Source organism: Pleurodeles waltl, chromosome 3_1 (assembly GCF_031143425.1).
Source record: "Pleurodeles waltl isolate 20211129_DDA chromosome 3_1, aPleWal1.hap1.20221129, whole genome shotgun sequence".
NCBI classification, from domain to species: Eukaryota; Metazoa; Chordata; class Amphibia; order Caudata; family Salamandridae; genus Pleurodeles; species Pleurodeles waltl.
Genome location: NC_090440.1, coordinates 905,881,987 through 905,954,075, shown reverse-complemented (window position 1 = coordinate 905,954,075; position 72,089 = coordinate 905,881,987).

Here is a 72,089-nt window from a genome sequence, read left to right as displayed (position 1 = left end):
AAAAAACCTGCATTAGCGCCGGATTTTAGCGCCTGGGTCAGGGCAGGCGTTAAGGGACCTGTGGGCTCAGAATGAGCCCAGAGGTGCCCTCCCCTGCCCCCAGGGACACCCCCTGTCACCCTTGCCCACCCCAGGAGGACACCCAAGGATGGAGGGACCCACCCCAGGGACATTAAGGTAAGTATTTTTTTTGAATTTTTTTTGTGGCATAGGGGGGCCTGATTTGTGCCCCCCTACATGCCACTATGCCCAATGACCATGCCCAGGGGACAGAAGTCCCCTGGGCATGGCCATTGGGCAAGGGGGCATGACTCCTGTCTTTGCTAAGACAGGAGTCATTTCAATGGGGGATGGGCGTCGTAAAAAAATGGCGCAAATCGGGTTGTGGCGATTTTTTTGCCTCAGCCTGACTTGCACCATTTCTGGACGCCCATACGCCATTTTCCCCCTACGCCGGCGCTTCCTGGTGTACGTCGTTTTTTTTAACGCACACCAGACAGCGCCGCCGGCTAACGCCTGCTAACGTCATTCAATAAATACGGCGCCCGCATGGCGCTTCAGAATGGCGTTAGCCGGCGCTAATTTTTTTGACGCAAAACTGCATTGGCGCAGTTTTGCGTCAAAAAGTATAAATATGGGCCTAAAGGTGTTTTTGAGATAGTTGCAACATTCATACATTTACACATTTGCTAATACCATTTTTAGGGTCGAGCCTGCGTCGCATGCGCTTACGCATGCGTTTCGCTAAGTGAGACGCTTTAGGAATTAAAAAGGGCTCGGAGCCCTGTCCACGTCACGTCTGTGTCTTTCATTGGCTCGTGGGCTTGTTAGAATCTGCTTCATTTCATTAGTGGAAGGCATGCATACGTCATGCCTTTTCCGGTGGATAGCCCTCCTCAAGCGCATCAACCAAGTACAGAAAACGTGTGAGGTTCGCTGTTTTCCATCCGGCTCGTGGACTACTTTTTCTCTATTTTCACAGCGCGATCTCGCTTGGCAGAAGTCGAGCGCTTTACATAATATCGACCCTGTTACACAGTTAATTGCACTTTTTCCGGTTAAGTACATAATTGCACTTTTGTCTATAGGTTTCATTACGAGTGAAAAGTCCGGTTAGGAGTTTACAACGCTATCAGCTCTAACACGAGCAAACGTGAGACCCGTTGCATTGCAAATGCTTGTTTTATCTTTGCAGTTCTCGACCCGAAGGTATAGGAGCGCTTCACATGAACGCCAGTTACATTACACAAGGACACACTCAGATTTGATAGGCACGGGTGATTAAGTGATTTGCCCAAAATGTTGAGCTGACCTGAGACTTGAACCTGGTTTCTCAACTACAAAGTCGTCAGCTGTGAGCCATACCCCACATCCTCTCCCACATTAAGAGTACCTTTTTAGGGTGTAGGCAATCCTAACTTCTCGCCGGTCTTCAGTGAGAGACATCTGAGAAATGCAGCTCACGTCAGTTACTGACATACACAGAACAAAAAAATATTTTTAGATTTTCTGCGATTAGCATCCGTGTGTTTATTTTTTGACATGTAAAACTTCAATAGGGAGGCAAAAAACACGTTGTGCATGGGATTCTTGGCTTTACTCCATTGTGGCTCTCGAGTCGCCATGGGTGACAGGCCGAGCGGTCATTCATCCCTGCCAGGCTGAGTCAAGCCTTATTTGGCTTACTCACCTCTGAATAAACTAAGCATGTCATGCTAAATGAGTTCACTGAAAACTGAGCATAATTCCTTAAATCATTGTATCAGACAATGGGCATGTACTAATTGGAATGAAATTATGTGAGCTAATTATGCATTATTCTAACTGGTCATGAGGTCCTAACTCAACATAATGAAGACGGGGCATGTTGTGTTAATTGAATGTAAAGTCAAGGACAACGATGAATAAAGTGAACATTATAGAAAGGACAGATGAGCTACAGGACATAATAGCACCCATGTATGAGACACTAAGGCGAATAGTAAGAGTGTTGTTTATGATGTCACTGAACATAAGTGAAACTGGTTGTGTCTATAACCAGTTCCAGAAACCTTCATCGCAAAGACCAATCAGGTAGGATGCTCTCCAAAACAGAGTACAGGAGGCCATGAGTCCTTTGTAGTAGGACCTCCATTTTGGAACAATTCAACATAGCACAAGAAAAAGAGGATCTGGACATGCCTCCAGGTGTGGGAAAAGGGGAACAAAGAGGGGCCTAAGGGCCTGATGTACAAAGCATTTTTCTAGTCGCAAAGGGGCCGATTCGCAGAATCGTGCCGTTTGCAAGTTGAAAAATGCTTTTTGGGATGTATACAGCCCAAACTGCGATTCGGTAACTAGTTACCAAATCGCAGTTTGGGTTTTGCGATTCGGTGTTAGGAAGGGGCGTGTCAAGGTCATCCCTTCCTAATACCGAACCCAAATGATATGTATGATTGTTTTGTGACTGCGAATGCGGTCGCAAAACAATCGCAGTTAGCACCTGTTTCAAACTGGTGCTAACCCATTCGCAAAAAAAAAAAAAGGGTCCCCATGGGACCCCTTCCCCTTAGTGAATGCATGCAACAACAAAAAAATTCTGAGCAGGCAGCAAAATGAAAAGAAAACTTTTCATTTTTGTTTTCTAAATGGATTCCGTTTTCCTTTAAGGAAAACGGGCTGCATTTTAAAAAAAAATGCTTTATTTAAAAGCAGTCACAGACATTGTGGTCTGCTGACACCAGCAGGCCACCATCCCTGTGAGTGCTGCCATTCCCAATGGGGTCGCAAATTGGGACCTACCTCATGAATATTCATGCAGTAGGTCATTTGCGACCCCATTGCGAATCACAGACAGTGTCATTGACACTGTTCTACATCCGGTTATACGACTCGCAAATTCCGAGTCGCTAAGACTCGCAGTTTGCGAGTCACAAAACTGGATCTTCGTACATGTGGCCCTAAATGATATGTGGGTCAGCAGAGCTTAAGGTGCTCTAAGCGCTACTTTACGGCCTCAGTAGTTATATTTTTGTGCATGTGCTATGAAGTTTGGTTTTCCACTGTTTCGAGTGAAATGTGTTATTCAGGGTTATTGTTACTCTTGGCACGATTGCAGAATTTTCGATTTCTAGAAACCTGCTAAAGTATTAATGGCCAAGGTATACTTGTAGCAAGTAGTCTGTCTAGATTGGATTGAGACAGAGACGCATCTCCCTTTTACTTCTCCTACAGTACGACTAAATTACTTAAAGAATACTCTTTAATGTACAACATAAGTAGGCATATCTTCCGCCCCACCCCCCACTCCCATTCTTTGTATGTGACTTTGTCTTGTTGACATTATATTTTAACGAAGGGATTTCTGCAGCATATTCACATCGAGAACTGTAAAGACCTCCTATTTGTGACACTTATGGAATTGCTGTAACTACTGGATTATCTTGCCTTGCCTCACAGCAGCATGATAATTTTGCGAGTAGGGAACAGCTGATGCCCCCTCGACGGAAGACCAGGCAGTGCACAAACATCAGCGGCAGCAGACATTTCGCCAGCTCTGCCTTGCAGGTAGGTCATGATGTAGGAAGCCTTTCCCAGAGGAGAGCGCGTTCAGGACGACACTTCCATGGCTGCAGGTCTTTAGCAATAAATCCGTTCCTCCAGCACACGAATCCGTCCTAATCTGTCAAAGCAGCATGCCAGTGCTCCGCATTACCTCACGGGCAGATGAAACACTGACGCAGGCTAGCTCCGCGTGACCTTCTAGTTAAATCTCGTTCTCACGTTCGTCTTCAAGTGGAGGCACGAGCGTAGCAGCGGGCCAAAGAGAATTTGTTGAGTTTCAGACATGCGCAAACTGTGGTAACATTCTGTCACATTTCTCCACTTGTTAGACTTTTTTTTTTTTTACTGGAAGCAAGGGAGAGGAAGCCATCAAAGAATAACTACTTCGACCCCCAGGTTCCTCTATTTCAGACAAAAGGTTCATATCCGAGAACGTGTTTTTCAACAAATACTATAATCCATCTAATACCTTTACCAAAACACAGTGGTGTATCAAGGTACTAAAGAGGGAAGAAAAGAAAACAGGCAAGGGCTTTAACCCCTTAACTAATGTCCTCCCCCCCCCCACCAGTGCTGAACCCATTTTTGGCTATTTGGGGTAGTTCGGGCTTAGGCCCTCATACCTTTGTGTTCACATAAGCTACCCACACCAAATTTGTGTCCTTTTTCCCAACATCCTGGGGATTCTAAAGGTACCCAGAGCTTGTGGGTTCCCCTGGAGAAGACTGGGAAATTAGCCAAAATACAGCTAAAATGTGTGTTTTGGGGGAAAAATGGGAAAAAAGTGCTGCAGACAAAGGCATCTTTTTTTTCGCTGCAAATGGGATAACAAAGGATTTGCAGTGCTAAATTAACCATCCTCCAAGCTTTCAGAAACAGACAGACATGAATCAGAAAACCAAATTTTCAACACAGTTTTGGCATTTTACAGGGACATAACCCATTTTTATAATTTTTTGTGCTTTCAGCCTTGTTCCAGTTAGTGATAGAAATGGGTGTGAAACCAGTGGTGTATTCTGGACTGCTAAATGTTCTGAAAAGTAGACAAAATTCTGAGCCCAGCAAGGGGTCATTTGTGTAGAGCCTTCAAAGTTTTCCTATAGAAAGTAATAGTTGAAATAAAAAAATATTGAAATTGAGTTGAAAAAAAAACAGCCATTCCTGTCTACATTTTTTCTGTAACTTTTTCCAGCTATGGCAGATTTTTGAAAGCAATATCCTGTTATGTCTGATGGACCCTTCTGGTTGAGGGGATATAAAGGGTTTGTAGGATCATCAAGAACCCAAGGTAGCCGGAGCCAATAAATGAGCTGCACCTTGCACTGGGTTTTCATTGTATACTGAGTATAAAGCAATTCATTTGGTAAAATATAAAGGAAATCTATGTACTTCCAAAATGAGCACCAGATATGGAGTTTAGAAGCAGTGGTTATTTGCACATCTCTGAATTCGGGGGTATCCATGCTAGCATGTGAATTACAGGGCATATCTCAAAATGACTTCTTTCTTACACGCTGTCTTACATTTGGAAGGCACAATTGGCGATAACACTTGTTCTTCTATTTTGTGTTCCTCTAAGTCTCCCAATAAAAATGGTACCTCACTTGTGTGGGTAAGCCTAGAGCCCGTGACAGGAAACGCCCCGAAACTCTATGTGGACCCATGACATTTTTCCAATGAAAACGAACAAGTTTTTAGTAAAGTGCCTAGCTGTGGATTTTGGTCTCTAGCTCAGCCGGCACACTGGGAAACCTAGCAAACCTATATATTTTTTAAAACTAGACACCTTGGGAAATCCAGAATGGGGTGACTTGTGGTGCTCTCACGAGGTTCTATCATCCAGAATCCTTTGCAAACCTTACAATTTGTCAAAAAAAACACATTTCATCACATTTCAGCGTTGCAAAGTTCTAGAATTTGAGGAGAGCCACAAACTTCCTTCCACCCAGCATTCCCCGAAGTCTCCCAAAAAACATTGTCCCTTCTTTGAGTTGGTAGGCCTAGTGCCTACATCAGGAAACACCCCAAAATGCTACATGGACAAATCCCATCTTTCCAATGAAAATGAATGATGGATGCATTTTTTACAACGTGCCTAGCTGTGGATTTTGGGCTGTAGCTCAGCTAGCATATAGGGAAACCTAGCAAACATATTTATTTTTTAAAACTAGACACCTAGGGAAATCCAGAATGGGTTGACTTGTGGGGCTCTTACAAGGTTTTGTCACCCAGAATCCTTTGCAAACCTCAAAATTTGTGTAAAAAACACATTTCCTCTCATTTCAGTGATGCAAAGTGCTGGAATATGAGGGGAGCAACAAACTTCCTTCCACCCAGCATTCCTCTAAGTCTCTTGATAAAAATGGTACCTAACTTGTGTGGGTAGGCCTAGTGCCCGCAACAGGAAACACCATAAAACACTAGGTGGACACATCACACTTTTCCAATGAAAACTGGTGCATTTTTTGCAAAGCGCCTAGCTGTGGATTTTGGGCTCTAGCTCAGCCAGCACATAGGTAAACATAGCAAACCTATATATTTTTTAAAATTAGACACATAGGAAAATAAAGAATGGGGTGACTTGTGAGGCGCTTACCATGTTCTGGTACCCAGAATCATTTGCAAACATCAAAATATGTCTAATAAAACACATTTTCCTCACATCTCAGTGATGCAAAATTCTGGAATCTGAGGGGAGCCACAAATGTCCTTCCACCCAGCATTCCCCCAAGTCTCCCAATAAAAATGGTACCTCACTTGTATGGGTAGGCCTAGTGCCTACAACAGGAAAAACCCCAAAACATTACCTTTTTCCAATGAAAACAGGCAAGTTTTTTGCAAAGTGCCTAGCTGTGGATTTTGGGCTCTAGCTCAGCTGACAGATAGGGACACATAGCAAACCTATACATTTTTTTAAACTAAACTCCTTGGGGAATCCAGAATGGGGTGACTTGTGGGGCTCTCAGCAGGTTCTGTCACCCAGAATCCTTTGCAATCCTCAAAATTGGGCTAAAAAACACCTTTTCTCCACATTTCGGTGATGGAAAGTTCTTGAATCTAAGGGGAGCCACAAACTTCCTTCCACCCAGCATTCCCCCAGGTCTCCCAATAAAATGTTATCTCACTTGTGTGAGAAGGCCAAGTACCCGTGACAGGGAAGGGCCCAAAACATATTGTAAAGTGAGTGTACTAATTAGTCCTGGGATCGAGAACCATTTAGGCAACCCTATCAAACCCAGACATTTCTGAAAAGTAGACATCAAGGGGAGTCCAAGGAGGTATCCCTTGTAAGAATTCCTCAATATTTTTTTCCCCAGAGTGCCCTGCAAAGGTAAACCGTTGAATAGAAACACTATTTTTCCTTGCATTTCTGTGACTTAAATCACAGGAATCTGCAAGGATCCACAAACTGCTCATCACCCAGCGTTCCCCAACTTGTCCCCATAACAACACTACCCAACTGGTATGCCTGTGCTTAGTGGCTGTGACAGGAATGGATAACACAACAGTCAATGGTAGTCCTTACATAAGGGTGGGGTGGGGTGATCTATTCCTGACGCAGGCACTAGGGACAGGCACACAAGTGGGGTAGTGTTTTTATCAGGACAAGTGGGGAAACACTGGGTGGTAGGATTTTTGTGGATCCCTTCAAATTCCTGTAGTTTGCATAACAGAAATGCAAGGAAAATAGAGTTTGTATTCAGTGTTTCACTGTATAAATTCTGTGCAAGAAACCTTTGGGGAATCCACACAAGCCACACCTCAGTGGACTCCCCAGGTGTCTAGTTCCCAGAAATGTCTGGGTATGGTAGGTTTCCCTACATGGCCGTTGAGCCCAGAACCCAAAACGCAGGTACCCTCATTACAAAATCAGGTTGTTTTGTGATAGATAATTTTGATGTTTCCACATTACGATTTGGGCTTTTTCCTATTGTGGTCCTCTGCGAAGAGGAGGGTTACCCAAATCGTGCAAGTTGTCCGGTTGGACTGCAAGATGGGTTTCTGCAGTAGCTCCATTTTGAGCGAACCGCCCAAAACTATCTTCAACTCCACCAGCGAAGTCGGAGTCCACTTGAATGCCCTGGAACGGGGCCCTAGAGTGCCTCCATGCCCCCACAGAAATTGTTCTGCACGCAAGTTTGTCTGCTGCACACTTTTCTGAAGGAAGTCAACATCCAATTGCTGGTTCTCTGCATCCAAACATCCAAACAGAAATTAACGTAGTCGACTGGCAAAAAGTTACCATATCAGCTTTACATCCAGCGTCACCAGTAAAAGGTGGAATTTGGGGCTAAACTAAAATGGGTGGCTGCCAGGAGAGCTCTATGTCTGTGCTTGCCGCCACACACACCTGCTCTCTGGTTTGGCTAACCCGCTGTGTCCCGCTGCACAGACTACGCTTGCGAAGGGACACACATGACTGTCCTTATCGTCTCCCTCAGAATCATTGAAAGAGGTGTAGTCAGATGGGACTCCTCCGACTGAAAATCTCTCCAAGATTCTGCTCAATTGTCCTCTCCCTCAGATGCTGTCTCGGTTTCTGCTGTCTCAGTCTCTGATCCTGCCTCAGAGCTGTCCACCATAACCCAAGTTACGGGTAAAGCAGCAGTCATCCAACAAGTCACCAACTCTGCTAGTGTCTAAACTGTCCTTTTAAGACACTAGCCTACATAGGTGGCAGATATTGTGACAGAATTGCTAGTGTGTGTGTGCGTGTGTTATGTGTGCAACAGTAAATGTCAGTCACCTTACCTTCGCTTGTTCCCTCAATGAGCAGATTCTCTGAATACATGAGAAAAAAGAATATACACTAATATTTCACCATGCCGCATACCCATCATCACAACCTTTAGATCTGGTGGCGCCCAGTGCAACAAGCTTTTTGGCTGCTCCCCCTCCCATGACTTCCTCCTTAGATTCCCTCAGTACCACTTGCCCTTCATCTCTCCATAGTCCCCCTCGCACATTCATGTCATTTGTTTTAAAGCGCAGGCAACGGCTGGCTTTACTAATCCACTCAGCAATCACATAAAATACTGATCTGTTCTTTGCAGCAGACATGTAAACCTTCTGCACTACTATATGGCATCAAAACTGCCACTAGACAAAAGTCTGATCTCTTTCTCTAGAAGGGACATAATCACAAGAGTTATTTCTATTGCTACCTAAAAGATATATATATTCTCTCTCTCTACTATATATATATATATATATATATATGTATATATATATATATATATGTATTTTATATAGCTGTGTGGTTTTCATGGGGGGCGATTGTGGCACCCAGGGAAAAAAAAATGTTTTTTTTTCATTTTATTTTCACTTTTTAATCCCTGGGGGGAGGAGATTCCCTCCCCCCCCCCCCCAGGTAAATACACCATTTTTTTTCTTTTTAATTGCCCCAGGTGGGGTGGAGGACGCCCATTATCAAAAGGGTCAACACCCCCCCAGTCAATTTCCTTTTTTAATATATTCAAACCCAGGGGGCGATCGCTACCCCCTAGGGGCAAAAAACAACTTTAAAAAAAAACAAAAAATTGCCCCCGGGGTGGGCATTCCTACTAGGAAGCTCTCTGGTGCTTTACACCAGAGGATTTTTAAAACCCCTCCCTGGTCTCCACCAATAATCGTGGCCCGCACCAAGGAGGGTGTGTGTGTGTCGGCCATTGGCTGACACACGCACCAATGGGGTTAAATGGGCAAGCGCGCCGAGTCACTGAGAACCTATACTTCTTTAATTTGAATGGAAAAGTCAGAGAACCAGCAATTCTCAGAACTGCTGAAATACAATTAATGGGAGAGTCTCAGTGCAAATAGGTACTCCTCGGTAGTGAGTACCTTCTAGAATGGACAGCCTTCCATTACCACCTTGTCGAACACTGTTCATTTGTGGAGGTTATTTGCAGGTGTAGAGACATAAAAAGACATTTGCTGCACTGGGGTGGGGTACTATGAGTCATGTAGCACATTTTGGGGGTTTTAATCTAAACCCCCTCCTCTAAACAAGACACTTTAAGAGATTGAGTTAATCCAGTGTGGTTTGATACGTTTTTGATTTCAGACCTATTTACCACTTCCTTGAGTAAGCCCTGAGTGCTTGCCATTGCAGCTTTTGAGAGACTAGTTTAGAAACAGAACAACTCTGGTTTCCGAATGGATTGAAACAGTTAAGCTTTGAAGCACTAATGGTTGACATCGGAATCTACCATGCACACTCACCAGTAACCACCTACTGCCGCAGGACCCAGTCCAGTTGGTAGGTTTTAGCCATTGGGCTAGAATAGGTGACATCCAGTCTCAGCATTACAGCTTCACCCGAATGTGCATGAAATAAGAATACTCTAAAGGTAGGCAAGACCCACCACATACTGAAATTTCCCTGGGAAGGCCAGCCCCTTGCCAACAGAATCACGTCACCCCAGTTTCGTCTAGCGGCCGAGTGGTACCAGTAGACACAGGGCCATATTTATACTTTTCGACGCACAACTGCGCCAACGCAGTTGTGCGTCAAAAAAGTTAACGCCGGCTAACGCCATTCTGAAGCGCCATGCAGGTGCAGTATTTATTCAATGACGTTAGCCGGCGTTAGGTGGCAGGGCTGCCTGGTGTGCGTGAAAAAAAATGACTTACACCAGGCAGCGCCGGCGTAGGGGAAAATGGAGCTTGGGCGTCAAAAAATGGGGCAAGTCAGGCTGAGGCAAAATTTTCGCCTCAACCCGATTTGCGCCATTTTTTTTTACTCCCAACCCCCATTGAAATGACTCCTGTCTTAGCAAAGACAGGAGTCATGCCCCCTAGCCCAATGGCCATGCCCAGGGGACTTATGTCCCCTGGGCATGGTCATTGGGCATAGTGGCATGTAGGGGGGCACAAATCAGGCCCCTCTATGCCACAAAAAATAAAATAAAAAATACTTACCAGCACTTACCTTAATGTCCCAGGGGTGGGTCCCTCCATCCTTGGGCGTCCTCCTGGGGTGGGCAAGGGTGGCAGGGGGTGTCCCTGGGGGCATGGGAGGGCACCTCTGGGCTCCTTCCGAGCCCACAGGTCCCTTAACGCCTGCCCTGACCAGGCGCTAAAAAACGACGCAAAAGCGGCTGGACGTCATTTTTTTTGACCCGCCCACTCCCGGGCGTCATTTTTGCCCGGGAGTATAAATACGGCGCACATGCCTCGGAGTCATTTTTTAGACGGGAACGCCTACCTTGCATATCATTAACGCAAGGAAGGTGTCCACGCTAAAAAATGACGCAAACTCCATGAACTTTGGCGCTAGATGCGTCTAACGCCATAGTATAAATATGGGTTCGTTTTGCGTCAAATTTGCGTAAAAAAAAACGACGCAAATCCGGCGCAAACAGAGTATAAATATGGCCCACAGTTTTTATACAGTTTTTTTAAACCAGCTTCCCATCTATCCAAATTTTGAGCTCTCGGGCCCTTACTGTTTGAATGTATTCATGTGCTCCCTCTTTTTGCAAGACTGAATGCCTTTAGAATCAATGCAAAAGCTACTAGTAAGCATTTTGTTAACAGGCATGACTAGATACTTCCCTGGGGATGGATGCAGTGTCTAGTCTCGTGGTATAGTCGCCAAAATGCAATACAGTGTTTAGTGTATAGCCTTTGCAACAAGTAGCAGTGTGCAGTATTAGGTCTAGTACGTAAAAGCCACTTCGATCCTGTGTAAATCATACTCTCCCTGTGATCTGTCCACTGATATGACAATATCTCAGCATTGTGAAACAGGCTCACATGAAAAAAATAAAAACTCCAACGGCACCTCCCACAGCAGTTCTACAACATGGTTTGCACTCACAGGATAGTTCTGACTCTAATCACTAGCACTTTGCTTCCTTCAACTTGTATTTTCACTTTTACTCCCAAAATATCAGCCTAAAAAAGCTTTCATGCACAGCGCTGTTGTAAAAATAGAGCAAAGACTAATTAAAGGTAGTTCATAAGCACGGTTAAACATGAAGGGCATTAGGCCTTCAGTGTAAATTCTCTTTGTTTTGTGTAAATGCTTTGTGGTTCTGGTATTATGTGACAAGGCATGTTTTATGTCATTATTCTGCAATCCTTAGTCACTATTATTATAAATATTGTTGGCATTTTTTGTGTTGTTCCAGAGATATAAGGTAGAAATATTTTTAATAACTGTTTCCTATAGGCGCTGTGAGCATCACTAGAGTGATACAGTTCTAGGATTTTAATACCCTTATTCTTGGCCCTCTCTGTGCTGAAAAATGGTCTCAGAATCTAGCAACGCTGACAGAGGGGCAATGCCTGCTTCATTTTGGTCTGATAGGTGACTGACTGGCAATTGTAAACTGTAGTACCGCGAATAATAGATTTTTATTATTGTTACCGAGCTTAATTTACTCATTTTATCGACTTTGCAAGAATGAAATGCTGAGTAGGTCTGCCAAAAATTAAACGTGTGACCATGTCATGACTGAAGTCTTAATTGCCTTGACACAAACCGAGTGTCATTCTTCGTTCTGTCAATGGGAGTACAATTTTTACTTACTGCACATAATATTTTCTTACTTACATGCTTAGTGATTAGGTAAGGATATTTGTACTTGCTTTTTATCTGCTCTCCTTTAAATATAGGGATTAGTTTATTTTGCTTGCCACTTATCAACTGCAAGTTTTAGGTAGGGATGTACATACGATTATCTATCATATGCCTGCTCAGACAGGGACTTACTTACCTTCTAATCTGCTGCCAAGAGAAGAAGGGATTTTATTTACTTAATATTCCACAACCCAAGAGGGGTACGAATTCCACTTTCTGGTGTTACTTGCTTGTTTGTTTGTCACGGCCCAGGAGGGACTGAACCATTCACCATCCTGTATGTAGTTACTTAACTAAAGGTGCCCTTCAGGGTTTCATGTTATTTCACCAACAGGGTAGCAGACAATTTTCACTTAGATAAGGTGTAGTGCTCCTGTGCTTGTGTCCTTTCATGTTTGAAGGATATATTGGGGACTTTGTGGGCTTTTCTTGCTCGTCTCTTCGCCTGTTTGCCCGTCCCTGCGAAAGACACTTAAAATGGCATTCTCAAAAAATCGAAATGTACAAAGAAGTCAGGAAAAGCGCACTACTAAAACCGCTTCTGTATATATGGGATCAAACATACATGACGTCATGACTTACAGTGTGTTGTGCTTTAATGCAGTTTGTGTGTGTGGTCTCTACTGTATGCCACTTTGTTTCCTTATGCTCAAACCAGTCCAAAAGCATGGCACTCTTGCTGGAAACATTGTCACACTGTTTTCCCAATATGGTCCAATGAGAGTCACCTTCTGTTTTGGGTTTTTAAACTCTGCTCACTTTACCACTGCTAACCAGTGCCAAAACTCTTGTGCTCTCTCATTTAAACATGGTAACATTGATGTACACCCAATTGGCACATTTAGTTGAGTTGTAAGTCCCTGGCAAAGTGGTACTCCATGTGCCCAGGGCCTGTATATTAAATGCTTCTACTGGGCCTGCAGCGCTCATTATGCCAACACTTAAAAAGCCTTTTTCCTTGGAATTGCACAACTCTGGTTTTACTGATTTTTGTTATTTTAACCTTAAATAATTTATTACATTTTATTCTATTTTTCTACCTTGTTGTGGGATTTTTCTTTTGTGTGCTTTTGCATTGCTACTGTTTGAAGTGGTGCATAAATACTTTACACATTGCCTCTAAGTTAAGCCTGACTGCTTTTGTGCCAAGCTACCAGAGAGTTAAGCACATGCTAATTTGGGGTTTCCTTGTGGTTCACCTTTACAGAGAACATGGTTGCTGCCTTGGTTGGGTTTCATCCCCTTCAACCAGTAACCCAATTGTCAACAAAACATTTACCTGGAATTGTTTTTTTAAGCCATACATAAACTAAACTGGCTTGGCACAAACACATATAACAATGTTACCAAATGAAATTGGGAAACGCTGTGGCCCTTACATGATGGTGTAAAATAGGGAGTGACAGGCTGGAACTGGCTTTCCTCTCCTGCAATCACATTTAAAGGTTCTGTGTTATTGTTTATTTTGGTGTTAGATTCTATATCTTAGATTAATTAATCAAAAACAGTATGTCACTAAACTTGAATGTCTCTTGAACACAAGAACATTAGCCTTTAATGATAACACAAACAAATTTAAGTACATTTAAGGGGCTTATTCACAAAGGAACATTAGGTATATTTATGACATATTTACAGTGCTCATGTCTGCCAAGAATACACAAAGGGATTCCTGCAGGTGTATGTGTTCACATATGCAGATATCTCTGAATATCAGAATGCTTAGACCAATAAATCCCACTAGTTGTGAGGACTGGGTATTCCTGGGCCTTGGAATGTTGTGAATTCCCATAAACATGTCCGTTTGCCTGCATTCACAAATCCCTTTCCTTCCAATTTCCACCCTGGAATAGTTATGTTATGTTATGCCATATTGATTTCTTTAGTGTCCAATCACCCGCAAGGGTAACTTGGTGCTATAAAGATCTGTGTGGGAATGCCTCAAGGGGCCTTACTGCAAGAGCCAGGTCTTCAGCTTCTTGCAAAATTCAAGAATCAATGGGCTGGCTCTGATGTAGGTCATTCCATGCTTTAGGAGTGATGTATCAGAAGGCACACCCTCCTGATCTACTTTTACACATGCAGAGACCATGTGCTAGTGAGAGTCCGGCTTAACACAGGTGTCTAGAGGGTTGGTAGAACTGCACTCGGTCATTTAGGTAGACTGGACCTGTGTTGTATAGTGCTTTTAATGTGTGGGTAAGGGCTTGAACTGTGCACACTGAAGTATCGGAGCCAATGTAGCTGGTTGGTGTGGTATAATATGAGACCAGTGTGCAAGGTAGAGGACAAAGCTGGATGTTGTGCTTTGGGCGATATCAAGTTTTTTTGTGAGGTAGTTGGTGATTGATGCTTGGATAATGTTCCCGTAATCCAGTCTGCTGGTGATGAGGGCTTGGGTGATGCTTTTTCCTGGTGTTATTGTGTAGCTACTTGATATCTTTTTCAGCATCCCCAGGATGTGAAAACAGGACATGGAGATGGCTTTGTCCTGGATGGGCATGTCCATCTTGCTACTGATAATGTTCCCCAGGTTACCTGTTTGTGTGGTGGGGGTCCGTCCTACGTCCATAGCTACCAGGTGGAGTACAGCAATGAGGCATCCATTTCAAAGAGTACTACAAGATGTTGCCTGCTGCCGCTATGAGGGCTGTCTCTATACTGTGGTTAGGTCTGACGCCTGATTGCATGGAGCTGGCGAGGAGCTGGCAGATGGTGAGGTTGTTGACAAGGTCTCTAGTACCTTGGCTGCTGAGGACTTCTTCGGAAGGGCATCGATGGCTGCATGCTTCCAGGAAAGCTGCTGTGTTGATGATGGATGAAGGTGAGGACTTTTCTGATGGAGGTTGAGGCTTTCTTGAAAGTGTGATGGGGGCCAGAGAGTATAGTCCTCATGATTTCTGAGGTTTCCTCAGCCATGATAGGGTTCCATGTTATAAGGACATCATTTTTGCCAGATACTTTGTTGTGGATCAAAGTTGGTGTAGCTGCCTGTGATTTATTTGCAGAAGAAGACTGAAGTTGTTGCACAGTTACTGAATAGTAGTTAAATTGCTTGTGGTTGGTACTGGTTTGATGAGGTCCTTGATGTTAGAAAAATGTCTTTGCTGTTGTTGGAGCTTTTGCTGATGCGCTTTGCTAAGGCCTTCCTTTTGTTTTCCCACATTAGTGGTTGGTAGCCTCTCTCGGTGGATTTGAATGATTCCATGTCAGATTCATCCTGGCTCACTCTCCATCTCTGTTCCAACTGTATGCATTACCAGCTGGCCTGCCTTTGTGTTTTTTCTACTTTACAACTTTTTAGTTGGGCCAGAACATTCATGCAGGTGGTGATGTAATTGTAAAGTTGTTCATGTTGCTTGGTAGTTGGCCTGTGTACTCTTGTTGGGTTTTGTGGAGGGCAAAAGTCCAAACCACTTCCAATAGTTTAATCCAGTGTCGGCAGATTGAGAAGCTAACAATAGTCTGGTCAGTCCAGGTGAATGCAGTGGAAGATTTGGTTGTGACTAAGGCTCCCAGTTTTCCATTTTTACAGATTTTTACAGATATATACAGACTGAAAACAATGTGTTTCCTGACTGTATTCATTTTTAAAAGTGGAAAAATACTGAAAATTGTGCTTCTAAGGAGTGACTTTCCCTGCTGTCTGTTCTGAATTTCAAGACAACAGATTAGCAGATAGACAGCATGGGGAGTTAAAACAGGTTAAGATATCTTAAATAGAGGCATTGTCAAAATATGTATGTAGTAAATTGCTAATATTTAACTGTAGGTGTAGAGTTTTGCTATATTTGGCTGCTGAATTTGCTAAAACCTGACAGGCATCAAAGTATAAGTGCATGTTTTTCAGTTAAATAAATGTGGAAATGCACCATTTTTGACTCCACTTCTTTACAAACCACAAAATTAATATGGATAAATACCAATAGAATGGTCAAAAAATAAATGTGGATAAATACAGACAGAAAAGCAAAACAACTAAATACCATAAAACCAGGAACCCTAACTGTGATACAGTTGAATGACGGGAACAAGCAGTCCAGGATGTGTTGGCTTCGTGGGGGGGAGGCTACTATGTGTTGGGTAAGTCTGAAGGTTTCTGAGGATTTCGAAGAGTGCTGTTGAGTTGGAGTTGGTCAGGTCTTCTAGGTGAACGTTAAGGTCTCTTAGAAAGATGAAGGCACTGAAGAGGATGGCTAGTGGGGTGATAGGTCTGAGATGTTGCTGGTTATGTTGACTTGGAGTCTCAGGGGTCAGAAGACCAGAGTTACACTTAAGGTGAAGTTGTCGGTTATTTGTAGTTTAAAGCTGAGGTGTTCCATGTAGTCCGTCCGGTTTATGAGTTGGTACTGCAGTTGATGGTGCCCTTGAAAACGAAGGAGATTCCTCCTTTAGGTGTGTCTTGGTGGTCCCGCCTGTATTGTAACCAGTAGGGAGTGTTGAGGCGGTATCTGGTGTTGATGCTGTGGCCAGCCATGTTTCAGTGACAAAAAAAAGATCTGGGGAGATGTCAACCATTAGGTCCCAAATCTCAATGGATTGTTTACTGAGTGAGCGTGTGTTGAGCAGCCCGCATGATACTGAGTAGGGGATTGTGGTGGGTGTTGATTCGTGGGTGTGGTGTTGGGTGCTGTTGGTGTGGTTGAAGTAGGTGCAGTGGTGAAGGTTAGGTGGCAGCAAGTGCTGGTGAAGGCTCCTTCTGTGTTTTGGAGTGCAGTGAACCGCAGGAGGTGGAAGCAGGAGATAGTAGTAAAAGGGCATGCAGCAAGAATCAGATACGAAGTGGTGGGGAGGGAGGACGAGGGTTGCAGAAAGGGCAGAAGCAGTGAAAATAGAGGCACAATGCAAGGCAAAAAGCTAAAAACAAGGACACAGTAAAAGAAAAAAGGCAGACAAAATGGGAGAAATGCAATAAAACCACTATCACAAAAATGAGAAAAAGTCCAAAAACAAAGACACAATAACATACAAAAGTCAGAAAAAATGTGAGAAATGAAAATCACTGCCACAAAAATGACAGAAAGACTAAAGTCCAGGGCATGGTAAGAGTGAGAGTCTGAAAACAAGATCGCAGTAAAAGAGAAAGTCTAAAACTAAGGGAACATTAAGATATGAAAGGCATAGAAAAATGGGTGAAATGCAGTGAAAAACACTGGCAAATGTGAGAGGCAGAAAGAGCAGGCATGAAACAGGTACAAAACTCGCAAAAGTGGTGAAAAATGGGTGAAAGCAGTGAAGAGTGAGAGAGAACAAGAAAGCGAGTGAGATGGTGAGAGAGAGAGAAGCAAGGCCGGAGCTTTGAGGCATTGGAGCAGGTCCCAAAGTGCCTTGACTGGTCGGAGGACTGGTCACAGATAAGCCCTAGGGTGCTAGGGCCACCACCTGTTTAATGGCTGGCCTGCACTGTGGCCACCATTAAGTAGGTCCTGGAAGAAGCGTAGGGGGGTGGTGAGCTTAGCTTAGAGATGCGCTGGAGATGGGAGAGAGCAGGCAAATGGCTCGCAAATATCTGGTCAGGAGCTGTGGGAAGGGAAGAAGAGTGTTTCTGAAAGGGCAGGGGTGGGGTGGAGATTTTCTCCAGACAAGGCATAGCATAATTTCTCTTCCAGGGTAGGAAAGTGAACAGATCACCCCCAGATTCGTTGGGAATGGAGTGGAAGGGATTTTTCCATGGGCAAACAATTCCCATGAAAGAAATGTGCTATGGAGAATTCAAAACAGCAGAAAAAGTATTGTACTAAAAATTTTACACCATGGTGGCCGACTCAATTTAAAAGTAGCGGGGCAGGTGGAAAGGGTACGGGGGAATGCGCAGGGGGAAGCGTGTAGGGGAAGCACAGGGGGGGTTTAATAATAACAGAAGTAAACTTACTTGGTGCTGCCGGCCACCTCACGCTCCTCTTCCTTGTCTCAGCAGTCCCAGCAGATTCAGAGACTCTGTGTGCAATCCCTGTGCTGCTCTCATGTAACTACCAAGCATGAGAGCAGCGCATGGATTGGCCTGAGTGGGCTGGTTTACCACTCTTTGAGGCACAGGGAGACTGTGCTGTTTCTCCAACCTGGGTGTCAAATACAGCTAGGTTGGTGAAACTTAAGTGGTCATGTCTATTTGGCTCACTTAAGACGGCTGTCCAAGCTGACATGTGCACTTAAGTGCACTCCGATCCACTCTTCCTCCCCCTCCTATGGCCCGGCCCCACCACTCCCTGCGTACGCTGGCTCAGCCAGCAGCTGAAAAATAAAACGATAACAAAATATTGTTTCATATTTCAGCTGGTGGCTCTGAGCCAGTGGGGAAACGCTCCTCCGTGATTGTGGAGGAGCTGTGGCTGATGTCACATGGACATGCATAGCAACCTAAGAATGTTTGTGAATTCCAGAAAGTTGTAAATCTGTATTTGCACATAGGTGTCTTTTTTGGGAATCTGGGCCAATTTGCTTGAAAGTTACTTGTAGTTCTTTGGTTTCAATATTTGAAAACAAAATCTACCATTGAAGTAAAAGATGAAAGGATTGATAATGTATGGAGGCATCAAAAGGAACACCCCTGTAGAACTCACCTTTTGGAAAGTTCTTTCGAAAGATGAACAGTGCAGGGGTGCACATCAAAATGTTCAGAAGGATCACAGTGTTATAGAAAAGACAAAGGAGAGTGCACTCTTAATTGAGCAGGTGGTAAGGTGGACAATGCCTTTATCTTCGAGAGAAAGAAAGAAAAAGATCAGCTTTGTGACGCACATCAATGAACAGAATTTGTGGTGTCTGGTAGAACTACACGTTGCTTTAAACCACTTTTCTGAAATGCTCAAAAACTTTTCTTGTCACTAATATGTATCTCACAACTTCACAGAATATATGGGTAAAGAGGTCTGGAATCCTGGCAAAAGAATCCAGTTAATTCTTCTAAGTTATGTTACAGTGATCACCACAGAGACATCCTTTGTTCTCTCTCACTGAAAGTTGCATAAGAGAGAAGAGAGAACTGAAAGATAATAAATAAATAGAATAGAGCCTGTGTGTTGATTATAAAATGGCGTGAACTCTCGAAGTTGTTAGGTGATGAGAGAAGGGGATAACACAGAAGGGGGCAAGGGATTGGAGATAGTTCATGCTTTTCCTTTTCTTAAGGGGTACAAAAACAAAGGTGGCTCCGTAATTGCACAGGACCTAAACTAAATATACAAATCAAGATTAAGATACTTGGGGCCATTTTTATGGTAAAGTCAATCAGCGCACCAAGTCATCTTGCTGCGCTGCATGACAGGGAAAAGGCAGGAATGCACCCTATTTAAAAACAAAGGGCACATTCCTGCCTTTGTCCCTGTGCTGGTGCTGTTTTGGCTGCTTAGCGCCAGTGCTAGCAAGGGTACCTGCGTTGTAAGGAGGATTGTTTGGTGCAAGAAGGAGCACCTTCCTGCATAGAAACAATCCCTTGATGTATTTTCCTATTTCTATGTGTGCTGCAGAATGCAGCACACATACAAAGAGGAAGTAATGAGGATAAATAAAGATATTTCTCCTTGTTACGCCTCACTTGGGAAGGCGTAGCATTTTGCAAATTTCCCAGATCTGCCACTTTTGGCACATTCCCAGATCTACCACTTCTGGTAAATCTGGGAATGCATCAAAATCCATGGCACACATCCTTGGAGCAGAGTAAAGCAGAGCAGTGATTTTCACTGCATTGCGTTACACCAGATTTATAAAGCAACTCAGGGTCACACAAAGTGGCCTTGCGTAGCTTGATAAATCGCATTTTGAGCTTCTGTGACGCATGCACCACATTGCGTGGTACAAGAGCGGTACAACCCCTGTCACAAATATGCCCTGTGGTGTTTTTAATACAAAGTTTGTCTTGGTATAGGTTAAGCTGCTAGAGAATCAAGCACAGAACTGTTATTCTACAGCTGTGTGCAGACCACCCTAAAGCCACGTGAAATGTACTGCGAAAGGGGTGTGTGAGGCGCGGGTGGAGGTGCCGTAAATAATGGTTCGGGGAGATAATGAAGCCTGTGATACATTGAGTAAGAGATCATTACAGAGAACATGTGCAGATTGCAGTAAATGTCCACGTAGCGTAATGATCTCAGTGTGCACCTAATGAATGCAAAGGGCTGGTAATGAATGCCTGTGTGTTGTGCTGATTACAAGAATGGTGGGGCAGAATGTTCTAGGACAGGCAATGAATATTGTCTCCCCCCTTGTCATGAAGAGCGTGGCGTCACGGTTGTAAATAACATCTCGTTAAAAGCAGAGCCTAGAATCTGACAAAGTCAGAATGGATTCCATGGAGCAGGAAGAAAAGCTCACAGAAATGCATCTTTATTGGCAGAAAACAACAAATAGACACGTTTTTAGGGCAGGTCTGATTCAACATAAGCTTTGTGCCAGACTATTATTTTATATATATGTGTGTGTGCATATGTATATATATATATATATATATATATATATATATATATATACTCATACATATATATATATATACACATAAACATATGTATATCTATATATATATATATCTGTGTGTGTATGTATGTGTGTGTGTTTGTATATTTGTGTAATCATTGTGATAGAAATGTAAGATATATCATGTACATGGTGAAAAAATGCTTAATTTTGAAATGACATACATTTGAAGTTGGGGTCATGTTTACACGATTAATAATCTTCTGGAACAATACATGTTGCTAGTTAAGCTTAATTGAGATTGATGTGATCACGGAACAATAGAGATGAATCGCATTGCATAGACTCGTGGAGTTTGATGTTCTAGTTTTTATGTGGACCACATAATGAAAGAAGGACTATATGAGTGTGAATCGCATTGCATAGACTCGTGGAGTTTGATGTTCTAGTTTTTATGTGGACCACATAATGAAAGAAGGACTACATAGCTTCAACAGTACTGGAATGAGGGGTTGACAGGTGCAGGAGAAGGCATTACGCCAAAACGCGTCGGCCACAAAATGCATTTTTAATTAGGCACTCTTGCACTCATACTGCTCAAGTCTGAAGATATTTTATATCACTCCAGATAGATTTTCAATTAAAGCACTTTAACATTTGCAGTGGTGTCCTGTAGTGTTTGGTGCCGCTGTGTTACCCGTTAATGGAATTGAAAGGAGAGGAAGAATAGGTGTGTGTGTGTGTTTGTGTCTGTGTGTCTATATATATATATACATATATATATATATATATATATATATATATATATATATATATATATATAGATATTTCCTCTATACAAACCAAGTTTAAACCACACAACATTAAAACATTCTAAAATTCTAAATTGTAAAATGAATTTACAATTTGTTTACCACCTTTAAATTATTATAAGTGGTGGACCTCGTTACACACTCTTTTCAGCTCCCTAACCAGACAACACTAACTATAGGTCACCACTCTACCGAGTTGTGACAAATAATGTGATTTGAAAAAGTATAAATGTTGTTATGAATGCTATGATTTCACATACTATAAGTGATGTAGAATCAATGGTAGTCGTTGCATAAGGGGTACTATTGACCCTGGGGTGATCCATCACTGATGCAGGCACTAGGCACAGGCAGACAAGTGGGGTTATCAGGACAAGTGTGGAAACACTGGGTGGTAGGAATTTTGTAGATTCCTGCATATTCCTGTAGTTTGAATGGAACAATGCATGGAAAAGGCATGAGTTATAGTTAAAGTAGTGTGGAAGTGAGGTGACAAGACTGTGTTTGGACATGCGTGAGTTATAGGAATTTGAAGGTGGTGCATAAATTATAAATTTAAGTTTACACATTTTAATGTTTGTGTATTTTAAGTTGTGTTTGTATAGAAGAATATATAAGGTATTTCTAACTGTAAATTACCCTTAACCTTTGTTTGATTGCATGTTAATGGTTTTTATTTTTTAATAAAAATGTGTTTCAAATCACAGAGTAATTGATTGGAGTGTTGTAAAGTGAAGTTTAGTACACTACAGTGTATGAGAGTACTATAGAGTCTAGTGTCGTAGACTGGAGTATTGTAGAGTGGAATAGAGTGAAGTCAAGTAGAAAGGAATGACTTAACATACAGTAGAGTAAAACACTATACAGTGGAGTGGCGTGGTGTTTCATATCATGGGGTGGAATATCGTAGAGTGGAGCGGTGTGTTATATTGTATAGTGGCACGTTGAACAGAAGAGTTGACTGCTGTACAAGCAAGTGTTGTTGAGTGGAGTGCCATGAAATGGAGTGTGGTGAAGTGTAGTGTCATAGAGTAGAGTGTCAAAGAGTGACATAGAGTACCGCAGAGTGTTGTAGGGCTTAGTGGCATAGAGTGGAATTTAACGAGTGGAGTGTTGTATAGTTCAGTGTTGTGGAGCGTAGTGTCATGCAGTACAATGGTGGAGAGTCGTGTACAGTGTAGTGTTGTATAGTGGAGTAACATTTGTGAGAACACATTGCATGATAGAGTGTTGAGTTACAGTTAGTGTTGTCTTGTTAGCAAGCTGAAAAAAGTGTGTAATGAGGTGGATAAATTGTAAATGAAATGTATAACTATAATTTTTAAAAAGTGTGTGTTTGACTTAGTTTGTGTATGGAAAATAAGTGTTCCTAACTAGGGTTGGGTGACAAATTCCTCTCCACCAGTGGAGGTTGCATTGTTTTCCCCACTCAGTAAACTCAGAAAAACTCAGAGAAGTGACGCAGAGTGGAGTTTTTTCTTTTGCGTGGCTCGCCAGCGTTAAGTTGGTGAGTGAGAGAAATCACTAAGTTGGCGAGTGAGATTTATGAACATAGGGAGCGCAGCAGTTCACTACCATTCCCCCTGAGAAAGTTGCCACTCATGTTGAGGAAGCTGCTGCTCGAGTAGAAAATCTACTTGAGCGACAGAAAGAAGTTAGAGCCCTCTGGCTCTCCGGGTGATGCCATTCACGCTGATTTTACAGCACTAAAACTAAAAACAGCACGACTTACCCAAACTCCATCACTCACAGAACTCCGCGTAGCGCTGCAGAGTTTTTCGGCACTTTGCAGAGTTCCACATAGCACCTCTGCGAACTCCGCCTAGACCCATTCCTAACGATAACTAAGCTGTAACCTTTTGTTTTTAATTGAATTTCATTGTTTGTTTAAACTTTTAATGAAAATGTTTCAAATCGTAGAGTCCAGTGTCACAAGTGGAGAGTTGTTTTGTGCAGCGTCGTACAGTACAGTGGAGGAGAGTGTTGTAAAGTCTATTGTCATAGCCTGGAGTATTGTAGATTGGAATCAAGTGGAGTAGAGTATAGTACTATATCATACAGTGTAGTAAAGTGTTATATAGGGTAGTGGCATGATATCTCATATAGTGGAGTCTAGTATTGAAGCCTGGAGCAGTGTGTGGTGCAGTGGAATGGCATGTCAAAGAGCAGGGGAGGGTGTTGTAGAGTGCCAAAAAGAGGAGTGTTGTAGAGTACAGTGGTGGACACTGTTGCAGAATGGAGTGCTGTGTCATATAGTGAGGTGGCGTACCGTAGAGACATGTTGGATGGCATGTCGTTGAGTGTAGTACAGTGACATAGAGTGGATGGGCATAGAGTGGAGTAGAGTGACAGCGTATAGTACAGTGTTGTATAGTGAGTTTGCATACAATGGAATATAATGTTGGCCAGTAGTGAGGCATAGAGCAGAGTATAGTACAGTTGGGTAAAGTGGGATAAAGTGTATTAAAGTGGAGTACATTGGAGTGGAGTAGTGTAGAGTGGAGTGGAGTAAGGTGTCAGAGTGGAGTGGTGTGTTATAGACTATAGGGGTGTGGAGTGCAGTAGAGTGGAGTGGAGTAACATACAGTATTCATAAATTGGAGTACCATGTTGTATAGTAGAGTGTACTGGAGTGTCACACAGTATTGGAAAGTGATGTAGACCACAGAAGAGTAGAGTGGCAATCAGTCTAGTTGATATTTGTAGAGTGGAGTGGTGTACAGTTTAGTACATTGTTATAGAGTTTGGTAGAGTGGTAGAGTGGATTGGCATACAGTGTTATAAAGTGCAATGGCATTGAGTAGCATAGACTGGAGAGGCGTACAGTGGAGTAGTGGTGGAGAGTTGAGTGCTTTGTCAGAGTAAAGTGAATTAGAGTGGGGTGCAGTGGAATACAAAGAGTTGTGTACTACTAAGGGTTGTATATAGTGTTGCATACATTGTTGTATAGTAGACTACGGTATCGTAGAGTAGAGTGGAGTAGAGTGTTGTACAGTGGCACACAGTATAGGGCAGTGTTGTACAATGGCGTGAAGGGGTAAATATAGGAGTAAAGTGTCAGTGAGTGGCATGCAGTGTAGTAGAGTGTTGTAGAATGGAGTTGCATAGAGTGCAGTAGTGTGTGTCAAACAGTGGAGCTGTGTAGAGCGGATTGTTATTTATAGAGTGGAGTGTACTGGTATAGCGTAGGTCATAAAGAGTTATAAACTAGAGTGGGATCTCGTACCGTAGAGTGGAGTGCTGTGTCAAATAGAAAAGTGTTGCGTAATGGAATAAAGTGTGGTACATCGGAGCCAACCGGCATAAAATGGCGTGTAAAGTTGGACAATATAGTGTACGGGGATAGAGTGGAATAGAATGCCATACAGTATCATGAAGTGTGGTAGACTTTTGTATAGTGGAGTTATATACTGTAGAGTGAAGGAGTGTTGGAAGGTGGGTCATTAATTGTGTGGCCTGCATAAGTAATGGGTTCGCTCACGACCACCACTGGGAACCAAACACCCCATTGTAGCACTTGACTCTCATAGGGTAGCGTTGCAGAGCAGTCCAAGGTTTACTCAGGGGAGGTGGTGTGGGCTAATCATCCCCATTCACGAGCACACAAGCATGGCACTCAATAAATGATTACCCAGTCTGTGCTTTTTCTTTTCATAAAGTAAAAGTACATTTATTACAGACACTACTCAATACTATGTACCAATTTGCAAATATACACAAATTGATGGAGTTACTCTGGGGTGACATTTTGTAATCATTCTTGTCTCCCCTGAGGGGAAATGTAATCCAACAACCCACATGGCAAAACATTTCCTGGTATCCCAATGCAATAGTTGACTGTAATTTGAAATGAGATTATCTAAATCTGGCAAAAAATGCATCTACTTTGATAAGAGATGGCTATCAATCTCATTACACAAATCAGCATCAACATGGAACATGTAGAGGCCTGTTGGAATAAGTTGAAGATAAGAATTAGTTTTTAATTACTTTTAGATTACTTCCTAGTTTCCCTTGAATAACCTGGTATAATACCATCATACACCACTAGAGGGTGCAGTCTCACAAGCAAAGAACAAAAGTTCCAAGAAGCTTACACTTTACTTGTGTTAGAACCCTTGGGGGCTATGGTTCCTTTGTCCCACCCAACCGAGGGAGGAGACACAAACGTTGCATTGGGGGGAAACTGCGCTCTTCCTGCAGCTCCCCCTATCAATAGGCACATGGTTTGTGGTGGCCCCATCTTCCTGTGGCCACCATAAGCTGAGGACTGGGCTCAGAGAGAGTTGTGCCTCGCAAGGCATCATGGGCCAGGATGCATATTGAATTAGCGGCTCTCCCGCGGTTTCCTTTCTTCTTTGTTTTTCTGCAGCCTTGTGCCATGAATGCCGGTGTTTTTTTTTTTGTTGAGGGGGGGTTCCGGTTCCACTCTGACACCCCCAGCATGCTGCCTCATTGGAGAGCAGCACAGGGAGCCCACCCCCAGCTGCCCTTGTGTTTGGGGAGTGTCTGGTCCCATCCAGGCACCCCGTCATGCTGCCTCTTCATTGGAGGGCAGTATAGGGGGCCCAAATCCTGTTGCCCTTTTGTTGGGGGGTGTCCGGTCCCACCCGACACCCCCGTCAGGTAACATTGGGGCGAAGCTCATGGAGCCCACCCCAGCTCCTCTCACCAGCTAGCACCTCCTGCACTTGGTGTCTGCCCGTTCCTGAGGGCAGAAGCAAGCGGCTGTAGCAGGCGGGTGGGCCAGCGCGGAGAGCAAATTTCCCAAAAACTCTGCAAAGTGATGCAGAGTGGAGATTTTCCACTCACTCATGCTCGCTCTCACCAACTTTAAGTTGGTGAGTGCGTGTGAGAAAAATCTCTAAGTTCGCGAGCAGGAGATTTCTGAATGTGAGCGGTCACGGTAGGCCACGACCACTCGCGATGAGAAAGCTACCGCTTGCGTTGAGGAAGCTGCCGTTTGAGTAGAAAATCTACTCGAACAGCAAAAAGAAGTTAGCGCCCTCTGGCGCTCCGCGTGATGCCATTCTCACTGATTTTACAGTGCGGGAGACACTCCTGTGCTGAAAATCAGAGCGAACAGTGCACCTCACCCAAACCCCACCATGTAGTGGAACTCCTCTTATTGCTGCAGCATTTTTTCGGCACTTCACACAAACTCCGCCAAGGCCAACTCCTCACCTTCCTGGGGAGCGCAACGGCGCTCCTGACTCTCCTCTTCATGGGCCCTTGGATGCAGTCTGGGGCCCTTATAGGCAGCTTTGTCCTCTGTGTGGGGCCCTGGGATGTGGTCTGGGGCCCTGAGGGGGTATTTGCACGGGGAGTGCTACGGCACTCCCCAGGTTGGTCTTCGGCCAGCAGCCTCTCCCTCAGCATGTAGCCATCTTTGCGGGGGAAAGTGATGGCATCCCCCAGATTTTCTGCGTGGTGGGGCCCAGGGGAAGGGGTCTGGGGCCCCCTTTAACACTTCTCACGGGGAGCACGACAAAGCTCCCCAACTTAACCTCTTCTCTGTGACCTCAGGATGGGGTTTGGGGCCCTTGCCAGCATCTTCACAGGGGTCATGACGGCAGCCCCCGGCTTTATTACTTATTTTTGGGGGCAGCCTCCGGGCCCGAACAGTGGCGGAGCCTCACATGCTTTGCCACTCACTCTGAATTAGATCAAAGGTTGCAGACTTCCTCCATTGATATCTCGGGCCTCCAAGGGCCGATTCTGAGGCTCTTGGTGTTGTTTCGCTCCTGGTGACTAGCCCTTGAAACCAGAAGGAATTTAATTAGGCCTCCTGGCCTAGAAGGTTCCCAGATGGTAGGGAGCCAGTCCCACTGACTCCCTGCACCAGCTTTTCCTATGAGTGCCTCATATTCTTCTGGGCAGCGCGCTCTCCTCAAGCCAGCCCAGTCTTACCCCCAACTAGGCCTGAAGTAATTCAGGGACAGAGTCCCTGCCCCAGGGCACAGTCAGGGGGTTCTTCTTTGCAGTTGTCCATGACACCCGTCTTCAGTCTCAGTGTCCAGCAGTGAAGCACAGCCAAGAGAGAGAGCTCTCTCCTGTGCAGGACCTTTTAAGTGAGGGCAGAAGTGTCCAGCAGGCCGGCGCCTCTGGCCTATCCAGATGTGTCATATCACTTCCTTGCCCCGTCCCCTCCTTCCTGCACAGTTTTCTGGATTCGCTCAAAATGGCGGCGGCCAGGAGCTAGGGCCATATGTGCACTAAAACTCAGCCCCTTCTCCCTGACATTCTTTCCAGGACCTCTTCACCAATTTCCTGGCTCAAGAACCTGCTCAGGCAGCTGGATAGAGCAGTAATTGTCTCTAATCTGACCCATAAGTTGTACAGCTATGCTTTTGTAACCTACTGCATCATTCTTTTCATACAGGTTACAGTGTACGTTGGTGTGACTCTGATCTCTGTGGGCCCTAGGGGACCTGAAGTATGCCCAAGGCCAATCATTCCCATTACATTTAATAGAGTGTCCCTACAGTGAAAAGACAGTAAGGGGCATATTTATACTCCGTTTGCGCCAAATTAGCGTCGTTTTTTTCGACGCAAATTCGGCGCAAAACTAACGCCATATTTATACTTTGGCGTTAGACGCGTCTAGCGCCAAAGTATGAGGAAAGAGCGTCATTTTTTTGCGTGAACGCCTTCCTTGCGTTAATGAGATGCAAGGTAGGCGTTCCCGTCTAAAAAAATGACTGCGCCGCAAATGCGTCGTATTTATACTCCCGGGCAAAAATGACGCCCGGGAGTGGGCGGGGCAAAAAACCCCGCATTTGCGCCGGATTTTAGCGCCTGGGTCAGGGCAGGCGTTAAGGGACCTGTGGGCTCAAAATGAGCCCACAGCTGCCCTCCCATGCCCCCAGGGACCCCCCCTGCCACCCTTGCCCACCCCAGGAGGACACCCAAGGATGGAGGGACCCACCCCAGGGACATTCAGGTAAGTTCAGGTAAGTATACTTTTTTTTTTTTTAATATATTTTTTTGGCATAGGGGGGCCTGATTTGTGCCCCCCTACATGCCTCAATGCCCAATGACCATGCCCAGGGGACATAAGTCCCCTGGGCATGGACATTGGGCAAGGGGGCATGACTCCTGTCTTTACTAAGACAGGAGTCATGTAAATGGCGTCTGGGCGTCGTTAAAAATGGCGCAAATCGGGTGGAGGCGATTTTTTGCGTCAACCTGACTTGCACCATTTTTAAGACGCCCTAGCGCCATTTTTCCCAACGCCGGCGCTGCCTGGTGTACGTGGTTTTTTTCCACGCACACCAGGCAGCGCCGGTCTGCTTGCGCCGGCTAATGCCATTCAATAAATACGGCGCCCGCATGGCGCTTCAGAATGGCGTTAGCCGGCGCAAAATTTTTTGACGCTAAACTGCGTTAGCGCAGTTTAGCGTCAAAAAGTATAAATACGGGCCTAAACACACTGACTATTCCTCACCTGTGCACACCCATCTCATGAGGTCTACTCCAGGTCACCACCTACTCTGCATGGTTCCTTCTGCACCAGGCTACCTAAGCCTAGTTCTTGTGCTGCATACGCCAGGAATCCTCCCACCACAGCCCTCACATGGATGCACATGCGTGTGTACACATGATCACGTGTAACCATCTCAGGGCCTCCTACTCTTGCTGCACCACAGCAGCCTTTTCTAGGTAAGGCAGCCCCAGCAGTAAACACGCACAGTCCATTTTAATATGAGTTTCCTGTGGGTGAGTCCCCAACTAGGAGGCTCCCTCACATTAAAAGGTCAAAAGCCAGGTGGTCAAAAAGCAAAAAATCCGGGTGGACCAGATGGTCAGAACCGTCCTCTCACAAGGAGAGTGTCATCAAATGGCACACGGAAGAGTGAAGTGGCATAAACTGTAGTGGTGTAGAGTAAGTTACTGTAAAGTGGAGTAGCATACAGTGAAATAGTGTAGAAAGGAGTAGTGTACAGTGGGGTGGGGTGGAGTGGGGTAGGGTGCAGTGGATTAGCAAGGAGTAGGGTGGCATACATTGAAGTGGCATAGCAAAATCAAGGAACCTGTTATAAATTGGAGTGATGTCTCAGACTGTAGAGTGGAGTGCAGTGTCATACAGTGTTGGAAACTGTTATAGAGTGGAGTAGAGTATTGTACAATAGAGTGTAAGGGCATAGAGTAAAGTGCAAATTTGGACAGAGAAGTGTATGGCGATAGTACAATAGAGTGTAAGGGCATAGAGTAAAGTGCACATTTGGACAGAGAAGTGTATGGGGATAGAGTGGGGTAGCGTCCACTAGACTGCCACAGAATGTAGTTGAGTTTTGTAGAGTGGATTTGTATAGAGTGAAGGAGAGTACACTGGAGTGAGAGTAGCATAAAGCGGAATAGCTAAGAGTGAAGTAGCGTGGAGTTTTATACATTGGAGTGGCAGAGAGTTTAATACCATCTAGTGTAGTAGAGTACAGTGGAGTGGAGTACAGTGAAGTTGTTTAGATTGGAGTGGTGTATTGTAGGCTGGGGTAGAGTGTAGTAACAGACAGAGGTGTGGGGTAGAGTGAGATACCATACAGTGAAGGGGTAAATATTGAAGTTGTGGACAGTGTAATAGCGTAGAATGGAGTTGCATACTTTGGAATAGCATAGAGTGGAGTACAGAGGAATGACATAGAGTAGAATAGCATAGTTTGAAATACTGAAGAGTGGAGTGGTGTAGACTCGAGTAGTGTACAGTGGAGTAAGGTAGAGTGAAGTACCATATGGTGGGGTAGTGTAGATTGCAGTGGCATCCAATGGACTAGCATAGAATGGAGTAGTGTAAAGTGGAGTGGGGAACACTGAATTGGGGTAGAGCAGAGTAGCATATAGTGGAGTGGCATGCAGTGGAATAGCGTACAGTGGAGTGGCATACAGTGGAAATGGGTAGAAATGAATAGCAGATGTTGGAGTAGCATATAGCAGAGTGACATACAGTGGTGTGGTTTACACTGAAGATGTATTGAGAGGAGTTGCATGCAGTATAGTAGTGTAGAGTGGACTGGCATAGAGTGGAATTATGTACAGTGTAAAAGCGTAAAGTGGAGTGGTGTACAGCAGAGTTTTGTATAGTAGAGGGGCATACCATGTAATAGTGCATAGTGGTGTAGCATGCAGTGGAGTGGCATATAATAGAATGGTGTAGACTGGAGTGGGGGAAAGTGGTGTGGAGTAGAGTGTAATAGCATACAGCGGGGTGGCGTATATTGGAGCGGGGTCCAATTGAATAGCGTAGAATGAAGTGGCATAGAGTGGAGTGTCATATACTGGAGTGGCGTGGAGTGGAGTAGCATACAGTGGAGTGGAATAGGGTGGAATAGTGTAGAGTGGAGTAGAGTACAGTAGAATGGCACAGAGAGGATTATTGTATTGTGTAGTAGCATCCAGTGGAGTGGTGTCCAGTGGAGTGATATAGACTGGAGTAGTGTACATTGGATTGCGTGTAGTAGAATAGCATTGAGTGGAGTGGCGTAGAGTGGAGTCTCTTACAGTGGAGAGACATAGAGTGGAATGACATAGACAGTAAAGGTATTTAGTGGAGTGGCTACAGCGGCGTGACATACAGATGTGTGTGAAATTTAGCAGCAATGTAGATTACTGTGTGCAGAGTAACGCAAAACAATGAATTTTGCTACCTTGTGATTCTCCAGATTTACCATGGTGGCCTTGTGTTCCTTTGTAAATATGATTTAAGTATTGCATTGCCCATTTGACACTAGGAGTGATTAAAGGGTACACTAAAACAGCTAGGTCTTAGATATATTTTGGGCCATCGTATACAGTGATAACTTTGCAGCATAGGATATAAGTAAGTAGTATGCCCCGGTGTATCACCAGATTATTTAATTGGTGTTAGGTAGGGAAATTTATGTATTTTTTAAAATATTTTTTAAATGTGTTTACAGCCATGTACGGCAAGTTTCACAAAATTATTTGTGAAATTCAGCAAAAGTACTGCATTGACAGTTATCATTTAGTTTAAATGCCTTATAGCTTAAAAATACTTACCCTATGTAACTACAGGACCCAAAACGCATCATCTCTGCATCATAATGTATACCTCTGCCAAATTTCATGTAAATCCATTTAGCTGTTTTCATGCTACATCAAATACAATAGTCTGTGGAAAATGCATTGGTAGAAAAATGCATTTTGAGCCCCTTTTAATCTTTGCACTCCCTTAAGAATTCACCTAAAAAATGTACATCATATCAAAATGTAGAAATTGCCACAAGTCTGGAAGGTTTTGTGGTGATTTGTCAAATTGGTGGAAATTTATTAGGGAGCTAATATCTGAGGATTTCCCATCTTTTGGAATAGTAGCTATAGGTATAGTGTGGTGATCAGATTTAGTGTGATTTATGTTTATCTATTGTATTTGTTGTGTATTTGTTTATTTGCTTCATAATCATGTGACCATAAATGTGTCTTTTTCTTGTTCTTAGAGTAAATCTAAACTTATACAAATTCAGACTGGTTTATTTTTTGAGCTTCCTTGCTACTTTTAGCAAGATTGTGCTACATATGAATCCCAAAGTGAATAAAAGTCAACCATTGTTGTTACACAAATTAAAACTATTACTTTACTCACTAATGGCCAGTTCTCATGTCCTCCATATAGTACATTCTGTAGCTTACTGCTAGGTCACTTTTCAATTTTATAGAAAAAAGAACATAAGGAAGATGTTTTTAGTTTGGCTTGTTGGGCACAATTTTAATTTGTGAGCCAGAGAGCATGCAAAGAAAATGCATGTTGAGTAAGATGTATTCCATTTGTTATGTTTTTGTTCATAGATTTCCATTAGCATGTGACCATAAATGGCCGTTTCAGTTGTTCATGTAGTAAATATGAAACTTTACATATGCAGTCTAGTTTATTCTTTGGCTTCCTTACTACTTTTAGTAAGATTGTGCCACATATGAAGGCCAAAGTGAATGAAAAGCAATCATCGTTACTGATGTAAAAATTTAGGTTATTATTTTTTCCTCTGCCAATTATCATGACACTCTAATGTATCCTACTTTAATGCAAAACACTGTACGTCACTCTCTGACAGTATACAACACCCTACTCGACTGTAGAATCAGACTCTAGGCAGTACAAACCTCAGTTAGTTACTCTCTCATTTAGGGTTGAAAACCTGGAAAATAGATCCCATAGGAATAATATCAGGATACTCGGTAATCCTGAAGATGCAGAGGAGGACGATCCCCAAGGGTTCATTGTATGTCCCTTCAGGGAGTCCTTTCCTGCATTAATGACTGGGACATGAATAGCATGATTCAAAGTGCCCACCACTTCTTATTTCTCCAACCCAAGGAGGGCCTGCTGGCCTGTTATCCACGGTCTATTTTGATCTATGTGGGGAACTTTTTGCTGCACCAAGAAATCTTCTGAGTGGCCCGGTTTAGGTCACCAATCAAAGCCTGTAGGACTGAGTTTTTTGTAGATTCGGAATTCTGCCATGAGACAGTGGTTAGGTAGTGGCAGCTCTGAGAACACATTACTGCTCTTTGAAAACTTGGGGCCACAGTTTTGTCAATGGAGCCTGCCATGTTGCAGATTAAGTACATGGGTCAAATGTATTTTTGCTTCAAAAGTTATAGATCTCTTGCAAAAATGACAGCCAGTGAAGTAACATGTAATTGGCAGTGTAATTAGCAGAGTCTTTATTGATTGACGATACATTGTTTAGATGGCTTTATGAGCAATCAAGGTGATGTATAGTAATGTTTTATCATTTATATTTATCATTTATATTCTCTGGTCACATTTGGGTGTACAAAAAGGGCAAGTCGGTTTTTCATCTCTTTGCTATTGTCTTGCTTCCTCTTTTCTTTTCTCTTCTCTACACCTTGGCTGGAAACACTCTTGGGGGGGCTTTGTTCTCCATGGTAGCTTGTAGGGTTGCATATTTTTTTCTGTGCTCCAGTGGGTGGGGTATGAATGGCCTTTGTACGGGGCCTTGGTTTGAGAGGGAGTGGAATTGGGTGGGGGAGTGAGGGGAGGGTTTATCAGGAGGTGTGGAGTCAGGGCATTATGTTTGCAAAGGTGGGTGCATCTAAATAAGGAATAGATGCTGCAATGGTCTTGGGGGAATGGAAAAAAACTTAGAGAAAACTAGCAGTTGCAGGGGTCTGTTGATTTGGTTCAGTTTAGGGTGCACCTTGCCTAGCAGCAACTCTGATAATAACTAACAATACTAATAATTCTGACCTACACATATATATTCTTTCTTGGAATGTGAATAAGATTAAAGCCCCCCCCACAAGCACCAGATAATTAACAAGGCACTGTTTTTTTTCACCCTCATATTGTCTGTCTACAGGAGATTCACGTCACCAAGTGGCAAACTGCACTTTTGGAGGATCTTGGTTACCAAGAGTCCTTTCTGCTGCTTGTTTTACTTCTGACCCGCGGAGGTGGTGCTCATGGTGCAAGACAAGAGCTGAGCTATGGCAGGGCATAAGCTGTAGCATAATGGCCAATGACTTATCATGACTATTACCCAGGGAAATATCCAATTAACTTGTACAGTGCCTATTAGGCCTGGGCGGAGTGCACAGCGTCGCGCTACGTGGATCTCCGCGAAGTGGCTAAAAAACTCTACTGTGCTATGTGGAGTTCCGCTAGTTGGCAGAGTTCTCCGTTGTACCTGTTCACATTGCGTTTGATGTAAAACGCAATGCAAAGTATGTACTTGTATTCAAAATTACACACAAACTGCACCACACTGCTCGCATGGGCCCAGCCATCTTGTTTTTCATTCCGTTTATGGTGATGGGCCTTCAACTTTTTACTTAACCTCAATCTTCCACTCTTAAACTTAATCTACCCCTATTTTTATTTATTGTATTAGAGTTTCTTTTTGTGTTTGATTAATTTTACTTTGTTTTCATTTTTTGTGTGTTTTTTGTGACTTTTTGTATTTTTGTTTATTTTTTTCTTATATCTTCCTTCCTTAGTTTTCCTCCTGTTTCTTATCTTTTCTTCACCCTTCCCCACCGAGCACCATGGCAGAGCAGGGCAACAGCAGCCACCTGCCTTGTGGGTGGCACTGCAGTCAAGGGGTGCAGCCTCAGCCGATCTTTAGCGAGGAGGAGGTGGCAGCGCTGTTTTTTTTTTATGTGCAGCACAACCTCCCTTCCATGCTGGCAGCAGGCGGAAAGCCTGGGAGCAGTTACCCCCGCGGGAGCATCAGCAGCATTGGGCTAGGGTGTGGTTGGTTGGTCAGGGCCACCACCCACATTCAGCCCACCACCCAGCAGCTGACGTACCACGAGCTGGGCCTGCACAGCCTGCTAGGCATTAAGATCCTGGGGCTAGGTGAGCATTATGTTCTTATTGTGTTTGTGTTCTACAATGCTAACTTATTTTTCTCAATAGCATGCAGCTTCTACTCAGAGGTGAGTTACCTTTAATTTACGTTAAGTATATTATTTATTATGTGATCTAGTTAGAGCTAGGTGGTGCTCGGCGCTACATCATTGTACTTGCAGGTAGGCACTCGCTTTGGCTGATTATTTAAGAAGCCATTGCAACTCAGACTTCTCTGACCTCATGTCTCCATAGGGAATTAGAGATATCAGTGAGTTACCATTCTCTGTGATTTCATGTAGCTCATATAGTTACAAGCAATTTCACAGTGATGCGAGTATGTATGCATTGCAAAAAGAGAGTCTGAGTTGGTCCATCAAGGGGACTGAGAAATGAGACTAGAATGAAAGATTATTCATTGCAATGCTTTAGTTCCAAATGCAGTTTTTGTTAAGGAAATTTAGAATAGGGATTTTAGGAGTATAACCAACTCAACAATAGTTGATCATCCTAGTATAGCACCATAGGCGGTCTCATTTAAGTACAAAGTTATTTCATTTGCCTGTTATATAATAATTTTGTGGTGATTAACTGTACCACACTAATGTATTTTTCTATCTTCTTTATTTCTTACATCAGCACCCAAACCCAAGAAGAGGGGCACCGCCTCGGTGTGTCTGGCAGGAGCTGGGGAGGCACCGAACACCAGCGCCGATGCTGATGGCTCTGCTCATCCCAGTAAGTCTTATTAATTAATATGATTATTATTATTTCCCTAACTATTACTTTTCCCCTCTTTTATACTACTTCTAATGTTGCCTTGTTTACTTTTTTATACTGTCTCCCTTTTTTCCAACTCCACTATCTAAGTTTTGTTTAATTCCTGTCATTCCTGCATTATCTTTTTTTTCTGTCTTTCATTGACCATTTTGTATTCCACCCCTTCATTGCTCTTCAATGATTCTGAGTCATCGTCAATCATAGGTTATAGCTGTGCCCCTCTATTACTCAAAGCTTTTGGTTGGCTTGATTTCCTGGTTTTTTTAACATTCCAACAAAATGCCCAGACTGACATTTTTGACAGAAGATACTGCAGTGCCAACCAACTGTAACAATGTATTGCATTTGTATTTTTTATTTAAAAAATCAAGGATGGGAGGTATGGGAGGTGTACCTGCCATCTAAAACTGTATACAGTTTTTTTACAGCCACACCAACCAATGGAGCTGGCTCAAGTTCTACCACTACAGGAGCAGATGGAGCATGAAGAGATGCATCAGCAGGGACAGGCAATGGTATGTCACACTGCTTGCTTATTGACAATTACTCTTGCTCACTAGCTATAAGGGGGTTGTCATGATCAGATTCATGAACACCCGCATTACAGCTACAGTGGTGGTTGGATTACTTATGGCCTCTTCTATCTGGAACTTAGCAATAGCACACATAATGTATGCTATAAATGATGCCTTGATGGAAATGTGAACGAACACAAGGTTAAAAGAAAGAATGGCTGAAAAGAGTGAAAGGAAAGGATGCATGGGTAGATGAAAAAGGATGCGTAGATAAGTACTAGTATTAGGTAAATGGACGATGGTGTTTTGCTTTACTGCTGACCGAGCCAAAATACACACACACTGAAAAGAGTCAAAAGAATCTCTGGAATGCACCTCTTAGTACATTTATTAAATCAATCTGCAAGCCTCATAAAGGAAGGTCAGTAGAACTGAGAGTGCACTTTCATAATGTGCGCAACAAATGCGCAGCAATAAAGTGAGAACATGTACAAAGAATCTTCAGTCTATAAACAGCAAATATATACATGCAAAGGTACAGATACCTATATACATTTATATATATATATGTAAAACACTTTGACCGCGGCGTTTCCTTTCGGCACCTAACCGTCAACGGTGCTATTCCTAATACGCGCGCCACCGCATATTATATCACACACTTCTCTCCCGTAGATAAGGGAAAAAGGCAGCACTCCACGGGCACAGCGAGTTCAAATAATATTTATTCGCCTACAGGGACACGTTTCGGCGTTACCCGCGTCTTCGACCTGTGGATCGACATTTTGGCTCCGTTTATATACACAAATCACAATGTGCTCAATTACCATATTCCATGAACGAACTGCTTTAGTTACGAATACCCACTACATATATCATACAATCTTACAATAACAGTTAAATACTCTATTTTATCTTACTAATATACATTTGTTTTTCATGTGTTATTTCTTAAATGTTTGTAACTTAGGTTCTTCGCCCAAACGCAATACACTATATAATCTTTATCCAGTTGGTGATTGTGACTCCTCACACTACTCAATTTGCAGTCATTTCAGATTTTCTCAGAGTCATAGCTCATTAATGGTGTACTTAATATTAGTCAGTTTTTCACCTGCAAGAGATCGTCACATTTTCATTAGGAGAAAAAAAATTATATATATATGCATTATTCTCAACCACTGAATATTTTTGTCTGCTATTAATACAACATCCTTCTACTTCAATATAAATTAATATACATCTCTTCACTACTGTTCAACCCATTTGCTTCTTTGGTGTCAAATGCCAGTATATGTTTGGATTTCAGTTTTCTTAAATTATTTTCTCTATCTCCTCCCCGAATGTCTTTTTTAATTCCATCTATGACACTATGGGGGTCATTCCGACCCCGGCGGGCAGCGGGCACCGCCCGCCAGACGGAGACTGCCAGAAGACCGCACCGCGGTCAAATGACCGCGGCGGTCATTCTGACTTTCCCGCTGGGCGGGCAGGCGAACGGCAAAAGGCTGCCCGCCCACCCAGCGGGAAAGCCCCAGCAACGATGATGCCGGCTCCGAATGGAGCCGGCGGAGTTGCTGGTGTGCGACAGGTGCAGTGGCACCCGTCGCGATTTTCAGTGTCTGCTAGGCAGACACTGAAAATCATTATGGGGCCCTGTTAGGGGGCCCCACGACGGTTTTTACCGCCAGGACCAGGATGGCGGGAAGGGGGTCGGAATCCCCATGGCGGTGCTGCGAGCAGCGCCGCCCTGGAGGATTCTTTGGGGCAGGGGTAAACCGGCGGGAAACCGCTGGTTGCCCTTTTCTGACCGCGGCTTTACCGCCGCGGTCAGAATTGCCCATGAAGCACCGCCAGCCTGTTGGCGGTGCTTCCGCGGCACTCTGCCCTGGCGGTTTTCAACCGCCAGGGTCAGAATGACCGCCTATATGTTATTTCCTCTATTCTGCCTCCATGTACTTCATGTATGTATCTAGCAACTGGATACGAATCATCTTTGTTCAAAATTGCCCTCAAATGTTGCAAAATTATTTTATGTACTTGCAATTTTGTACTGCTTACATACATTTTGGGACAGCTACATTTTAAGTTTTAAGATGTAAACTACAAAATCGCTTTTGCAATTATATTTTCCTTTGATGTACAATTTTTTCTCCTTTCTTAATGAAATTAGTGTTTTCTCCATTCTTACAGGCTTTACATTTAGAGCATCTGTAAAAGCTATCTTGTGGTTTAAACCAATTTGTGTTGGATGCTGCATTTCTCACGTCACTCTTAACTAGAATGTCTTTCATAGATGTTCCTTTCCTGTATGTAATTAAAGGTTTGGTCAATATTTGCTCCCCTATCACAGGATCACTCCTAAGCATGTGCCAGTGCTTTTGCAACAATTTTCTCATCTCCAAATGTGCTGTATTAAAAGTAGTTATAAACCTCACTGTGCCTATAGCTTTACTGAATCTTTGCCCTGTTCTATTACATGTCTTAGTTGTTTCACTACCCTGTGTGGAAAATAAAAGTGTATCTCTAGTGCGTGATTCTACTTTTCTCACAGCTCTATCCAATATAGGTTTAGAATATCCTCTACCGTACAATCTATCTATCATTTCTTCCTGTACACCTTTAAAATTTTGTTCTGTGCTGCAAATTCTTTTGGCCCTTAGTAACTCCCCAAATGGTATATTATCTATTAGAGGTTGAGGATGATAACTGGTAGCATGCAAGATGCTGTTGCCCGCTGTTGGTTTTGTGAATAAAATTGTTTCTATTTTATTGTTGACAATCATTACTTTCACATCTAAAAACTCAATCTCATGCTGATGAACTTTCCCTGTGAATCTTAAATTACAATCAGTTACATTGATCTCTTCCATAAACTGTGTGGCAATGTCGAAGTTTCCTTTCCAAATTATAAAAACATCGTCTATGTACCTTAACCACAAAATTATGTTGTCATTCCATTTATCCAATGGTGGATTGTTTAATACAAGTTCTTCCCACCACTCCATGTATAGGTTGGCTTAACTTGGGGCGAAGCATGTTCCCATTGCGGTACCCCGTTGTTGTTCAAAAATCTCCTGATTGAAAAAGAACATATTAAATCCGAGGCACCATTGTATCATTTCAATTAACATTTTGCTGTGCTGGTAAAACTTAATCGGTCTCGCACGTAAAAAATGTTCTACAGCCTTCACCCCTAGGTTATGTGGTATACTCGTATACGATGACGTGACATCTAAAGTTATCAGCAAAAATTCACTTTCCCATGTAACATCAAAGATCCTTCTCAGAAAATCAGTACTGTCCTTCAAGTATGAGGCTAAATTCATTACTAGAGGATGTAAACTGGTTCAGAAATAGAGGATATAACCGCAAAATGTTGATGAAGAATTTAGAAAGAATGAAAACTGTTAATAGGGATGAGTTGTTATTTTCACAGCAATCAAAAAAAGATAAGTTACTTGATGAAAACAGGGTAAGGATGATAATGACCTATAGTAAGGAAAGTGGACTGATAAGGAATATATTATGTAAACATTGGCACGTGATATGTAGAGATCCAGACCTAGGACCCAAAATAGGTGTAGAACCAACGATTACATATCGGAAAGCCCAGTCACTTAAAGATTATATAGTGAAAAGCCATTTATCCTTGAAAAGTCAACAATCTTGGTTAGTAAAGCAACAACAAGGTTTTACTAAATACAATAATTGTAAAGCTTGTAAAATTGGTAAGTCAATGAAATTGGTGAGAATGCCCAATGGCACTGATATGTATATTAAGCATAGAATAACCTGCAATACCAAATTTACTGTATATGTAATAGAATGCCATTGTGGCGCTAAGTATATAGGTAGTACAATTTGTATGCTCAAAAAAAGAATATTAGAACACATTAGAGCCATTAAACATAATTGATTTATCTTATGGTGATACCAAACATCTAAAAACTCATGGAAATAATGATTGGAAAACTTTAAGATATTTTGGCTTGGACCACATTCCAGAACACAAAAGAGGTGGTGACAGGGTCAGAAAACTAAGGCAATTAGAATCCAGGTACATTATCAAATTAAGAACCAAGATACCATTTGGGATGAATAATGATGAGGAACTTTTTGTACATCTTTGACTCCCCTTTTTTTGAGTATCATCAAAAAATGGAATAATATTAGTATATATAGAATTTATTGTTTTATAAATTGATCACAATTTAATTACATGTTGGTATATATATTTTTCAAAAACAAAAATTCAGGCTGTGTGCAGTTTGCAGAAATTGACTTACCATCTTCGAGTGAATTGATAATTTATACATAGAGTAAACTCATTATATTAATGTGTTGTTCCTTTTTTGGTGAAAAAATATTGGTAAAAAAAAGTGTTGATAATTCATTAGTTAAATGCATTGAGGTATATATAAGAAATTTTCATATTATAGATTATGTAGTTATCATAAATTAGTTTAGAGAGAGTAGTTTTATATTTAGTTTGTTTGTTCACTGTACCAATAAAAAAAGAATATTCTTCTTAACGGAGTGCGCTGCCAGACTCTCTTGTTTGACATATATATATGTATACATACATATATATATATATATATGTATATGTATATATATATGTGTATATGGGCATAGAAAAATACTTGCTGCTTTTAACCTGGCGATGGCTAATGCTAAAATAAAGTCAATAGGCAAAATGAAGCTTGTGGTCAATAATGTGACAGTGTGCTGCTAGGCTAAGTGCAAAGTGGAGTCAGTGGTCCAAACACAAATATCATTACAGATGGGTGAAAGGATGATTGAAAGAAAGCGTTGATAGAGTGGTAACTGAATGGATGGATAAAGAATTATGAATTTGAGTGAAAGACTCGATGAGAGAAAGTAAAGCATAAGTCATGGTGGCCATGGGTGTGTATAGGGGAAGAATGAAAGGATGGTTGAATAATTGCTTGGATGAAAAAAAAAAAGGGATCTCTTACTCTGCAGAGAGATCAGTGACACCCCTCTATTCTTCTATAGCAAAAGCTCTACCTACTTGCCTAATCCATCTGTCTTACTCGGCAGTAGAGTAAGTCCAGTTTCTTTACTTTCCTTAACCCCTTCTGTGCCCAGGACGTAATGGTTACGTCCTGAGGCACAGTGCTGCTGTGCCCAGGACGTAACCATTACGTCCTGTGCACAGAGCCCAGAGGGAGCGCTAGCGCTCCCTCTGTGGGGTTCCCCCCCACCCCCCCAAGTCAGGGATGGAAGGGGAAGCCCTTCCCCTCCCACCCCCGAACCCCCCAACCCCCCCTGTGACGTCAGCGCGCGAGCGCGCGCTGATTAGTCACAGGGTCTCCCCCATCGCGCTGCTTCCAGCGCGATTGAAAAAGAAATGCTTTTGCATTTCTTTTTCAATCCCATGGGGGAGGCCCCGAGAGGCTTCAAAGGGAAGGAAATGTATTTCCTTCCCTTTGAAGTCTCTCACAGGTTTCAAAAGCCGGATTGCTTGCAATCCGGCTTTTAAAACCCCATTAGACACCAGGGATTTTTTTTTTTTTCCTTGAAATTGGCAAAAGGGAGCGACTTTTTAGGAAGGCCTTTTCTGCCCCCCCTGGGGGCAGATTGGCCTATATTAGGCCGATCTGCCCCCAGGGGGGGCAGAAACCTCTAGGCACCAGGGACCTTTTTTTTTTTTTTTTTTTTTTTTTGTGATGATTTCTTTTTTTTTAGGTGGGGAGCGATCCCTTAGGCAAGGGTCGCTCCCCTACGGGGCAATATATATTTAGGCCATTTCTGCCCCCCTTGGGGGCAGATTGGCCTATTTTGATAAGGCCAATCTGCCCCCAAGTGGGGCAGAAACCATTAGACACCAGGGAGTTTGTTTTTGCGCGCGAATGTCACGCAACGAAGCGACCCCTTTGGCAAGGGTCGCTCCCAGGGGGGGCATTTTTTTGGGAAGGCCTTTTCTGCCCCCCCTGGGGACAGATCGGCCTGTTATTAGGCCGATCTGCCCCCAGGGGGGGCAGAAACCTCTAGGCACCAGGGATCTTTTTTTTTTTTTTTTTCTTTTTGTTATGTTTTCTTTTTTTTTTTAGGTGGGGAGCGACCCCTTAGGCAAGGGTCGCTCCCCTAGGGGGCAAATTATATTTAGGCCATTTCTGCCCCCCTTGGGGGCAGATTGGCCTATTTTGATGAGGCCAATCTGCCCCCAAGGGGGGCAGAAACCATTAGACACCAGGGAGTTTTTTTTTTGCGTGAATTTCACGCAAGGGGAGCGACCCCTTAGGCAAGGGTCGCTTCCTGGGGGGGGGGGGGATTATTTTAGGCCATTTCTGCCCCCCTGGGGGGGGTAGATCAGCCTATTTTGATTCGGCTGATCTGCCCCCAAGGGGGGCAGAAACCACTAGGCACCAGGGATTTTTTTGTTTTTCTGTTTTACAGATGGGGAGCGACCCCCTTGGACAAGGGTCGCTCCCCTGGAGGGGCAAAATGTATTTAGGCCATTTCTGCCCGCTTTGGGGGCAGATCGGCCAATTTTAGGTCAATCTGCCCCCAAGGGGGGCAGAAACCACTAGGCACCAGGGATCTTTTTTTTGCGCCGTCACACAAGGGGAGCGACCTTGTAGTCAAGGGTCGCTCCCCGGGGGGGCAAAATTATTTTAGGCCATCTCTGCCCCCCCTGGGGGCAGATCGGCCTATTGGTATTAGGCCGATATACCCCCAGGGGGGGCAGAAACCTCTAGGCGCCAGGGCAAATTTTTTTTTTTGTGTTTTTTTTATTGGTTTGGTTTTTTTTTTAGAGATGGGGAGCGACCCATCAGGCAAGGGTCGCTCCCCTGGGGGGCAAATTGTATTTAGACCATTTCTGCCCCCCTTGGGGGCAGATTGGTCGATTTTAGGTCAATCTGCCCCAAGGGGGCAGAAACCAGTAGGCACCGGGGATTTGTTTTTTGGTGCCAATGTCACGCAGGGGGAGCGACCCCGTAGGCAAGGGTCGCTCCGGGGGGTAAGGGGGGGGGGTGTTCGGGGGCAAATTTATTTTAGGCCATTTCTGCGCCCCCTGGGGGGGCAGAAACCTGTAGGCGCCAGGGCAATTTTTTTTTTTTTTTTTTTTTGTTTTTTTAGAGATGGGGAGCGACCCATCAGACAAGGGTCGCTCCCCTGGGGGGCAAACTGTGTTTAGACCATTTCTGCCCCCCAGAAACCACTAGGCACCGGGGATTTGTTTTTTGGCGCCAATGTCACGCAGGGGGAGCGACCCCGTAGGCAAGGGTCGCTCCGTGGGGGGGGTGGGGTGGGGTGGGTGTTCGGGGAGCAAATTTATTTTAGGCAATTTCTGCCTAAAAAACCAAACAAACAAAAAAAAAGAAACCTCTTGTTGCCAGGGCAAATTTTTTTTTTGTTTTTTTTTTTGTTTGTTTGGTTTTTTTTAGAGATGGGGAGCGACCCATCAGGCAAGGGTCGCTCCCCTGGGGGGCAAATTGTGTTTAGACCATTTCTGCCCCCCTTGGGGGCAGATTGGTAGATTTTAGGTCAATCTACCCCAAGGGGGCAGAAACCACTAGGCACCGGGGATTTGTTTTTTGGCGCCAATGTCACGCAGGGGGAGCGACCCCGTAGGCAAGGGTCGCTCCGGGGGGGGGGGTGGGTGTTCGGGGGGCAAATTTATTTTAGGCCATTTCTGCCCCCCCTGGGGGCAGATCGGCCTATTATTAGGCCGATCTGCCCCCAGGGGGGGCAGAAACCTCTTGTTGCCGGGGCAAATTTTTTTTTTTTATTTTTTTTTTTGTTTGTTTTTTTTTTTTTAGATATGGGGAGCGACCCATCAGGCAAGGGTCGCTCCCTTGGGGGGCAAATTGTGTTTAGACCATTTCTGCCCCCCTTGGGGGCAGATTGGTAGATTTTAGGTCAATCTGCCCCAAGGGGGCAGAAACCACTAGGCACCGGGTATTTGTTTTTTGGCGCCAATGTCACGCAGGGGGAGCGACCCCGTAGGCAAGGGTCGCTCCGGGGGGGGGGGGTTGGGTGTTCGGGGGCAAATTTATTTTAGGCCATTTCTGCCCCCCCTGGGGGCAGAAACCTCTTGTTGCCAGGGCAAATATTTTTTTTGTGTTTTTTTTTTTGTTTGGTTGTTTTTTTTTAGAGATGGGGAGCGACCCATCAGGCAAGGGTCGCTCCCCTGGGGGGCAAATTGTGTTTAGACCATTTCTGCCCCCCTTGGGGGCAGATTGGTAGATTTTAGGTCAATCTGCCCCAAGGGGGCAGAAACCACTAGGCACCGGGGATTTGTTTTTTGGCGCCAATGTTACGCAGGGGGAGCGACCCCGTAGGCAAGGGTCGCTCCTGGTGGGGGGGTGGGGGTTGGGGATGCAAATTTAATTTAGGCCATTTCTGCCCCCCCTGGGGGCAGATCGGCCTATTATTAGGCCGATCTGCCACCAGGGGGGGGCAGAAACCTCTAGGCGCCAGGGCAAATATTTTTTGTGTGTTTTTTTTTTGTTTGTATGTTTGTTTTTTTAGAGATGGTGAGTGACCCATCAGGCAAGGGTCGCTCCCCTGGGGGGCAAACTGTGTTTAGACCATTTCTGCCCCCCTTGGGGGCAGATTGGTCGATTTTAGGTCAATCTGCCCCCAAGGGGGCAGAAACCACTAGGCAACGGGAATTTGTTTTTTGGCGCCAATGTCACGCAGGGGTAGCGACCCCGTAGGCAAGGGTCGCACCTGGGCAGGGGGGGTTTGGGGGGGTGGGGGGTCAAATTTATTTTAGGGCATTTCCCCCCCCCCCGGGGCCGGCTGAGCTAGAGGCCAAAATCCACAGGTAGGCACTTTGCAAAAAACACCTCTGTTTTCTGTGAAAAAATATGTTGTGTCCACGTTGTGTTTTGGGCCATTTCCTTTTGTGGGCGCTAGGCCTACCCACACAAGTGAGGTACCATTTTTATGGAGAGACTTAGGGGAACGCTGGGTGGAAGGAAATTTGTGGCTCCTCTCAGATTCCAGAACTTTCTGTCACCGAAATGAGAGGAAAAAGTGTTTTTTTAGCCAGATTTTGATGTTTGCAAAGGATTCTGGGTAACAGAACCTGGTCAGAGCCCCGCAAATCACCCCATCTTGGATTCCCCTAGGTCTCTAGTTTTCAAAAATGCGGTGGTTTGCTAGGTTTCCCCAGGTGCCGGCTGAGCTAGAGGCCAAAATCCACACGTAGGCACTGTTTTCTATGAAAAAATGTGATGTGTCCACGTTGTGTTTTGGGCCATTTCCTGTCGCAAGCGCTAGGCCTACCCACACAAGTGAGGTATCATTTTTATCGGGAGACGTGGGGGAACGCTGGGTGGAAAGAAAATTTGTGGCTCCTCTCAGATTCCAGAACTTTCTGCCACAGAAATGTGAGGAACATGTGTTTTTTTAGCCACATTTTGAGGTTTGCAAAGGATTCTGGGTAACAGAACCTTGTCCCAGCCACACAAGTCACCCCATCTTGGATTCCCCTAGGTCTCTAGTTTTCAGAAATGCACAGGTTTGGTAGGTTTCCCTAGGTGGCGGCTGAGCTACAGGCCAAAATCTACAGGTAGGCACATTGCTAAAAACAGGTCTGTTTTCTGTGATGTGTCCATGTTTCGCTTTGGGGTGTTTCCTGTTGCGGGCGCTAGGCCTACCCACACAAGTGAGGTATCATTTTTATCGGGAGACGTGGGGGAACGCTGGGTGGAAGGAAATTTGTGGCTCCTCTCAGATTTCAGAACTTTCTGCCACAGAAATGTGAGGAACATGTGTTTTTTTAGCCAAATTTTGAGGTTTGCAAAGGATTCTGGGTAACAGAACCTGGTCCCAGCCACACAAGTCACCCCATCTTGGATTCCCCCAGGTCTCTAGTTTTCAGAAATGCACAGGTTTGGTAGGTTTCCCTAGGTGGCGGCTGAGCTACAGGCCAAAATCTACAGGTAGGCACTATGCAAAAAACACCTCTGTTTTCCTTCAAAAATTTGGCTGTGTCCACGTTGCGCTTTGGGGCGTTTCCTGTCGCGGGCGCTAGGCCTACCCACACAAGTGAGGTATCATTTTTATCGGGAGATGTGGGGGAACGCTGGGTGGAAGGAAATTTGTGGCTCCTCTCAGATTCTAGAACTTTCTGCCACAGAAATGTGAGGAACATGTGTTTTTTTAGCCAAATTTTGAGGTTTGCTAAGGATTCTGGGTAACTGAACCTGGCCCGAGCCACACAAGTCACCCCATCTTGGATTCCCCTAGGTCTCTAGTTTTCAGAAATGCACAGGTTTGATAGGTTTCCCTAGGTGGCGGCTGAGCTACAGACCAAAATCTACAGGTAGGCACTTTGTAAAAAACACCTCTGTTTTCCTTCAAAAATTTGGCTGTGTCCACGTTGCGCTTTGGGGCGTTTCCTGTCGCGGGCGCTAGGCCTACCCACACAAGTGAGGTATCATTTTTATCGGGAGACGTGGGGGAACGCGGGGTGGAAGGAAATTTGTAGCTCCTCTCACATTCCAGAACTTTCTGCCACAGAAATGTGAGGGACATGTGTTTTTGTAGCCAAATTTTGAGGTTTGCAAAGGATTCTGGGTAACAGAACCTAGTCCGAGCCCCGCAAGTCACCCCTCCTTGGATTCCCCTAGGTCTCTAGTTTTCAGAAATGCACAGGTTTGATTGGTTTCCCTAGGTGCCGGCTGAGCTAGAGGCCAAAATCTACAGGTAGGCACTTCGCAAAAAACACCTCTGTTTTTTTCCAAAATTTAGGATGTGTCCACGTTGCGCTTTGGGGTGTTTCCTGTCGCCGGCGCTAGGCCCACCCACGCAAGTGAGGTATCATTTTTATCGGGAGACTTGGGGGAACGCTGGGTGGAAGGAAATTTGTAGCTCCTCTCAGATTCCAGAACTTTCTGCCACAGAAATGTGAGAGACATGTGTTTTTTTAGCCAAATTTTGAGGTTTGCAAAGGATTCTGGGTAACAGAACCTGGTCCGAGCCTCGCAAGTCACCCCTCCTTGGATTCCCCTATGTCTCTAGTTTTCAGAAATGCACAGGTTTCGTAGGTTTCCCTAGGTGCCGGCTGAGCTAGAGGCCAAAATCTACAGGTAGGCACTTCGCAAAAAACACCTCTGTTTTTTTCCAAAATTTAGGATGTGTCCACGTTGCGCTTTGGGGTGTTTCCTGTCGCCGGCGCTAGGCCTACCCACGCAAGTGAGGTATCATTTTTATCGGGAGACTTGGGGGAACGCTGGGTGGAAGGAAATTTGTAGCTCCTCTCAGATTCCAGAACTTTCTGCCACAGAAATGTGAGGGACATGTGTTTTTTTAGCCAAATTTGAGGTTTGCAAAGGATTCTGGGTAACAGAACCTGATCCAAGCCCCGCAAGTCACCCCTCCTTGGATTCCCCTAGGTCTCTAGTTTTCAGAAATGCACAGGTTTGGTAGGTTTCCCTAGGTGCCGGCTGAGCTAGAGGCCAAAATCTACAGGTAGGCACTTCGCAAAAAACACCTCTGTTTTTTTCCAAAATTTAGGATGTGTCCACGTTGCGCTTTGGGGTGTTTTCCTGTCGCCGGCGCTAGGCCTACCCACGCAAGTGAGGTATCATTTTTATCGGGAGACTTGGGGGAATGCTGGGTGGAAGGAAATTTGTAGCTCCTCTCAGATTCCAGAACTTTCTGCCACAAAAATGTGAGGGACATGTGTTTTTTTAGCCAAATTTTGAGGTTTGCAAAGGATTCTGGGTAACAGAACCTGGTCCGAGCCCCGCAAGTCACCCCTCCTTGGATTCCACTAGGTCTCTAGTTTTCAGAAATGCACAGGTTTGGTAGGTTTCCCTAGGTCCGGCTGAGCTAGAGGCCAAAATCTACAGGTAGGCACTTCGCAAAAAACACCTCTGTTTTTTTCCAAAATTTAGGATGTGTCCACGTTGCGCTTTGGGGTGTTTCCTGTCGCCGGCGCTAGGCCTACCCACGCAAGTGAGGTATCATTTTTATCGGGAGACTTGGGGGAACGCTGGGTGGAAGGAAATTTGTAGCTCCTCTCAGATTCCAGAACTTTCTGCCACAGAAATGTGAGAGTCATGTGTTTTTTTAGCCAAATTTTGAGGTTTGCAAAGGATTCTGGGTAACAGAACCTGGTCCGAGCCTCGCAAGTCACCCCTCCTTGGATTCCCCTATGTCTCTAGTTTTCAGAAATGCACAGGTTTCGTAGGTTTCCCTAGGTGCCGGCTGAGCTAGAGGCCAAAATCTACAGGTAGGCACTTCGCAAAAAACACCTCTGTTTTTTTCCAAAATTTAGGATGTGTCCACGTTGCGCTTTGGGGTGTTTCCTGTCGCCGGCGCTAGGCCTACCCACGCAAGTGAGGTATCATTTTTATCGGGAGACTTGGGGGAACGCTGGGTGGAAGGAAATTTGTAGCTCCTCTCAGATTCCAGAACTTTCTGCCACAGAAATGTGAGGGACATGTGTTTTTTTAGCCAAATTTTGAGGTTTGCAAAGGATTCTGGGTAACAGAACCTGATCCGAGCCCCGCAAGTCACCCCTCCTTGGATTCCCCTAGGTCTCTAGTTTTCAGAAATGCACAGGTTTGGTAGGTTTCCCTAGGTGCCGGCTGAGCTAGAGGCCAAAATCTACAGGTAGGCACTTCGCAAAAAACACCTCTGTTTTTTTCCAAAATTTAGGATGTGTCCACGTTGCGCTTTGGGGTGTTTTCCTGTCGCCGGCGCTAGGCCTACCCACGCAAGTGAGGTATCATTTTTATCGGGAGACTTGGGGGAATGCTGGGTGGAAGGAAATTTGTAGCTCCTCTCAGATTCCAGAACTTTCTGCCACAAAAATGTGAGGGACATTTGTTTTTTTAGCCAAATTTTGAGGTTTGCAAAGGATTCTGGGTAACAGAACCTGGTCCGAGCCCCGCAAGTCACCCCTCCTTGGATTCCCCTAGGTCTCTAGTTTTCAGAAATGCACAGGTTTGGTAGGTTTCCCTAGGTCCGGCTGAGCTAGAGGCCAAAATCTACAGGTAGGCACTTCGCAAAAAACACCTCTGTTTTTTTCCAAAATTTAGGATGTGTCCACGTTGCGCTTTGGGGTGTTTCCTGTCGCCGGCGCTAGGCCTACCCACGCAAGTGAGGTATCATTTTTATCGGGAGACTTGGGGGAACGCTGGGTGGAAGGAAATTTGTAGCTCCTCTCAGATTCCAGAACTTTCTGCCACAGAAATGTGAGGGACATGTGTTTTTTTAGCCAAATTTTGAGGTTTGCAAAGGATTCTGGGTAACAGAACCTGGTCCGAGCCCCGCAAGTCACCCCTCCTTGGATTCCCCTAGGTCTCTAGTTTTCAGAAATGCACAGGTTTGGTAGGTTTTCCTAGGTGCCGGCTGAGCTAGAGGCCAAAATCTACAGGTAGGCACTTCGCAAAAAACACCTCTGTTTTTTTCCAAAATTTAGGATGTGTCCACGTTGCGCTTTGGGGTGTTTCCTGTCGCCGGCGCTAGGCCTACCAACGCAAGTGAGGTATCATTTTTATCGGGAGACTTGGGGCAACCCTGGGTGGAAGGAAATTTGTGGCTCCTCTCAGATTCTAGAACTTTCTGCCACAGAAATGTGAGGAACATGTGTTTTTTTAGCCAAATTTTGAGGTTTGCAAAGGATTCTGGGTAACAGAACCTGGCCCGAGCCACACAAGTCACCCCATCTTGGATTCCCCTAGGTCTCTAGTTTTCAGAAATGCACTGGTTTGGTAGGTTTCCCTAGGTGGCGGCTGAGCTACAGACCAAAATCTACAGGTAGGCACTTTGCAAAAAACACCTCTGTTTTCCTTCAAAAATTTGGCTGTGTCCACGTTGCGCTTTGGGGCGTTTCCTGTCGCGGGCGCTAGGCCTACCCACACAAGTGAGGTATCATTTTTATCGGGAGACGTGGGGGAACGCTGGGTGGAAAGAAATTTGTAGCTCCTCTCACATTCCAGAACTTTCTGCCACAGAAATGTGAGGGACATGTGTTTTTGTAGCCAAATTTTGAGGTTTGCAAAGGATTCTGGGTAACAGAACCTAGTCCGAGCCCCGCTAGTCACCCCTCCTTGGATTCCCCTAGGTCTCTAGTTTTCAGAAATGCACAGGTTTGATTGGTTTCCCTAGGTGCCAGCTGAGCTAGAGGCCAAAATCTACAGGTAGGCACTTCGCAAAAAACACCTCTGTTTTTTTCCAAAATTTAGGATGTGTCCACGTTGCGCTTTGGGGTGTTTCCTGTCGCCGGCGCTAGGCCTACCCACGCAAGTGAGGTATCATTTTTATCGGGAGACTTGGGGGAACGCTGGGTGGAAGGAAATTTGTAGCTCCTCTCAGATTCCAGAACTTTCTGCCACAGAAATGTGAGGGACATGTGTTTTTTTAGCCAAATTTTGAGGTTTGCAAAGGATTCTGGGTAACAGAACCTGATCCGAGCCCCGCAAGTCACCCCTCCTTGGATTCCCCTAGGTCTCTAGTTTTCAGAAATGCACAGGTTTGGTAGGTTTCCCTAGGTGGCGGCTGAGCTACAGACCAAAATCTACAGGTAGGCACTTTGCAAAAAACACCTCTGTTTTCCTTCAAAAATTTGGCTGTGTCCACGTTGCGCTTTGGGGCGTTTCCTGTCGCGGGCGCTAGGCCTACCCACACAAGTGAGGTATCATTTTTATCGGGAGACTTGGGGGAACGCTGGGTGGAAGGAAATTTGTAGCTCCTCTCAGATTCCAGAACTTTCTGCCACAGAAATGTGAGGGACATGTGTTTTTGTAGCCAAATTTTGAGGTTTGCAAAGGATTCTGGGTAACAGAACCTGGTCCGAGCCTCGCAAGTCACCCCTCCTTGGATTCCCCTATGTCTCTAGTTTTCAGAAATGCACAGGTTTGGTAGGTTTCCCTAGGTGACGGCTGAGCTAGAGGCCAAAATCTACAGGTAGGCACTTCGCAAAAAACACCTCTGTTTTTTTCCAAAATTTAGGATGTGTCCACGTTGCGCTTTGGGGTGTTTCCTGTCGCCGGCGCTAGGCCTACCCACGCAAGTGAGGTATCATTTTTATCGGGAGACTTGGGGGAACGCTGGGTGGAAGGAAATTTGTAGCTCCTCTCAGATTCCAGAACTTTCTGCCACAGAAATGTGAGGGACATGTGTTTTTTTAGCCAAATTTTGAGGTTTGCAAAGGATTCTGGGTAACAGAACCTGATCCGAGCCCCGCAAGTCACCCCTCCTTGGATTCCCCTAGGTCTCTAGTTTTCAGAAATGCACAGGTTTGGTAGGTTTCCCTAGGTGCCGGCTGAGCTAGAGGCCAAAATCTACAGGTAGGCACTTCGCAAAAAACACCTCTGTTTTTTTCCAAAATTTAGGATGTGTCCACGTTGCGCTTTGGGGTGTTTCCTGTCGCCGGCGCTAGGCCTACCCACGCAAGTGAGGTATCATTTTTATCGGGAGACTTGGGGGAATGCTGGGTGGAAGGAAATTTGTAGCTCCTCTCAGATTCCAGAACTTTCTGCCACAGAAATGTGAGGGACATGTGTTTTTTTAGCCAAATTTTGAGGTTTGCAAAGGATTCTGGGTAACAGAACCTGGTCCGAGCCCCGCAAGTCACCCCTCCTTGGATTCCCCTAGGTCTCTAGTTTTCAGAAATGCACAGGTTTGGTAGGTTTCCCTAGGTGCCGGCTGAGCTAGAGGCCAAAATCTACAGGTAGGCACTTCGCAAAAAACACCTCTGTTTTTTTCCAAAATTTAGGATGTGTCCACGTTGCGCTTTGGGGTGTTTCCTGTCGCCGGCGCTAGGCCTACCCACGCAAGTGAGGTATCATTTTTATCGGGAGACTTGGGGGAACGCTGGGTGGAAGGAAATTTGTAGCTCCTCTCAGATTCCAGAACTTTCTGCCACAGAAATGTGAGGGACATGTGTTTTTTTAGCCAAATTTTGAGGTTTGCAAAGGATTCTGGGTAACAGAACCTGGTCCGAGCCCCGCAAGTCACCCCTCCTTGGATTCCCCTAGGTCTCTAGTTTTCAGAAATGCACAGGTTTGGTAGGTTTCCCTAGGTGCCGGCTGAGCTAGAGGCCAAAATCTACAGGTAGGCACTTCGCAAAAAACACCTCTGTTTTTTTCCAAAATTTAGGATGTGTCCACGTTGCGCTTTGGGGTGTTTCCTGTCGCCGGCGCTAGGCCTACCAACGCAAGTGAGGTATCATTTTTATCGGGAGACTTGGGGGAACCCTGGGTGGAAGGAAATTTGTAGCTCCTCTCAGATTCCAGAACTTTCTGCCACAGAAATGTGAGGGACATGTGTTTTTTTAGCCAAATTTTGAGGTTTGCAAAGGATTCTGGGTAACAGAACCTGGTCCGAGCCCCGCAAGTCACCCCTCCTTGGATTCCCCTAGGTCTCTAGTTTTCAGAAATGCACAGGTTTGGTAGGTTTCCCTAGGTGGCGGCTGAGCTACAGGCCAAAATCTACAGGTAGGCACATTGCTAAAAACAGGTCTGTTTTCTGTGATGTGTCCACGTTGCGCTTTGGGGTGTTTCCTGTTGCGGGCACTAGGCCTACCCACACAAGTGAGGTATCATTTTTATCGGGAGACGTGGGGGAACGCTGGGTGGAAGGAAATTTGTGGCTCCTCTCAGATTTCAGAACTTTCTGCCACAGAAATGTGAGGAACATTTAGCCAAATTTTGAGGTTTGCAAAGGATTCTGGGTAACAGAACCTGGTCCCAGCCACACAAGTCACCCCATCTTGGATTCCCCCAGGTCTCTAGTTTTCAGAAATGCACAGGTTTGGTAGGTTTCCCTAGGTGGCGGCTGAGCTACAGGCCAAAATCTACAGGTAGGCACTATGCAAAAAACACCTCTGTTTTCCTTCAAAAATTTGGCTGTGTCCACGTTGCGCTTTGGGGCGTTTCCTGTCGCGGGCGCTAGGCCTACCCACACAAGTGAGGTATCATTTTTATCGGGAGATGTGGGGGAACGCTGGGTGGAAGGAAATTTGTGGCTCCTCTCAGATTCTAGAACTTTCTGCCACAGAAATGTGAGGAACATGTGTTTTTTTAGCCAAATTTTGAGGTTTGCAAAGGATTCTGGGTAACAGAACCTGGCCCGAGCCACACAAGTCACCCCATCTTGGATTCCCCTAGGTCTCTAGTTTTCAGAAATGCACAGGTTTGGTAGGTTTCCCTAGGTGGCGGCTGAGCTACAGACCAAAATCTACAGGTAGGCACTTTGCAAAAAACACCTCTGTTTTCCTTCAAAAATTTGGCTGTGTCCACGTTGCGCTTTGGGGCGTTTCCCGTCGCGGGCGCTAGGTCTACCCACACAAGTGAGGTATCATTTTTATCGGGAGACGTGGGGGAACGCTGGGTGGAAGGAAATTTGTGGCTCCTCTCAGATTCTAGAACTTTCTGCCACAGAAATGTGAGGGACATGTGTTTTTTTAGCCAAATTTTGAGGTTTGCAAAGGATTCTGGGTAACAGAACCGGGTCCCAGTCACACAAGTCACCCCTCCTTGGATTCCCCTAGGTCTCTAGTTTTCAGAAATGCACAGGTTTGGTAGGTTTCCCTAGGTCCGGCTGAGCTAGAGGCCAAAATCTACAGGTAGGCACATCGCAAAAAACACCTCTGTTTTTTTCCAAAATTTAGGATGTGTCCACGTTGCGCTTTGGGGTGTTTCCTGTCGCCGGCGCTAGGCCTACTCCCGCAAGTGAGGTATCATTTTTATCGGGAGACTTGGGGGAACGCTGGGTGGAAGGACATTTGTAGCTCCTCTCAGATTCCAGAACTTTCTGCCACAGAAATGTGAGGGACATGTGTTTTTTTAGCCAAATTTTGAGGTTTGCAAAGGATTCTGGGTAACAGAACCTGGTCCGAGCCCCGCAAGTCACCCCTCCTTGGATTCCCCTAGGTCTCTAGTTTTCAGAAATGCACAGGTTTGGTACGTTTCCCTAGGTGCCGGCTGAGCTAGAGGCCAAAATCTACAGGTAGGCACATCGCAAAAAACACCTCTGTTTTTTTCCAAAATTTAGGATGTGTCCACGTTGCGCTTTGGGGTGTTTCCTGTCGCCGGCGCTAGGCCTACCCACGCAAGTGAGGTATCATTTTTATCGGGAGACTTGGGGGAACGCTGGGTGGAAGGAAATTTGTGGCTCCTCTCAGATTCTAGAACTTTCTGCCACAGAAATGTGAGGGACATGTGTTTTTTTAGCCAAATTTTGAGGTTTGCAAAGGATTCTGGGTAACAGAACCGGGTCCCAGTCACACAAGTCACCCCTCCTTGGATTCCCCTAGGTCTCTAGTTTTCAGAAATGCACAGGTTTGGTAGGTTTCCCTAGGTCCGGCTGAGCTAGAGGCCAAAATCTACAGGTAGGCACATCGCAAAAAACACCTCTGTTTTTTTCCAAAATTTAGGATGTGTCCACGTTGCGCTTTGGGGTGTTTCCTGTCGCCGGCGCTAGGCCTACTCCCGCAAGTGAGGTATCATTTTTATCGGGAGACTTGGGGGAACGCTGGGTGGAAGGACATTTGTAGCTCCTCTCAGATTCCAGAACTTTCTGCCACAGAAATGTGAGGGACATGTGTTTTTTTAGCCAAATTTTGAGGTTTGCAAAGGATTCTGGGTAACAGAACCTGGTCCGAGCCCCGCAAGTCACCCCTCCTTGGATTCCCCTAGGTCTCTAGTTTTCAGAAATGCACAGGTTTGGTACGTTTCCCTAGGTGCCGGCTGAGCTAGAGGCCAAAATCTACAGGTAGGCACATCGCAAAAAACACCTCTGTTTTTTTCCAAAATTTAGGATGTGTCCACGTTGCGCTTTGGGGTGTTTCCTGTCGCCGGCGCTAGGCCTACCCACGCAAGTGAGGTATCATTTTTATCGGGAGACTTGGGGGAACGCTGGGTGGAAGGAAATTTGTAGCTCCTCTCAGATTCCAGAACTTTCTGCCACAGAAATGTGAGGGACATGTGTTTTTTTAGCCAAATTTTGAGGTTTGCAAAGGATTCTGGGTAACAGAACCTGGTCCGAGCCCCGCAAGTCACCCCTCCTTGGATTCCCCTAGGTCTCTAGTTTTCAGAAATGCACAGGTTTGGTAGGTTTCCCTAGGTGCCGGCTGAGCTAGAGGCCAAAATCTACAGGTAGGCACTTCGCAAAAAACACCTCTGTTTTTTTCCAAAATTTAGGATGTGTCCACGTTGCGCTTTGGGGTGTTTCCTGTCGCCGGCGCTAGGCCTACCCACGCAAGTGAGGTATCATTTTTATCGGGAGACTTGGGGGAACGCTGGGTGGAAGGAAATTTGTAGCTCCTCTCAGATTCCAGAACTTTCTGCCACAAAAATGTGAGGGACATGTGTTTTTTTAGCCAAATTTTGAGGTTTGCAAAGGATTCTGGGTAACAGAACCTGGTCCGAGCCCCGCAAGTCACCCTTCCTTGGATTCCCCTAGGTCTCTAGTTTTCAGAAATGCACAGGTTTGGTAGGTTTCCCTAGGTGCCGGCTGAGCTAGAGGCCAAAATCTACAGGTAGGCACTTCGCAAAAAACACCTCTGTTTTTTTCCAAAATGTAGGATGTGTCCACGTTGCGCTTTGGGGTGTTTCCTGTCGCCGGCGCTAGGCCTACCCACGCAAGTGAGGTATCATTTTTATCGGGAGACTTGGGGGAACGCTGGGTGGAAGGAAATTTGTAGCTCCTCTCAGATTCCAGAACTTTCTGCCACAGAAATGTGAGGGACATGTGTTTTTTTAGCCAAATTTTGAGGTTTGCAAAGGATTCTGGGTAACAGAACCTGGTCCGAGCCCCGCAAGTCACCCCTCCTTGGATTCCCCTAGGTCTCTAGTTTTCAGAAATGCACAGGTTTGGTAGGTTTCCCTAGGTGCCGGCTGAGCTAGAGGCCAAAATCTACAGGTAGGCACTTCGCAAAAAACACCTCTGTTTTTTTCCAAAATTTAGGATGTGTCCACGTTGCGCTTTGGGGTGTTTCCTGTCGCCGGCGCTAGGCCTACCCACGCAAGTGAGGTATCATTTTTATCGGGAGACTTGGGGGAACGCTGGGTGGAAGGAAATTTGTAGCTCCTCTCAGATTCCAGAACTTTCTGCCACAGAAATGTGAGGGACATGTGTTTTTTTAGCCAAATTTTGAGGTTTGCAAAGGATTCTGGGTAACAGAACCTGGTCCGAGCCCCGCAAGTCACCCCTCCTTGGATTCCCCTAGGTCTCTAGTTTTCAGAAATGCACAGGTTTGGTAGGTTTCCCTAGGTGCCGGCTGAGCTAGAGGCCAAAACCTACAGGTAGGCACTTCGCAAAAAACACCTCTGTTTTTTTCCAAAATTTAGGATGTGTCCACCTTGCGCTTTGGGGTGTTTCCTGTCGCCGGCGCTAGGCCTACCCAGGCAAGTGAGGTATCATTTTTATCGGGAGACTTGGGGGAACGCTGGGTGGAAGGAAATTTGTAGCTCCTCTCAGATTCCAGAACTTTCTGCCACAGAAATGTGAGGAACATGTGTTTTTTTAGCCAAATTTTGAGGTTTGCAAAGGATTCTGGGTAACAGAACCTGGTCCGAGCCCCGCAAGTCACCCCTCCTTGGATTCCCCTAGGTCTCTAGTTTTCAGAAATGCACAGGTTTGGTAGGTTTCCCTAGGTGCCGGCTGAGCTAGAGGCCAAAATCTACAGGTAGGCACTTCGCAAAAAACACCTCTGTTTTTTTCCAAAATTTAGGATGTGTCCACGTTGCGCTTTGGGGTGTTTCCTGTCGCCGGCGCTAGGCCTACCCACGCAAGTGAGGTATCATTTTTATCGGGAGACTTGGGGGAACGCTGGGTGGAAGGAAATTTGTAGCTCCTCTCAGATTCCAGAACTTTCTGCCACAGAAATGTGAGGAACATGTGTTTTTTTAGCCAAATTTTGAGGTTTGCAAAGGATTCTGGGTAACAGAACCTGGTCCGAGCCCCGCAAGTCACCCCTCCTTGGATTCCCCTAGGTCTCTAGTTTTCAGAAATGCACAGGTTTGGTAGGTTTCCATAGGTGCCGGCTGAGCTAGAGGCCAAAATCTACAGGTAGGCACTTCGCAAAAAACACCTCTGTTTTCTTCCAAAAATTTGGATGTGTCCACGTTGCGCTTTGGGGCGTTTCCTGTCGCGGGCGCTAGGCCTACCCACACAAGTGAGGTATCTTTTTTATCGGGAGACTTGGGGGAACATAGATTAGCAAAACAAGTGTTATTGCCCCTTGTCTTTCTCTACATTTTTTCCTTCCAAATATATGAGAGTGTGTAAAAAAGACATCTATTTGAGAAATGCCCTGTAATTCACATGCTAGTTTGGTCACCCCGGAATTCAGATATGTGCAAATAACCACTGCTCCTCAACACCTTATCTTGTGCCCTTTTTGGAAATACAAAGGTTTTCTTGATAGCAATTTTTTACTCTTTATATTTCAGCAAATGAGTTGCTTTATACCCGGTATAGAATGAAAACGCACGTCAGGGTGCAGCTCATTTATTGGCTCTGGGTTCCTTGGGTTCTTGATGAACCTACAAGCCCTATATATCCCCGCAACCAGAGGAGTCCAGCAGACGTAACGGTATATTGCTTTCGATAATCTGACATTGCAGGGAAAAGTTACAGAGTAAAACGTAGAGAAACATTTATGTTTTTTTCACCTCAATTTCAATATTTTTCTTTTTCAGTTGTTATTTTCTGTAGGAAACCCTTGTAGGATCTACACAAATGACCCCTTGCTGAATTCAGAATTTTGTCTACTTTTAAGAAATGTTTAGGTTTCTGGGATCCAGCATTGGTTTCATGCCCATTTCTGTCACTGACTGGAAGGAGGCTGAAAGCACAAAAAACTGCAAAAATGGGGTATGTCCCAGTAAAATGCAAAAATTGTGTTGAAAAATTGGGTTTTCTGATTCAAGTCTGCCTGTTCCTGAAAGCTGGGAAGCTGCTGAGTTTAGCACCGCAAACCCTTTGTTGATGCCATTTTCAGGGGAAAAACCACAAGCCTTTTTCTGCAGCCACTTTTTCCAATTTGTTTGAAAAAAACGAAATTTTCACTGTATTTTGGCCAATTTCTTGGCCTCCTTCAAGGGAACCCACAAAGTCCGGGTACCTCTAGAATCCCTAGGATGTTGGAAAAAAAGGACGCAAATTTGGCTTGGTTAGCTTATGTGGACAAAAAGTTATGAGGGCCTAAGCGCGAACTGCCCCAAATAGGCAAAAAAAGGCCCGGCACAGGAGGGGTAAAAGCCCTGGCAGCGAAGGGGTTAATGCCAAGTGAATCAATTGGTTGGAATGAATTTGTTATGGTGGGCAAGACCAGTGAGTAAAGTAGGACTAGTAAGTGCCTGATTTGATTTCAAGTTTGGGGTAGGGGATACTGTATGACGAATGTGCCAAATACAATCCATATAGCCCATTACTTTCCCTGCAGTGCAGTGCATCATTTCCCCCAATCTACTTATGGCAGACAGGATAAATATATCAGCATTTTATACATGACATGTGCAACGTATAATGTATTTATATGCCTCTTTGTAGCCACAATAGAAACTAAACTAAGTGAAAGGCATGTGGGGAAGAGCAGTGCCATTGGAATTAAAGAAAGTTAATTGTCAGCTACAGCTGTCCGAGCTCCAGACAGTAGCAACATACCTGAAGCACTGGCTAGCATGCCTCCAATTATTTGGCTTAGTAATTCATTTTCATGTTTCCGATAAATTTGTCTGTTAGTTACAAGAAAAGCCCTTAAAAGAAAAAAATTATATCACAGTTTTTATTCCGGTCTTATTCTGCTTTAATTCTTTTCTACCAGTCAGTGCTTTTTATGTGAGGCATGTGTAGGTACACAAGTAAAATATTGGCCCTGTGACTCTCCTAAACATAATCACATCCAATTCCAATGTCCCTAGGGGACCAGCAATGTAGTGCTAATGTGCCACCCACTATCTATCATTTGAAGAAGTGTTTGTTCTGAGCATTGTTTACAATTTGTCATTTTTATTGTTCTTTTGCTCGATATAGCTACTTCTGCTTGACGACTACCACCAACCAAGAAGGAGATAATGGTCCATCTGCGGCAGCAGAGGCTGGGGAACATTCAGGCAGAATATCAGTGCCTGGTGATCCTGGAGGAGGAAGAGGACGAAACAGCTGCCTCGGACCCAAGACCACACAGAGCAGCATGGCAGCACCCAGCCTTCCTTCCGCCGCTAGCAGTCAGGGTCCCTGACTGCACCTGCTTCTGCACCCTCCCGCTCCAACACGGCATTACTCAGATACATCCTGCAGCGGATGGACCGGATGGAGAGCCAGCTCGCCAGCATTGAGCAGAGCCTGGATCCGCTTTTGACCCATATTGACAGTGCCCTCTTTTACGCCCTTTTTAATTTTGATTTTGATTTTGGCTGGGTGGGTGGGACTTGTTGTGGGTGCAGAGGCTGGGGAGGGATTTGGGCTGTACTTTGAACTTTGTTTTGGACTTTTTGGGGATGGAGTTGTTTGTTCTGTTGAGGGGTATAACTGCCGTGGGTGGAGAGGAACGGTTTTCTATTTGTAAATATTTGTGTCTCAAATCTTTATTTTGGTGTTTTAGAATGTTGGTTTGCACTGCTGTCTTTTAGTGTAGCCAGTTATTTTAATTTGCTAAAAAAGTGTATATCATTTACTTAGACCCTTGCTCTATTGTCCTCCTCAACTATATATTGACCACTAGCAGATGATTGCCTATTTTGCCAAAAAAAAAAACAGTACACACCCGACAACATCTTCTTCAGTAGGAGTTAATTACTAACTAAACAAGTTTACTTCAATCCATAGTTCTTCTCTTACGTGAATAGATGAAGTGAGGGAGTCTTCTTACAGCAGGGTTTTTCCTAAGGTGGCATCTTAAGGGGATGGTAAGGATAGTAGTAGCAAGCTAGTGCAGTAAGAGGGAAGACAGAAGGTGTCACGCCCACCTATGTGAACTCCAGCTGCAGGATTCATTAAAGGGTCATCCATCATTGCCAAATACATTGAAAGAAAACAGCGAGTTTGTGAGTCATATGTCATACCTTTAGGAAGACTGAGAGCAGACTACCACAATAACAGAATTAGACACACAACAAAGAAGGCCATATGATAATAAAATCTAGCAATATCGATTTCTTTGGACAATGGTGGAGAGCCAGAACTCTTAACTTAGGAAATGAAATCTTGGAGTCAGAGGGTGAGCTCAGGCTCAAGAGTGTTTGGACCAGGTTAAGCATTTACAGAACACACACACAAGGCATGAATAAAGATGTTGATGGAGTGTGTGGAATATTGCTTATGTACTAGAAGGTAGAAGGTCATGAAGTGAATTGGGTTTGCTTTCACCACATTCACCCCAACAAGTGCGTGATTCATTTATGGTGTAAAATTAGGTCATAACTCAATAAATCGAGCAGCCCGGGGGAAGAGGATTAGGGGCTCAATGAATAGACAGGAAAGGAGATTTGGGGAAAGGTGTGATAAAGACAAACACTACACAAAAGAAACCATGGCAATATTTATTGGGGCACTGAGCAGCACACCATCGTCAATCTGTTGTGGAAGGAAACATAGGGATAAGTAAGTATGACACAGTTCAGTAAATTAATTGGAAACAGTACTTCTGCCCCAGAGAGACCCCAGATAGTATATCCTAAGTGGTATGTCTTCTAGTTTTGAAATATGGAAGATTGAATGTAACCCACCTAATTCTAAAAATTATGACTGTTGAAAGAAAAATGATCTTGTGTTGCCAAATTGAGTAATGTATCTCCATTCTTCTTGGAATGTCTGCCACTCTGGTGCCTGTCTGAACCTGTCTGGTATGTAAGCTGGAGTCTTGAGCTTTCTAAGTTTTGTTCATGCGGGAGAGGCCTGTGTACTGAAAAAAAAGTAGCTGTTTTATCGAATAAAGGAAAAGGACAAAAGAAAGCAAGGTAAACATCATGAGGGGTCAGGAGTGTACCAAGAAGACTTAGAGGCAGAGCAAGAACATGAGGTTTTTCACATTTGAGCTAGCAATGCAGTAAATACATACTCAGCAGCATTTCCAAATCAACTCACCTCTCTCCAATTCACAGAGCTGAGTGAGTACTAGGTCTCAAAGTACTCACCATCATCATTTGTTCTCTTTGAAGTCAGAACTTTCTCCTTTCTAGCTGTTGACATAGTCCAGCCCTGAGTCCTTCCATCTTCCCACTCCAGATTCAGAGTAACTCCGTTAGAGTCCCAAACTGAGCAAGGTATACCGTAGAACAAATAGAGAAAAATAACTGGAGTATTTTTTGTGTAGAGTTGTGTTTGGTAACTAAAGTAACTGATTTGTTATGAGGAACCAGAAAAAAGGAGTATACCCTGCAGGTAAATTTCACTACGTTTGAAAGTCCAATCACTTTTAGGAAAAAATTATCACCCATCAGCCCCTAAACATTGCAAATCATTGGAAACAGGTTTACATATTTGTTGAACTCCCTCCCTTACTGTCAGCCACCACATACATCAGTCATCACTCATAAATTTGCAATCAATCAATATATCACCACTCATTGGTGCCAAGGTTACTTTGTAGTTACCTCTTCCAATCCAAGCACAGTAGTTGGACAAAATATCTCCACTTTGATGGTATCCGCACATTAGAGTCAGGCATTGACACTGGCAGCCTTTAATCAATGACCTTCTAGGGCAGCCCTGCTAAGTGTTGTAAAAAATAGGATTGGCAATGTCATGTGAGGGAGACAAGCATCATCTCCAATGTTCTGAAGGGTTTGTGGGGTCTTCTTCACTGCACACAGGTCCAACTCCAATCTGGGCTTATACGTCACTACGAAATCAATGGTGGGGCAGCATAAATCTGACACAAACATAATGTTGCACTAGCATATATTTTTTGGCAGAGAAAGAAAGTGAAACAGAAACTGAAAGGGGAATAATTAAAAAGTGTCTATGGTGGCACTGGCATACTCATTCCGGGAAGTAGAGTTTGTCTTCAAACTCTGGGGGTTCTCCAAGAAGTTGGTAAGTTAACATGCTTGATTCTGACCAATCATACTTCCCCCTCCTGTGGTGTTTCAGAAACTGTATAATCAGGTGGTATAAAATGCTGGTTCATTTTGATCATGGTCAGTCTCTCCATGTCTTGAGGTAAAAGACTGGTCCTTCTCACTGTAACAACTGCAACAGCTGTACTGAACACACATTCAGCAGACATGCTGGCTACAGGACATGCCAGAAACTTTATTGCCAGCCTGTTGAGCTCTGGCAATTGATACATCTTCCCATATCAATACACCAATGGTTTGTGATCCACATACACCTCTTCTGGGTCATCCAGATACTCCTGGAACATCCTTTGAATGGTCATTGCTCCTACCACCTGCTCGACCACTTTTTCCTTCACCTCGGCACTGGTCTTTCACTTTTTCTTTCACCTCTGCACTGAAACCAAGCCAAGGAAGAGGTTGGGTCTGATTTTTCTATTGCTGTTGTCACTGGTTTTCTTGTTGATGAGATTGCCATATGTGAGACAAGACTGCCCCCTCTGGAAGTTGAAGGTGGCACCCCAGAACTGCGGAATGGGAGTTTGAATTCCAGCTATTCTTCTTCCAGTTCTCTTCTTGCTTACCAATCCACCTCTTGTGTTGCGAAACATTCCCTTCAAATAAGGAATGATAGCAGAATTTTTTTTTTTGTAGTGTGGATCAAGTAGACTGGCACAAATGTAGTCTTTGGATGAGTTGATGTTATTTTGCACCCTTGCATTTAAAGTCAAGCGATAACTTAGGCTATTAACCAAGGCATCCATTTCCTTGGTTTTTGTTCGCACCCCTGAATGCATACCTTTCAGACACCTTTTTTAGGTGCTCCTGTAGCAGATGCAATAACACTATAACTTAGCCCATTGTACTGTCCTCCTTGCTAACTTTCCATGTGAAAACCTCAAAAGGGAGCAACATCTGTGTGAGGCATTTGACTAGGCCCCATTTTCCACATCCATGGTGATAGCTTTCCCAATTGTATCAGCTCCTCTTTGAATGACATACTCATTGATCTGTTTGTATTGCTCAAACAGACATTGCAGCATATAAAAGGTTGAGTTCCAAAGTGTTGGCACCTCTTATATCAGGGCTTTAACTGGTACTCTGTAATCATGCTGATTAACCCACAACTGTTTTGAGGCTTTAAAAGAATGACTGAAATGAGTGCAGATGAACTGCAGGTGGTCAGTATGTTGCTATGTCTTCTTTTTTAAGAAAGTCTCGACAACCAGGTTAATGCAGTGCGCCAAACACAGGACCCTGAAATGACCACTGTCTGCCATGGCCTTGAATATGTTACTGCCATTGTCCTTGGCCACAAATCCAACTCTAAGACCTCTGTGTCGCAGCTATTCAGGCACCTTGCTATTAAATTCCTCCAGGATGTTTGTAGCTGTGTGTGATTTCTCCATGGCAAACATGGCTACAGTTGCATGCCGCTGAACACTCTTAATAATGTCTTCAGGGCTAAGACCTGTAGATAGCTTTTGCTCTACCCCTAGAAAAGAGATCCAGTGTGCAGTGATGCATATGTGATCAGTCACCTGACAACTGGTCCACATGTCTGTCACCAGATGGTTACTATGGACAACACTTTGCTGCAAAACTTGTCCAACCAATTGCAGCACATCGTGGTGCAGTGCTGGAATAGCAACTCTGGCAAAATAGGTCTGGCTTGGAGCCTTCCATTTCGGACAGAGGGCTGCCACAAACTCTAAGAATCCCTCTCCTTCCAAAAAAAGAAAAAGGGTGGCGGTCTAGCACTAATATTTTTGTCAGCTTCCCATTGTACAAATGCACCATTGGATGGTTGCAGTCATAGGGCCTCTCCTGTCTAAACATGCCTGTAATTGTAGCCTGGATTTTCTTCTTTTGTGGGGCCACGGACACAGGTGACTTTTGAGATGTAGGTGGTGGTAGACTCAATGTCCATTGTGGTGCATTCATTGTATGCAGTGGCGTCGCCAGTCTTCCTCTGCCATTGTGAGGTCGCTGTGGTGGGTGATTCTGATGCACTGCTGGGGACAGGGCTGCTTTGCATGAGGATGTCAGCCTCTTCTTCCTCACCTTCCACTCTGATTTGACCAGTTGTAGCTGATGTTTCCTGGCTCTCCTCACCTTCACCACTGTGACCATATTGAGCTGTTTTTTTAAGTTACTCCTCCCACTGGATTGTGTGATGTTTTTTTCAAAAGGGGTGTCTCATCTCCAGTAACATAATGTGAAAGTGACTTACCTTGACAAACACTTTCAGGGCAAATTGAGCAAATGGCAATTTTCTCCTCCTGTTTGCTAGTCGTAAAAATGTCCCAAAATGGGAAGGAGTACTTTCTTATTGGGCCAATGCCTGAAGAAGAACTGGATGTAGGTGGGTGTGTTGATTGCCTCTCTGCAGTGCATGCTTTTACTGAGGTATGGGTTGGTACAGGTTTCTGCTGGGCACTTACAAATATGGGAGCTGGCAGTGCTACCTATGCCACATCCCTCAGAATAGTTGGATAGTAATGTCAGACTCCTCTGTGGCAGCTTCCCAATGACTGGCTTGTCGTCATCATCTTCCTCATCATCATCTCCTTCCATGGTTCTAAGGTATTCTGGAACTTTTCTTTTCTGTTGCCTCTCCTCTCTCCTGGCAACTCCCGGACTCTGCTAGGGTCCACACCAGGTCCCTATCATGGTCATCAGAAGTGGTGCTTGGAAAAGATGGTAGATTAGTACCTTCCTTTGTTCCTGCTTGAGATCTGGAAGCCATTGATTCTAAATGAAAAGGTTCATGCTCAGCAGGAAGCTCGACCTCCTGTTCTGCTCTAAGTTCGGGAAGATCTGGCTGTAGCTGCTGTCCACTTTGCTCTATTTCCTGAAACAATTGGGTATTACTTTATGAAAGGGACAAATCCAATCCAACATCACTGTTCGTCTGCGTCACCATGATTGCAGTGGCTGCCTCACTGACAGAAATGGTCCTGAGCTTGGGTTGGGGTGGTGCTGTTGATGCAGGTGTGTTGCTCCTAAGTTCCTCCATGGAGGCTGGTGTGGCAGACACATGTCTCCCGAAAAAGGTTGCATGCAAGCTTATGGCAAAGGAACACTGGTTGCATGCACAAGATGGCTACCAGCCACATGGTCAAACAACAACAACAAGGAGCAAGGAGAACAAAGAATAACACATGCAAGCCTATGGTAAAGGGACACTGGCTGCTTGAGCAAAATGGCTGCCAGACACATGGTCATGGTCAAACAACAACTGCAATCAAGGAAGCACAGAGAACAAAGAACACATGCAATCCTATGGCAAGGGACACTTGCTGGATGAACAAAATGGCAACCAGGAGGCCACATGGACAAAAAACAACAACAAGGAGCAAGGAGGCAAGGCATACAAAGACCACATGCAAGCCTATTGCAAAGGGACACTGCTGCAAGCACAAAATGGCTGCCAGCCACATGGTCAAACAACAACATCAAGGAAAACAAAGAACACATGCAAGCCTATGGCAAAGGTACACTGGCTGCATGCACAAACTGGCTGCCAGACACATGGTCATGGTCAAACAACAACTGCAAACAAGGAGGCATGAAGAATAAAGAGCACATGCAAGCCTATGGCAAGGAACACTGGCTGGATGCACAAAATGGCTGCCAGCCACATGGTAAAAAAACAAGGAGAACAAAGAAGAACACACGCAAGCCTATGGCAAAGGGGCACTGGCTGCTTGTACAAAATGGCTGCCAGTCACATGGTCAAACAACATCCTCTTATGCCATCAAATATTATTACCCCACAATATATATACCTTTTGCAAAAAAATGTAATGCAAACAATAGCCAACATTTTAAATGTAATCCACTGCCATCCCTGCTCTAAATGAAGTTTCAAAACATAAACAACTGAAACATTTATTTCATACACTGGTGACTACTAGTACTGGGCCTACTGGCTAAATGGCCCTTTGGAAATCTAGGCCACAAACTAAAATAATGTTGCAAATGTTACAAACATGTAGAAAAGGTACTGAGCGGTGCAACAATTTTCCTTTACATAAGGTGAAAAATCAATGAAATGCAAAACAAATAATAACTAGACCCCTACTTAAACTCCATTTTACTTAACACTATACAACTTTAAAATCAAATATCAAATTAAAGTATAAAGAAATACTGATACATGCCCATGCAAACAAACAATACCCTTATACAATAGTTTTTGAACTTACTTGAATGATTCAACAAAAACAAAGTAATTGTCCAATGGTATATCCATGAGACAAAGAGATTTATCCTTCCACCTTGAGATCCAAGTGACAAGTGACCAGGAGATGGCAAAGCACTGGGAGGAGCCTGCTGGACACATACAGGAAGTTGAAGTCTCTGTCTCACTTCTTTCCTGTTTGAAAAAACGGCTTCTCAATCTATGAAACAAATTGTAGGGTCCAATGGAGCAGAAAATTTAGTCACAATCCCTTTTTGACTAGATTTAGTGGCTCTGGAGTAGAAAATCTACTTCAAAATGGAGTTCAGCCCTATTTTGGCTGCTGACATGGCTGGAAGCAACACAAGCAAATGTGAAGTCTCACATGCACTCACTAGCGGCCCAGGAGTATCATTGTGCTCGCAAGAGAGTGCCAACACCCAAACTTGCGAGCACAAACAAACTTTGCTCCACGCCGGAGTGCAGAATTTGGGAACTCTGAGCTACTCCGCATAGCACAAAGTGCCTGAATTCCACAAACTCTGCTGGCGGAGCGGAGTTATATGCCCAGGCCTAGTGTCTATGGCCCTAATGAGCATGACTCTATGTTTTGTAATGATCTGCCGGCCGAGCTCCATCATTGGCCTAATCCACTGATACTCTGTGGTGATTTTAATGTTACCTTTCTCCTGGTTTTGATATTTCAAATTATGGAACGCTGAGTATGGCTCCTAAGTTAAAGCAGCAAAATAGGGAAGTTCCTATGCACTTTCTGATGTTAGGTTGAAATGTCACCCGGGGAACCTGGGTTTATTTATTACTCAGCTCCTCACCACTCATGCTCACTGACTGACATTTTCCTTGTCAGCCATTCTATATTACCACTTCTTCATATTCAGTTGAATCCGAAAGCGACCTCTGACCATAATTCACTGTTTTTATTTATTTCAGCGAAGCAATCTTTTCAGTCTTATATGCCTCTGACCTGGATTTTTGACAGGAGGCTTTTATTTGATGATGGATATATAAGTTTTATGAATGAGGAATTCATGGGGTATCTGGAGCTTACTGTTGATCCTACCTCTACTTCAGTGGTATAGAATATGCTTAATGCTTGCCAAAGAGGGTATACTTTAAAGTATTCTTTGTATCGTAGAAAGGAGCAGTGCAAGACAGAAGCAAACATACTGTCTCCCCTTGGCCATCTGGAACATTGCCTAGCACAGAGTGAAGTCAGTCAAGACAGTGAAATGTTTCTGTTAATCTTAGACCAACTCACTATTGGTCAGGCTGCTCTCAGGGAGAAACTTTGGGATAGGTCAGTCAAGAAGATTCACACTAAACGATTAACTATATTTTAAAAGAGCGAAGAGATGGAGCAAATACTTTCTTTCAGAGTTCCTTCCGGATTAAGGATAGACCTAGCGCAAACAATATCCACAGCGTTCTTAATGATAAGGGAGAAAAGGTTAACAACCAAACACTTATTGGGGAAGAATTCCAGAAGTTATATCAGAGATTATATTCTGAATATGGGTTTGTCTCAAAAGATACCATCAATCAATTTATTAGCTTGTACCATCATCAACAGCTGACTGGGATTCAACCGTTTGTCTTGGAGAATCCGATTACACTGTTTGAAGATGTGACAGCAGTTAGATAACTGGCTTGGGGGAAAGCATCCAGCCCAGACCAAAATCCCCTTAAATTCTATGTAATCTTTTTACATATCCTTGCTCCTCTTCTATGTGACTTTTTTAATTCATTTGATTCTCTGGGACACGTGCCTAAATCTTGCTCAGGGCCAAATATTGTTATCTTCCCTAAGAAAGGGAAAGACCCTATGTTGTGTGGGTCGTATCGACCAATTTCATTAATCAACGTTGATTCAAAAATCTATACTCGGATCTCGGTCACTAGATTACCTTCTGTGATCTTTGAGAAGTCTCTAACCTTCATAGAACTGTTCAAAGGTGGCACTTTCCAATGTTTGCTGTGCTTTGAACAGTTTTCTGGACTTTCTGAAGAAAAGCCCCTGCTAAGGTAAGTGTTAGCCTTCCCTACAAAATAATGTCTTTAGCAGAGGCAGGGCAAAGTGCTGACCTTTTTCAGTCTAGAGCAGATATATGGAGCCAGCACCTCACGGTGGCGATATTTCAGATGATATTGCATATACTAACTTGCTGCTGCATCGCATTTTCAATGCTTCAAGTGTCAAAGCTCATCATTTTAAGTATATAAACAATCTTAATCTTACGTTCTATCGCCTCTATACTATGAAGGTTAGACACGTTGCAAAAAAGTTCCCGATGTATGGCCGAGCAGGTGGAGGCAGTGCATATCTTTGTCATCTGCCCATCAGTTAAACTTTATTTGAATTCAATTAAGGGGAAGCTGAATCAGACTTTTTTGGCTTATGTGGTTTGGGAGCTCAAGCTACTAGTATTACAACACTCCCCAGTAATCCCATCACACTTAGAAGGAATTCATTTTTTTGCAATATCTCCGGCAAGGCTTGTGCCGGCCTGGCACTGGCTGCTCAAAGAGGCCCCAAATCCAATGCTGCAGAAGCATGAATTTCTCAACAGTCGATTTCTTGAAATCTCCTTCATCAAAAATAATGAGAGGAGAGCTCGGTTAGGGAGAATGTGGGACCCACTGAGGGGGATGCTTAGTCCTTTTTGGACTGATGAAGGCAAATCATGATCCACCAAAACTTTTTTTTCTGTTTATTCTGCAATAGTGTGTTAGTTAGACACACCCTGTACTTTATATTGATCGTCAAAGCATTTTGTTTCATGGCTTCTTTGTTTCTTGGATGCTAGTTTTTTCTATTTCTCTCAGTGTGATTCTAACAGAATTATGTGTGTATCTTCTGTGGAACTAAAACATCTACTCCAATTAAATTTTTTTTTTAAAGATTGTGTAGTTTAAACTTGGTTTATATAGGGCAAATATGTTTTCCTCACTACAGCTAAGCTTTAACCATTGATGTTGTCCTGGATAATATATATATATATATATATATATATATATATATATATATTTATTATTTTTTTTCACTGAGAAAAAACAAATGTTGCAGGGACCTTATAGATAGGTTGACATTTTACCCACATAATACCATAGAAATTCAGCAGTTATAGTTATACCTATAGTTATACTTATGTTGAGAAACTATACTGTAACTGGTGGCCTAAAGTTACTTTACGGCACAAGTTATACTTTCTTCAAATGGAAAAAAGTGTTTTGGGACCCTCTATTTTCTCAGCTCCCGCTTGATGGATCACTTTGAAACGTTCCATGCAAAAGTAGTCAAAAAAGAGAACTTGTTTTGGACAATTTCGTGAAGATTTGTCAAACTGCAGCAAAGGTATTAGCAAGAAAAATAACACATCCTCTATGGAAAAAGTTGGTTCTACCTATAACTATATATATGGAACAGAGCATCTCTGGACCTTCATCAACTCACATGAATCACCAGCTGCTTACCCCCTTCAAGCTGGTAAATGAGTTGTTAGTCTATGTCAGCAAGGTTGAGAGAGAAAACTGAGGGTAAGGAAGAGGATTAATGACTGCCCTCCTCCCTTCTGTCCTGCTGCCAGGGAGAAATGGCATAAATTATCTAGTTTTGTAAGACACTTTAATAACTTTACAATGTCATGTGTGTGCCACTGAAAGTTGGAGCTCAGGTGCCTGGATAATTAAACGGCTGTGTGGAGTTCAAGCACTTTTTGTGGAAGCACACAACTTCTGACCACTCAAAACATGTTGTTCTGCCTTTCTAAATGTGGGTGGAGTGAGAGCCCCTCTCTGTAATACTTCCATAATTGTCCGGTGACAGCTGCACTGTCAACCCAGACCATGAAAAGGAATGAAACATTAAACTGAATCACTGGAGCCAGGTGAGAAGGGCACTGCTGTTTGCATAACGTTAATTCATACAGCTTGGTGTGCCCCTCTGACAACTGGCCCTCTGGGCATGGGCCTAGCTTGCCAATGCCTCTTAAAACTGTTTTTCTGAGTTTAAAGTTACAACTAGTCACTTTTTATGCAGAGGTGGCAATTTCCTCCATCCAGGTGAAGATCTCAGTGTTGGAAAATATAAGACAATAACTGAAATGTATTATTCTTTAAATAAAAATGTTAAAAATATTTTAGAGTACACCATATCTTTTTTTTTTTTTTTTAATACATCATCAACATAGAACAAATAATATATGTTACAGCACATTACCTCATCAAATTATATGTGTTGACCAATAAGTTATTTTAAAATTTTTAATTTTAATTATGCACATTTTTGAGCAATCATTTCTAAACATATCCACTGTCACTAGCATTATAATCTTTATTTAATATGTAGTAAAAGGTTTTAAGTTATGATGAGTTAATTTAAATTATTTTTGTCTTTTAATAAAGGTTTAAACATTTAATTTATTTTTTAATTATGTGTATTGTTACATAATTCAATAAAATACTTTAAAAATATATATATGAATATATTTAGCAATTTTAACATAAACACACACACACACATATATTGAATGTGAAATAATTTAATTATTTTAACTTTCCTATGGAGTGTGATTTTTTTCCAAGCCTCACTTAATTCCTGTGGGAGGACAGTCCCGGTGACTGACCATATGTGCTGGACTTTCTCCAAGGATGGGCTGAGTACACTTGAGTCTGTTTTGACACTTTCAGGGATGCAATAACTTTAGAGCGTATCTTGTAAATATCAGTGGGCTTACTCTTTTCTAGGTGTGTGTTTATATTAGCATGTCCCTCACTAAGCCCCTCCTTAACTTGCCCTAAATCCCTTCCATTTAGTAGTAGATGTACCCCATTATCTCACCACTCACCCTGGTCCCCCTCCATCTACCTCTTGGTGCCTGATTATTGGTAGGTTGCTAATTTCCATCCATTGAGTAAATCCCTGTTTGCCCAGGGGCCCGAATTATGAGTTGACGGTTATTTAATGCATTTGATAATTATCAGATTTAACAGGACAAACGTATACAGTATTTAGCACATCATGTGGATTATGGTGCGTTAAACACCAAACTCTGCAAGTTATGCCCCAGAACCCAATAATAGGAGCCATTTATCACACCTGATAAATAACATACCCCATGGTATTGTTGTTTATCAAGTGAGACAATAACATCTAAACTCATAATCAGGCACTAAGTAGTAAACTGACTTCTGCAGAGATTTCCATATAGAGAAGATAGGAGAGTCGGAGGTTGAGATCTCTACCTATAGGTTTGTAAATTGCATTTTATAGTAAGAAAGTAGTAGTAGTACTGTGGTACTATTTGCATGTTACAAAATGTAGGTTGTGAAGCATGACCACCGTTCTGTTCAAATACCATTCACATTTAGCATCTGTTCACCACAGAATACAGATAATGGCAGCTGGTTATCCCATTTTAGTTGTTTTTGCTCTTTACTGTGATGTCATTTTGCGTGTGCACATCTTAGTAAAAAGTGATTGACTTCAGTGCTAAGTCTAGTTTACTAATTTCTGCTTTGATTTACTGTTTTTTCATTATTTTATTTTTGAAACTGCTGATATTTTACTTCTTCTTTTGCAAACATTTGTACACAACCTTTAGATGATGGTAATCTTTTAAAACCATTTTCATTATTTTCCAAAAAAAGAGAAAACATACAGTCATCATCACAAAGGAAACACTTGAGAAAAATACTAATTTTTGAGACAGGTTACCTTTTAAATGTGTATAGTTTTTTAGTTTTTTTCCCAGTTGATACGAACCAGCCTAGGTCGAGGTTGTTGGTCCTTTGGCTATTCCCTACGTGTACCATATAAATTTCACATCTTAACATTTCATACCGCCTGTAGAGTTTTACACAATATTCATTTAGCCTCATCATGATTATGGTTCCCTTCCACAAGCCTC